The sequence below is a fragment of the Cetorhinus maximus genome, chromosome 19, assembly GCF_964194155.1.
Source record: "Cetorhinus maximus chromosome 19, sCetMax3.hap1.1, whole genome shotgun sequence".
Taxonomy (NCBI): Eukaryota; Metazoa; Chordata; class Chondrichthyes; order Lamniformes; family Cetorhinidae; genus Cetorhinus; species Cetorhinus maximus.
In genome coordinates, this window is record NC_135897.1 from 94,597,772 (window position 1) to 94,669,860 (window position 72,089).

The window sequence follows — 72,089 nt, forward strand, 5'->3', positions numbered from 1 at the left end:
GATCAAAACCCTGGAGCTCCCTCCCTAACAACACTGTGGGTGTACCTACACTACATGGACTGCAGCTGTTTAAGTAAACGGCTCAGTGCCAATTTCTCAGGGGTAACTGGGGATGGGCAATAAATACTGGTTTAGCCAGCGAAGCCCACATCCCGTAAAAGAACTAAAAAAAATACGAAAACAGATTATCTAATCATTTTCACATTGCTGTTTGTGGCAGTTTGCTGCGCAAGGGGCAAATGCTGCGTTCCCTACATTACAACAGCGGCTATACTTTAAAATATGGCTGTAAAGCATTCTGAAACCTCCTGTGAGAGTAAAGGACAGCATATAAATGCTGTTTTATTTTATTTCTTACGCAAAGTGATCACTCACACTGGGCAGCGGGCACTGGGCTCACCCTCGGCATCGCACCTCTTCGGGTTTGGTCTGAAATGAATTATTCACAAGAATTGTTCTGAAATGGACAATGAATAAGCCGCCCAGAACAACGTCTCCATCCTGCATCAATCCGCGAGTGATAAAGTTGCCTTGACGTCTACAGGACGCTTCAGCTACAGAAAGCCTTTGTTCGAATATAGTTAACAACCAAATTCCGCCCACAATATTAAATGGCATCATAAAACCCGCTCAAGTACTGAGAGGCGATTACTTAAAACAATTATCTATCTCCTTACTCCACAGGCAGCCTGTGTATATATGCATGATGGATCTGGAACAAACAGATATATAATACTTTTTCTCCCAGAAGACTACCCAGATTGCCCCCACTACCCTGGGAAATTATTGCATCGGGGACCTTTTCCCAATGCCCGGAGCTAGTACAATTATATTGGGAGTTCAGCCAATTAATATTAATTAAGCATGACATTCCGGCTGATATTGAAAAGGTCTGCACGTGACGATTTTATACAATTCTGCAGAAACTGCTAAGCACTGATTTTTTTTTAGATTAAAATGAAAAGCAATCTGCTGAAGCTAAGTTGTTTTCCTATCTTTCCGCAAACGACTATGTTAACCTTTCTCATCAGAATGTCCGTTTTTAATACCTTGATTTCCCTTCATAGTATCTTACAGCACAGGAGGATGTCATTCAGCCCATCGGAGACGGGCCGGGTTTCTGAAATCACAATTCATCCCATTCTCCTGTACTCTCCACGTAGCACTGCAATTGTTTCACTTTTAAATTTATATTCAATTAATTTTTGAACGTTTTTAATCATCTCCCAAAGCTCTTTTAGAAAATGTATTCCAAATTATAAGAACTAACTGAGTAAAAATATTCATTCCTCTACCGGGGCCTTCTTGACAATCAGCTTAAATCTCTGTCTTAAGGTTACCGACCCTTCTGTCAGTGTAAACAGCTTATTCCTGTTTACTTTATCAAAACTCCTTCATAATTTTCCATAGTTATATTAAAGCTCTCCTAAACCATCCCTGCTCTCAAAATAACAACACAGCTTCCCCAATCTCTGAACATAACTGAAGCCCCTCATGTATGGTTTACTTTGGTAGATCTCCTCTGCATCATCTCCAAGGTCATGCAAAGGCCAGGCATTGTCCACAATACTCCCGTTGATGTCTAACTAGTGATTTATAATGGCTTACTTAGTTTCCTTGCTTATGCCCTCTGTGCTTCTATTTATAAAGCCAAGCATCTCGTGCGCATTTTATCAGGATGATCAACTTGACTTGTCAGCGTTAAAGATTTCTCTCTGTAAACCTTCAAATCTCCCTTTTCCAGCACTCCCTATAAAATTTAACATTTAATTTGTGTTGCCTCTCCTCTTTTTCCTTCTTTTCCTGGCGTATTTTATACAAAATAAGGTTTTCCAAGAAATATGCACGACTTCAACGACCTTATAAAGACATTCCAATCCAATTATATTGATTTGCTGTTTTGGGGATGTTGGATTGCCCTCTCCAATTAAGTTAACATAATAATGGTAACCTACTACTGCCTCTTCTAAAACTGAAACATCCACTATTTACCTTTCAGTCAGCGTGTGTGTAAAATTTGAATTCTACCACTGATAGTCATAGAATGTAACAGCGCAGAGCAGGCTATTTTGTCCATCACACCTGTACTAGATCTTGTGAGGAATTTTCCAATGAGCCCCAATTTTCTGCTCTACCATACATCTCGGTATTTCACTCATTCAATTTTCTATCCAATAACTTTCTGAAAGTTATCATTGAATCTGTTTCCATCACCCTTTCAGGAAGTTTATTCTGGATCAATTGTTTTTCCTCCCTGTTCCATTTTTTGCCAGTTACCTCGATCTGTTTCCTCAGTTTACAGGCCCTTGCGCGACTGAAAATAATTGCTCTGCATTTACTCTCTAAAATCTCTTCATGCTTTTAAATGCCCCTATTACATTTCACTTAACCAACTCTAATGTAAAGAGCCAAATCCAGTTTCTCTAGTGTCTGCAATTAACTAACATCTTGTCCATTCTGACAAATCTCCTCTCTAGGGCCTTGACGTCTTTCCTGAGGTGTGGTGCTCAAAATTTGTCACAATACACCAAATGGGTTCGAGCTAGTGTTTTATAAAGCTTTAGCACAATGACCTTGCTTTTGTACCAAATGCCCCTAGTTATAAAAGTAATAACCCCAGAAGTTTTTTTTTTAACCAACCATCCCCACTTGCGCTGCCATTTTCAAAAATTGATGTACAGGCTACCCCAAATCCCTCTGCCCATTGGTTCAATTAAAATGAATCCCTTCACAACTCCCTGCATTAAATATCGCCCATCTTGTGCCTGCACACTTCAACTGCCTGTCTATGTCCCGCTGAAGTGTATTCCTTACTATTTACAACATTCCTGAGTTTTGTGTAACCTGCAATGTTGGAAATCATGCCTTGTATGCCAACGTACAGGTAATTAGTACACATCACGAAGAGCAGTAGCCAAAACAAAGACGCCTGGGGAAACATGTCAGAAAGAAATTGGGAAATTCTTCTAAGCTGCCGGATCCAAGCAGCCCTGAGTAAATTCATGACGTTTAATATGCATGAGAGGAATCATAGAGCCTTACCTGCAAACTGAATAAAAATAAAATGCATCATGTTATAATATAGTGACGAGAAACTGAAAGAATTTGAAGCATAGAGAACAGCTATACTAGTAGAAGAGGGACTACATGCAGTAGCGATGGTTGTTGTAAGGGGCTCAAACATAGTTAATTTAGTTGGATGTCAAACTTTAAACCAAGGCTTGTTACAAAGGCCTGTTTGTGGAACAGACTGTCTAGTTGATGCAAGTAAATGCCAAGTAAAACTGCTATCTTCTCAGAGTAAAGAAAACAAATAGTTAATACAAGGGAGAACTGCAAAAAAAAATGCAGGAAGACATCAACAAGCTTGCAGAATGGACATGTAATTGCCAAATGAGTGTCACTATGTATACGTGTGGGGTAGTGCATGTTGATCAGAATAATAAGGAAAGTCACACATTACTTGTATTATCAGAATCTGAACGGTATCAAGGAGAAAACTAGGGATATGGATACTTAAATCACTAAAAGTAGCTACACAGGGTAATAAAGGCATGGAAAGCAAAACACTCACTGGGGTCCCTTTCTAGAGGGACAGAACTCAAAACCAGGGAAGTCTTGTTAAACATGTGCAGAACGCTTAGCCTCCAACTTAAAAATGATGTAGAGGCACTAGAGAAGATGCAAATATGGTAACAAGGTATATAGCAGAAATTATTAAGAAAGGCTGATCACGTTGTGTTCTGTCCTCTAAGTGATCTGATAGAGACATTTAAGGTTATTAAGCATTTGATAGAGCATACACAGAGAAAATGTCCCATTTAAGAGGTAGTCCAAAACTAGAGGTCATAAAAATAAGCAAGTCACTTATAAATCTAATAGGGAATTCAGGCAAAACTTTTTAACCAAAGGGTGGTAATAATGTTGAGGCGAATAGAATAGGTGGGTTTAAGGGGAAACTATATACATGCGTGAGGAGATAAGATGAGAAAAATGCACTGATAGGTTGTAAGAATCCTAGGAAATTTCTACATCGTTTTTGTTTTAATTTGCTGATGAATGAAAACTAACTTAAACACTATGACTGGCTGTACTTTTCTTAAGTGTTACACTTAATCTTATATTGAACCATTTTATTTCTGCTTGTAGTACAGTTTGGCTAAAAATGGCTGACAGGAGACATGATGGGAAATTATGGTTTGGCCTTCATTGACCAAAGGATAAAAATTAAACCTGAGCAGAAATCTATTGTGAGGTCTAGTGTGAAAAGAGATAGGCTACATCATGACAACCAAAAGGGAAACAGCTTAGCAGAATTCCAGACGCTCAGGTAGAGGGAAGAGGAAACAATATTGCCTTGATATATAATATGTTATATTTGCTTCAGCAGGAACTAGCATTGAAACCTTTATGAGCCGAAAGGAGTCTGAATGTGGGAAGCCAGAGGTCTTGAAACTTTGACCTTGGTTGAGTTGATGAAGGACACCTTTGGTAATTGGGTCGCCCAAAAAATAGCGGGGTAATGATTAGGGTAATTGGGTCCCCAGAAGCGTTACTGTATAAAGGAAGTGTAAGAAGAGATTCTCGGAGCGCAGAAATGTTATAGGTATTATGTGATGCAATGACGGATGCAACCGTGCCTCAGGAACAACCAGAGAGTAGCTACATGGAGATTGCGTTTAAACCCAGGTTGTAGTGGTATGCTGTTGTGCTTTGATACTACTCATAAGTCCTTAGCATGTGTCCTACCTATACTAAATAAAATAGAACCACTGTCAACAATAGTGTTGTCACTTCGAATAATTTCAGAATTTGAGAATAAAGGGCGGAAGGGTTAATTTACACCAATGTGCGAAATCCCACTAAAAGGTATCACAGAATAGTTTAATGAATGTCCATATGTAGCTTTTATGATCCTTGGTCAGAGTCTCAAGTAGTTGGTAAGATCCAGTTAGGGACCAATATTTAAAGAAGGTAAAGTTTGAAATTTAAGACACTTGCTCTGTGAATAAAGCCACAAGATCCGTGGATTTTGAACAAACAAATGTAAACTTTACTATACAATGTCATAAAGATAAAACAATTAACAATATCTATTTTTTAACATTCAGGGTTAACATGAGGTACATGTGAATAACAAGCCAGCTATGATTGAACAAACCACACTATATAATAAATGGCAGATGTGACCAAGAAAGAGTCCATGGATTTTTCAGCAACCCAATCAAACATCAGAAAAACTGTGAGTCAACCAATCTCAATAAAACTCTGTCTCTCTATAGAAGGATTCCAGTCTTCACCTTCGAGGATCTAATCTCAGAAGTCTCTCCAAAAGCCATTCCAACTCAGATGGCTTCAACAATGGCCCACCTCACAGGATTTCAGTTTTGCCCTGAGATTCACTTCCCTCTGATTCCAGGGTGTGCACTCAAAAACCAACTCGCAAACACAACATCAGACTTTCGGCGGTGATGTGCAGAGCACTATTGCTACAAAGGGTTACCTTTGCACCAGCAGCCTGCAGCCAGAGCAGCGCAAAAATGCCTATCTGCGCATGTGCAGTTACTCCAAGGTCGGCCGCGAGTTAGTTTCCAACCTCCGCTCTTAGTGCTAAGGGAAGCTTGAATGTTATAACAAGCTTGGATGCGTACAGAGACCAGCTGGGCAGAATGGCCTCTTTCGTGCTATGGATTCGGTGTAATTATATGCAATGACAATTAATGGGTACAACAACCTAAGCAGCGCACCAGTCACTCAACGTCAATGGACAATAAATGCTGGCCTAACCAATGACGCCCACATTCCATGAATGAGTAAAAATCACTTATCGATTATGTGTTTGAGGAGTGTGATGCTAACATGAAAAACGTGAATGAAATTCCTAGACGTCGAGTGGATTCCTTCCTCGAATGACGGGAGAAATAGAGGGATGTGGAGGCCGTGCGGGCAAAGATAATTAAGGTGGGATGAGGCATGCGTCTAGTATAAGCGCGGGTTGGTCCAAATACTCTATTTCCGTATTGCAGCCTATGTACGCCTGAAGAAATATATTAGTAGACATGCAAAGATCGGGTTGCTGTTATACCTGGTGGAGGTGCTAAGCTTGTTTCTGCACATCGGGATTCAACTAGATCGAACTAGAAGGAGAAACAGAAGATAAAAGTTTGATAAGCATCTTAGAGCAGAAGAAACTTTAGAAAAATTAGGAGCGACTAAGCTGAGGTCAAGTGGAAACAAAACTCAACAAGGGGTTGTAGAGGCGCAGGGGGGCGTTTTTTATAGAAAGCGATTGTAAAGGTGCAGCATTAGTAGACGCTATCAAAATACCGAGAAACTATTCATAGTTTCAGAATGCCATGAACAAAGACATTCAAAAAATTAAATTGAAAAAAACATCTGAAAGCGATAACAATAACAATAATAATCAGTAAAAATTAAAGTATTGTTGATAGCCGTTTGAGATACTTAAGAGGAGAGAATTAGCAATTTGTCCATGTTGATCAGGAAATTATGGTGATATGTAACAAACACATTATATCAGTCTTTCCCAAGGAGAAGAGAATCGGGGATGATGTGAATGCTGAAGTAGTTGACCGTAACTTTCACTTTGCGTGTTCATGTAAAAGGATTTTAGAAAACCGGGAATTTGGATTATATCTGCCACGATTTTAAAGCACAATATTGTGAACTGATGCCTTTCGGGGAGAGCGAATGGGACTTCCGAAGAAGAGTCATATTAGACTCGAAACGCTAACTCAATTTCTCTCTCCGCAGATACTTCCAGACATGCTAAGTTTTCTCAGCACTTTCTGTTTTTATTGGTCATGAGGACAGGCATTGACCTCAATGGAGAAAATATTGGGAATGTTGTCAAACGGCTGTTGAATTGCCGCTATTAGTTTTACAGTATGAAATAAGGTAACAATCTATCCTGTAACAGCATGGCACAAAGGCAGTGAGTAATTTTTACTTTTACCACCGGAGAGCAGATCACCCACCTATTATACAATTTGCCAGACTTTCATGTCCCAAATGAATTACGAGGAGAGAAAATCGATCGAGTTCAGTAACGCTTCACGTTACATTACCGGGTGATGAAGCAGAATATTACATCCAATGCTTGTTCGCGCTCTAAGGATTTGATGGGAATTAACCAGATTGCAGGCAATTCTGTGCCTTTTATGACTGGAAGTGGAACAGAATGGTTTTCTTAAATAAATATTAAAACAATAATTGCTCTAAGTAAATGTAATCCACAGCAACAACTTAAAGAACAGCAATTTTCGTTCGTGGGCCATTGACAATATTATCTCATTTCAACGATGCAGTCTGCATCTGCTTTACACATCAAGTGTTTTTTTGTTGTTCTCTTCGGGTTTCAACAAGACAATATAACATTTTGGAGCAAAGATGCAATTCAGCAGTCCAAAGCTCGTTGCTAAAATAACGAATATTTCCACAGCGACCGTGTATTTTCCGGGTGTGCTCACATAAGCGGGGATAAAAGTTACCCACACTGCAAAAAAGATGAGCATGCTGAATGTTATAAATTTAGCTTCATTGAACTTGTCCGGTAATGCCCGGGCCAAGAAAGCTAAAATTAAACACACACAAGCTAACAGCCCGATGTAACCGAACATACAGCAGAAAGCAGCTGTGGAACCCACATCAAAATCAAGGATAATCTTTGCACTTTGATACTTGGTGTTTTTATTTGGGAGTGGGGGAGAGCTCACCAACCAGACAACGCATTTAAGAGTCAACCACATTGCTGTGCATCTGGGGTCACTTTTAGGCCAGACCATGTAAGGACGGCAGATTTCCTCCCCAAAAGGACATTAGTGAACCAGATGGGTTTTTTTACGACAATCGGCAATTGTTTCGTGGTCATCATCAGACCTTTGATTCCAGATTGTTATTGGTTTCTAATTTCGCCGTTGCTATGATGGGATTCGAACCTGGGTTCCCAGAACATTAGCCTGGGTCTCTGGAATACTAGTCCTGTCCTACGAAGGGGGCTTGATGAGTTGCTGCAGTGCATATTTTAGAGTGTACACACTGTGCAGCTGTGGTGGAGGGAGTGAATGGCTAAGTGGATTAGTAGGGTTCAAATAAAGCAGGCTGTACTGTCCTGGATGGTATCACTGTTTTTGAGTGTTGTTGGAGCTGAACCCATACATGCAAGTGGAGAGTATTCTATCACACTCCCGCTTTTGCGTTGAAGATCGTGGAAGGGTGTTGGGGTAGTTAGGAGACGAGTTGTTCACCATAGAATTCCGTGCCTCTGACCTGCTCTCAGAGGATTGAGAACATCTTAAGGGATTAAGATAGAAAGTGAAATATGATAAGCAAACATTATGTAAAATTGCTATGTTTAACATCTATGGATTTTTGTTACATAATGGAGAAATCTGACAGCCCAAAAATATTAAATTAGCCTTTCAGAGCTAGAGATGTTGTTCAGAAGCAATTATAGCTTGGTGCGGCCTTAGGAACATATTTACACCTCTTTCAGCAAGGTGTCAAAATGTTCCTGAATATAAGAAATTGCAATAAACTACATAAAGTTGTGTTTCTGGCACTGCATCACTAAAGATGTATATTGTTTCTCTGTTTTCTGCTTATCACCCAGTATTACGCACCTTTGTGTTATCTTGACTCCCTTCTCTCTCCCCTTGTCCAGTCCCTTCCCACCTACATCCGTGATTCCTCTGACACCTTACGTCACATCAACAATTTCCAGTTCCCTGGCCCCAACCGCTTCCTCTTCACCATGGATGTCCAATCCCTCTACACCTCCATCCCCCACCAGGATGGTCTGAGGGCCCTTAGCTTCTTCCTTGAACAGATGGTAGCCCATCCACCACTACTCTCCTCCGTCTGGCTGAACTTGTTCTCACACTGAACAATTTCTCCTTTAACTCCTCTCACTTCCTCCAAATAAAAGGTGTGGCTATGGGTACCCGCATGGGCCCCATCTATGCCTGTCTTTTTATGGGGTATGTGGAACATTCCTTGTTCCAGTCCTACTCCGGCCCCCTCCCACAACTCTTTCTCCGGTACATCGATGATTACTTCGGTGCTGCTTCATGCTCTCGTCGGGACCTGGAAAAATTTATTAATTTTGCTTCCAATCTCCACCCCTCCATCATCTTCACATGGTCCATCTCTGACCCTTCCCTTCCCTTCCTTGACCTCTCTGTCTCAATTTCTGATGATAGACTGTCCACCAATATCCATTACAAGCCTACCGATTCCCACAGCTACCTCGACTACAGCTCCTCACACCCCGCTTCCTGTAAAGACTCCATCCCATTCTCTCAGTTCCTTCGCCTCCGTCGCATCTGTTCTGATGACGCTACCTTCAAAAACAGCTCCTCTGACATGTCCTCCTTCTTCCTTAACCGAGGTTTTCCATCCACGGTCGTTGACAGGGCCCTCAACCGTGTCCGGCCCATCTCCCGCGCATCCTCCCTCACGCCTTCTCCTCCTTCCCAGAAACATGATAGGGTCCCCCTTGTCCTCACTTATCACCCCACCAGCCTCCGCATTCAAAGGATCATCCTCCGCCATTTCCGCCAACTCCAGCATGATGCCACCACCAAACACATCTTCCCTTCACCCCCCCTTGACGGCATTCCGTAGGGATCGTTCCCTCCGGGACACCATTGGTCCACTCCTCCATCACCCCCTACTCCTCAACCCCCACTTATGGCACCTCCCCATGCCCACGCAGAAGATGCAACACCTGCCCCTTCACTTCCTCTCTCCTCACCGTCCAAGGGCCCAAACACTCCTTTCAAGTGAAGCAGCATTTCACTTGCATTTCCCCTAACTTAGTCTACTGCATTCGTTGCTCCCAATGCGGTCTCCTCTACATTGGAGAGACCAAACGCAAACTGGGCGACCGTTTTGCGGAACACCTGCGGTCTGTCCGCAAGAAAGACCCAAACCTCTCTGTCGCTTGCCATTTTAACACTCCACCCTGTTCTCTTGTCAACATGTCTGTCCTTGGCTTGCTGCATTGTTCCAGTGAAGCCCAACGCAAACTGGAGGAACAGCACCTCATCTTCCGACTAGGCACTTTACAGCCCTTTGGGCTGAATATTGAATTCAACAACTTTAGATCTTAAACTCCCCCTCCCCCCATCCCCACCCCGTTTTTTTTTCCCCCCCACCCGCTTTTTTTTCAATAATTTACATAGATTCTTCTTTCCCCACCTATTTCCATTATTTTTAAATCTAAAACTAAAACCTTTAGTCTTTCCACCCCACCCCCACTAGAGCTGTACTTTGAATATCCTGTCTTCCATTCTTAATTAGCACTTTTCTCAGACAAAGACCACCACCTTCAACACCTCTTTGACCCTTTTGTCTGTGACATCTTTTGATTATCTGCTCACACCACACCCTCAATGTGTCTCTTCCCCCCCCCCCCCCCCCCCCCCCCCACCTTAAACCAATTTATATTTCTCCCTTGTTGAAACTATGCTGCAGTTCTGCCGAAGGGCCATGAGGGCTCGAAACGTTAACTGATTTCTTCTCCGCCGATGCTGCCAGACTTGCTGAGTTTTTCCAGGTAATTCTGTTTTTGTTTTGGATTTCCAGCATCCGCAGTAGCTTTTAGCTTTTTGTTTTTATAAATATGTTGGCCTTTTTGAACCGCTTTTCTTGTCCCTGCAAGGCAACTTTTGCTGCGCACTGAGATTGGTGCCTGCGGGGAAAAAAGAACAAATCTACCAGTAAACAGAAACAAAAAAAAAAATGATCGATTGTCATTAACACAATTGGTTGACGAATGCTTTCCATGAAAGGAAACCTTGTCCAGCCTGATGTTTAGGTGCATTCAGTCGTATCTCAAGGTGGTTTACACTTAAATAACCTCTGAACTAGCCCAGCAAGTCATTCAATTGCAAGTCATTAAACTGTCACCGGCGGTTGAAAAAGAAGGCCCACCACTACCTCCTCAAGGCAGCAAGTAAGGAACAATAAATCCAAAACAAAAACAAAAATACCTGGAAAAACTCAGCAGGTCTGACAGCATCTGCGGAGAGGAACACAGTCAACGTTTCGAGTCCGTATGATTCTTCAGCAGAATTAAGGAAAAATAGAAGAGAGGTGAAATATAAGCTGATTTAAGGGGGGGCGTGGAGGGGGAGGGGGGGACAGGTAGAGTTGGATAGAGGGCCAGTGATAGATTGAGATTGCCAAAAGATGTCATAGACAAAAGGACAAACTTCCTTAGTTCTGTTGAAGAGCCATACGGACTCGAAGCGTTAACTGTGTTCCTCTCCACAGATGCTGTCAGATCTGCTGAGTTTTTCTAGGTATTTTTATTTTTGTTTTTGTTTTGGATTTCCAGAATCCGCAATTTTTTGCTTTTATTAAAACAATAAGTCCAAGCCTTGCCAGCGATGCCCAAGTTGGAGTTTTTTTGTTAAAGAAGGGCTTCTTATTTTAAACAAGCTAGATATAAAAGTCCGAGGCTAAATTCAAAGGACGTAATACATAGAGATAAAAAGAGACCCTTACTATGTTGCTCCCTCGATGCCAAACGATTCGATTTTTGTCCATATGGAGTTCCTTTCCAGGCGGCAATGCTGCGTTGTAATAACCAATTTGAACAAACTGAACATTCCCATCTGCGTCCTCCTGCCAGTTTATCAGGTCATACGAAGCGACGGGATCGCCATTCTTATCAAAGCTTACTTCTTCGCCAGAATTACTAATAAATTTCACCTTTTTGTAGTGCGAAAGCTTTAAGAGATGATGGAATAGCATTAATAACATTTACAAAAGCTCACAAATGAACAAGAGTAGGCCTTTCGACCCACAGAACAGGTTCCACCATTCAATTAGATCATGGGTGCCCTATAGAAATCTCAACATTTGTAGTAGCTTTATTTACTGGCAACATCCGTGATTCAGTGTAAACCTTCAGAAAAAAAAACATTTCAGAACTGGAAATTTTTCCTTTCAACCTCCCAATGTATTTTCACTATTCAGTCTTTCATTCATCTTAGACACAGAAGCTGTTTCATTACTGAATGAAATTACTGTCCTACCTGCCAAGGCACAATATTTGACTTTTCGCCATAGGTTTTGTTGGCAAATGGACCTTTTCCATTTTCGCACAATTGCAGATTATGAAGGGCATGGGCCACAGCATATACAGCTTTGTGAACATTATAGGAGCCCCGTAGCTCCGACACATCTGTGTATGTGGTCTCAGTTATCTCTAAGCTCTCTGAACCTGTGCACGGTTTGGAAAGAGATTGTGATAAATTTTCTAGCACTGTTTGATTTGAGATTTGCACACTGCAGCCAAACACCTCCCGCCAGAGTTCTTCCACAAACGGGTTGTGGTTCTGTGGAAGGATGTAGTTTCACTAGAAACTCTCTCAGTCCTGGTATTTCCACTCTCCTGATTCCAAATCCAATTGTTCCAGACAATATTTTCAGAGTTTCTGCTGTCCATAGTTGGGCTGATGTGATCCAGGCTTCACTCGCTATCTGCTGGATGTCAGTAATATTTTGCAGGATGAGTTCTTTTGTCAAAGCAGCGGTAAACCTCTCTGCACAATATAGTATGATCACCTTAGCAGATGATTTTTTAATTGTCTCCACTACTTGCACCAATCTTTCAGCAGTGCGAACAGGTGAGATGAATTCAATAAAAGCAACACAGGTTTCAAACTTAGCAATCTCTTCAATAAATGCCACAATTCTAAATCGGCCATAATCATTGTCTTGTGTGACGACTCCAACCCAAGTCCACTTAAGATGCTGCACAAGCCTGGCTAATGCTTTAATTTGAACTGCATCGCTGGGAATGGTTCGGAAAAGGGTTGGAAACTCGCGCTTGTCACTTAGGCAGGTGCAGGAAGAAAAGTAACTGATCTGTAAAAGGAATCAACCATAAACATGCATGTTAGAAAAAAAAACTCTAAATTGCCAGTTATAAATGTTCAGTGTATTAGGTACCCTCATGGATTTTCAATTCATTGACGATATATGCCTGTGTAGGGTAAATCTACCATTGTTGTTTGAGTCCTGTTGATTCCTATTTTCATTAATGTGTGTTGACTCCCTCATGGTAAAGGTTCTGCTTGGAACAAACCTTTTTCTCTTCTACACTGTTGCGATTATTGATCTCTACGTTTAGTATATTTACAAAGCTTCAATAATTTCCCAGGCATGCCTCTTTGGTAGTAATACCTTTGCTCGCTATGCGTATTGAAGTGGCTAATACTCCGGTAAAGAATTTCTTGTTTGGATTTTCCAGCAAAACCGCATTCGGGATGTGAAATTCAACTGAAGTCGGAGATGGAGGGATTTGCTTTAGCTATGATTTTACAACTGATCTTACTTCCAATCTACACAAGTGATGGCGCAGTGCATTATGTGTGCTTCAAATTGGCTACAACAGTTTTGTACCACTGCCGAGGACGAAATACATACCCACCAAACACCGCAAAAATACTGCACGGGTACATTTGCCATGTGGCTTCGCGTAGCCGCCCAGGAAAATTTGCAATCTATGTTCTAAGAACTTAGCCTTCCGCTTGACAGAAATGTACAATAGCAGAGAGGTGCATGAGCGCAGTTAAGATTTATTTTCTACACCCAACAGGAGAATTCTTAGCCCTTCACCAAATTGATTGTCATCTTACCATGCTAATGCTGAATGGAGCCACCACTCTTGAAACTGCGACAGATTGTGATGACCCTCCATCTCCAACAATAATTGGTACGGATGGTAACCCAGCGCATTCGTAATTGGAAACGGTTTCATCCTGCTCATTAAGTAATTTGAAGGCTCCTTTAAGCCCCTGAGAAGGTGTGCCACAACTGTCGAGGATCTTTTAGCCTAGCGTTATGTTCGGAAGCAACTCTTCATTCCTGTTTATTTCTTCTATGGAAAAGACCATCGTTTGGGCTAAGCGAAGCCCCATTTGGCTAAAACTATCACAAATGCAAAGGATTAGTTTTCAATTTCTGGTGTTACTGGCTAGGAACATTTCAATTACTCTTGAAGAACGCCCTACAAATTTCCACATCTATGCTATTTCATTAATTATTTCATTAATTTCATTGGCCTAGAGTCATAGAATTATAATATTTACATCATGATGCTAATCCTATAACTGAAGCTGTCCAAGTCAATCACACCAATATAAAGGAAAGAAGATCAGTGAAATAACACATGGTTCTTCGAGTCTGTCCCACGCTGACACACTGTAACTTAAATTCACCATTCCATCTCTCTTTCGCTTCGAAGAAGAATCATAAGGACTCGAAACGTTAACTTTGTTTCTCTCTTCACAGATGTTGTCAGACCTGCCGAGTTGTTCCAGCAATTTCTGTTTATATTTCTTTCAACTTGGACTGAATATGTTTTTTTTCATCGTTTTAAGGATCGATGGATTTACAGGTCATTTCAAAGTAAAGGAGAAGACAAGCCCAGCTGCCAAGCCTGTACACGTCATTGAGTGTTGTTACGACCACAGCCGATGCTATTTGCCGAGCAAGACAGATCCCGGAAGGAAACCTGTCTAACTGATCATAACCATTTTTTTTTGTATTTTGTAAACGAGAGAAAGGACTATGGATTCCAGAAGCACATAACCCCAGTAACACTTTTAGGGCTTTAAAACTGAAAGGTTTATTAACAAGAAGAAAACAAACTTAAGTACAGAAGATTAAAGTTTCACAGTTAAAACAGTCTTACAAAAATCCCCCCAAAAAACTTACATGGTCAAAACACACAAGTAAGTTACTTCGCAACAGCTCCTTAAAGATTTTTTATCATAAAAGTCCAGTAATAATATCCAAGGTAAAAATTGCTGTCACTTTAGTAAGGGTATACCACACGACTTCTCCCTCTCTTCAACTCTACTGTGAAAATCCAAAAGAAAGATTCAGAAACAAAACTGTTCTCTGAAAACAAAGGCTTCTCTGCCTTGAAAACTCTATGGTTGCTTCAAATTCACAACTTTTGTACCTTCTCCCAGCACAGATCTGGTCTCAGGATATTTCCCCCACACAGCCACCACAAATCAAGTAGACATCTTTGCTTAAATATATATTTTTCCCTTCCATCTTAGCTTTGATTGACCTAAGCATCTTTGAATTCAACGTTTCCAGAGTATTAAAAAATTTCATATTTTCCTATTGCCTGCATTTTCGGGTCAAATATGATTTAATAAAACATTCCCCTGTTTACTTAAGAAACAAGTGTAAGATGTAAACGTCCCTTGTCACTTCTAAACTCCTCTTTGAAATGCAACAGCTGAAAAGTCAAGTCCCTACTTATCTCATAATGCAATTTTTACCCAATATATTTACTTGTAAATCCAACCTCACCAACCTCTCATTACAAACGTAGTCTAGCAGCTATGACATTTAGGACCCTGCCAGCTCGGTCGGTAGTGGTGATAATGAGCCACTCTTGGTGATCGGCATTGAAGTCCCTCGCCCAGAGTACATTCGGCGCCCTTGCCACCCTCAGTGCTTCCTCCAATTGGGGTTCAATGTGGAATATTGATTCACCGGCTCAGGGGTCAATGTTGAGGACTTCCAGGGCAACTCCCTCCCGACAGTATACCACTGTGCGGCTACCTCTGCTGGATCTGTCCTGTCGGTGGGGCAGGACATACCCGGGGATGGTGATTGTGTTATCTGGAGCATTATCTGCGATGCTGTTCCATGTCACTCAGTAGACATCTAGAGAGTTCCATGTTGTAATAACCACATTATGCTCGCATCGCAGTTGTTAGTCAAACAAAGCAAAGCACTTAACAATAGCTTCTTGATGGTTATAACATCACTTAAGCAAAGGAATAAGCATGTTCCAGTTGGGCCTAGATTAGAAAAGCATTGTTAATAATTTCACCATTAACTCATTTAGGAAGGAGTAAACTTCCAGGAAGGATGGGCAGGAAGGTAGAGTTGAGGCCATGAACAGATCAGCCATAATTTTATCAAATGGCAAAACAAGAGGCTCGAGGGGCCACATGGCTTCTGCTTCTCCTAATACGTATCACAGAACCACAGAATCACAGAATTATAACGGCATAGAAGGAGGCCATTCGGCCCAACGTGTCTGCATCGGCTCTCCAAATGAGTATTATGACCTAGTGCCATTGTCCTGCCTTTTCCCCATACCCCTGCATATTGTTTCAATTCAAATAATCATCTATTTATTCCTTCGATTGAACCTGCCTCCACCATACATCCAGGCAGTGCATTCCAGACCTGAACCACTTGTTGTAAGAAAACAAAATTTTCACATCTCATTTGCTGCTTTTGCAAATCATTTTCAATCTGTGCCCTTTCGTTCCCGATCCTTTAACGAACGGGAACTGCTTCTCCCTGCCTACTCTGTCCAGCCCTTCATGATTTTGAACAGTTCTATCGCATCTCCTCTAAGCCTTCTTCTTCCCAAGGAGAACAGTCCCAAACTTTCCAATCTATCCTCATAGCTAAAGTTTCTTATCCCTGGAAACATTCTTGTAAACCTCTTTGGCACTGTCTCTAATGTTTTCACATCCTTCCTATAGTGTGGCGCCCAGAATTATACACAATACTCCAGCTGAGGCCCAATGCGTGTCTTATATAAATTCAGCATAACCTCCTTGCTCTTGTACTCTATGCCCCTATTAATAGAGCCAAGGATACTCCTGAGTATGTTTTATTAACTGCTCTCTCCATCTGTCCTGCCACCTTCAATGATCTATGTGCATATACACCCAGGTCTTTCTGCTCCTGCACCCCCTTCAAAATTTCACCCCTTATTTTATATTGCCTGTCCATGTTCTTCTTACCAAAATGCATCATCTCACACTTCTCCGCATTGAACTTCATCTGCCTAATCCACCAATTTGTCTATACCCTCTTGAATTTCCACACCATCCTCCTCACAGTTCAGAACACTCCCAAGTTTCGTATCATCCACAAACTTTGAAATTGTCCCCGGCGCACCAAGATCTAGATCATGAATATATATAAGGAAAAGCAAGGGCCCCATACCAACCCCTGGGGAACACCACTACAAACCTTCCTCCAGCCCGAAAAATGTCCATTGGCCATTACTCTCTGCTTCCTATTTTTCAGGCAATTTTGTATTCACATTGCTACTGTCCCTTTTATCCATGAGCTATAACTTTCCTCACAAGTCAGTTGTGTGGCACTGTATCAAATGCTTTTTGATAGTCCATGTAGAACACATCAACAGCAATACCCTCATTGGCCTTTTCTGTTACCTCTTCAGAAAAACTCCAGCCAGTAAGTTAAAAACGATTTCCCCATTAGAAATCGGTGCTGGCTCTTCCTTATCAACCCATATTTTTCTATGTGACTACTACTTCTGTCCTGAACAATTGCTTCTAGAATCTTGCCAACCACTGAAGTTAAACTGACTGGTTTGTAATTGCTGGGCTTATCTTTACAACCTTTTTTGAACATGGGTGTAATGTTTGCAATTCTCCAGTCGTCTGGCACCACCTCCTTGCTAAAGACGGATGCAAAGTATTCATTTAGTACCTCAGCCATGGCCCCATCGTCCGTGTGTAAATTCCCTTTTAGGTCTTTAATGAACCCTACTCCTCATTTTTCTATTCACATGCCTATAGATGACTTTGGCATTCCCCTTTATGTTGGCTGCCAGTCTTTTCTCATAATCCCTCTTCGCTTCTCTAATATGCTTTTTTACCTCCCCTCTGAACCTTCTCTATGTTCGTATTTTCTTATGTAAAGAGAATTGAGAGTTCATATGCATTAACTACTGTCACAGGCGAACAGAATGAGAACGGAAGAAAGTGACCTGGAAAGCCTTGGAGATAGTTCTTGTGTTCCTAAAAATAATCATATTGGACTCGAAACGTTAACTCTGTTTCTCTACCCACAGATGCTTCGAGACCTGATGAGATTTTCCTCCATCTTCTGGTTTCATTTCAGATCTCCAGCATCAGCAGCTTTTTACTTTTATTTAAGCCTTGGAGATAGCTGCCTATGACCATTCGATTATTTTCAATCTACAATGCTCTCATCAAATATTAAGTTATCGCTAACAATAAGCTGTCAACGTCTTCTTAATGTTGCAACTTAAACGTTCATTTTAACACTTCAGACTTTAGCTTTATTCTAGTCAAGCTACGAGTAGCCCGTCATTCATGTTCTATGTTTCCTCTCCACTTCGCAACAAAGTATAATTCTTCTTTTGTCTATCCAATTTCTTTTCAAATACATGACAAGATTATCTTTGCAGTTTACGCAATTCACAGCTCTTTCTAACACTTTTAGAACCGTTTCTCCTTTATTTGCTGATTCGTGAATGTAGGCATCATATTTCACTTTTCCATTCTTCGATTCAGTTTCAACTGCACTCTGAGAGAAAGTAAAATCGCAAACGCGACTTTAAGTAACCGAGAGAAACAATTCATTTGAGCCAGTAGTCAGTGAAAGAGAAGTCGAGATCTAAGCCTTCAAAATGCTGACAAACGCCTAGATAATATAAACGCACCCAAACTATTGAACAATGAGTGTGGACAAATTGGACAAGAAATACATACACAGGTTCAACACAAATTTTTATAAGTGGGATGGAAAATTGGTGAACATTAAAAATAAAAAACACATACACACTTCACTCCAGGCCTCAGTGCTGTTCGGAATGAAATCCCGGGTCTTTGAGCCAGTGATGATTAAATAACAGCGTTATATTTCCAAGTCAGGATGGTATGTAACTTGGAAGGAAAATTGCAGGTGGAGGTGTTCCCACTTGCCTGGTGCCATTTCCCTTCCCGGGAGGAGAGGTCATGGTGCTGTCGAAGGAGCCTTGGTGAGTTGCTGCAGTGCATCTTGTAGATGGTACACACTGCTGCTACTGTGAAACATGTGGAGTTGGAGGTGCAGATGGCTAGTGGAGGCAGTGAATGCTTAAGGTGGTGGATGGGGTGCCAATTGAGTGGTCTGCTTTGTCCTGGATGGCGTCCAGCTTCTTGAGTGTCATTGAAGCTGCACTCATCCAGACAAGTACAGAGCATTCGATCACACTCATGGTTTCTGCTTTGTAGATGGGGGGAAGGAATTGGAGATTCAGGAGGTGAGTTACGCTCCATAGAATTCGCAGCCTCTGACTTGCTCTTGAAGCAACAGTATTTATATGTCCTGTCCAGTTCAGTTTCCGGTATATGGTAACCCCCAGGATATTGATAGTGGGGAGTTCAGCGATGGTAATGCCGTTCAATGTCAAGAGGATATGATTAGATTCTCTCTTGTTGGGGGTGCTCATCACCTGACACTTGTGCAGCGTGAATGCCATTTGCCACTTATCAGTCCAAGCCTGAATATTGCCCTGGTCAACCTGCATAAGGACATGGAATGTTTCTGTGTCTGAGGAGCCGTGAATGGTACTAAACATTGTGCAATCATAAGTGAACATCCACATTTCTGACCTTATGAGGAAGGGAAGACCGTTGATGAAGGAGCTGAAGATGGTTGGGCTCAGGATGCTACTGTGAGGGCCTCCTGCTGCGATGTCCCAGGACTGAGGTGATTAACTTCCAACAACCACAACCACCTTCCTTTATGCTAGGCACAACTCCAACCAGTGAAGCGCTTGCCACCTGATTCCCATTGAATTCAATCTTGCTAGGGTTCCTTCTTGCCCTGGGGGAGAATTTCCTCCCCGTTGCGGGGTTCAGTGGAAGCGGGCACAGGCGTGCAGCCTGTGATTGGCTGGGCGTCGCCACTTTGCGAGGGCAGGCAAAGTAAGGCCCGCCCAGCGTGACGCACACCCGGAAGCGCTGTGTACACCTGGTGTGGGCACGGGGAGGAGGGAGAGTCAGGGCATTCGCTCATGGAGCTGCCTCAGGGAAATTAGTGTGATTCTTCAAAATTTTAATAAATAATTTTTTTAAGGCGTCTCCTCTCATGTGACATGTCAATTAACTTTAATTTTAAAATGTATTTCATTTATAAACCCTTCATGAAACCTTGTCCCGCCCGTGGACGAGGCTCCATAATAAATGCGAAGGCTGCCTGGGCTCGTCGCCTGCCCAGCAACCTCAAGGTTGGACGAGCAGCTCAATTAATTACTTTAAATAGTTTTTAAATGGCCTTAATAGGCCTTTGGCAGTTCGGTGAGCGTGCAGCCGACTCCGCTGCACGCCCGCCGAACTGAGGATCAGAATGACGCGCAGTGATGTCGGGACGCACGCCCGAAGTCACCACGCATCATATCACGCGTCTGAGAGCGGGTCCCCGCCCCCCGCCCCCGCTCTCCAAGCCGAAGACCCTGCCCTTGGTGTCAAGCGCAGGCACTCTGGCCTCACCTCTTGAGTTCAGGTATTTTCTCCATGTTTGAATAATGGCAATAATGAGATCAAGCGGTTGAGTGGCCCTGGTGGAAACCAAACTGAGGGTCAGTGAGCAGGTTATTTCTCAGTAAGTGCCACTTGATAGCACTGTCGCTGACATCACTGTAAACTGATGAGGCAGTTATTGGCTGGGTTGGATTTGTCCTGCTTTTTGTGGACAGGACATAGCTGAGCAATTTTCCACTTTGCTAAGTAGATGGCAGTGTTGTAGCTGCATTGCAACAGCTTGCCTAGCGGTTGTTATTTGTCCTTTTCAACCCGTGGGCTCTAACGTTGCTCATAAGTCTGTTGTGTGGCACTTCATCAAATAACTTTTGGAAGTCCATGTACACCAAACCAGCCGCATGACCCTTATCTACCTTCTGTGCACATCATCTGGAAATATAGTTAGATACAGCTTTCTTTTATATAAATCCATGCAGGTCTTCTTTAAATCACTTTCATTTGACCAAACATATGACAATATTGTCCCGGACTACCGTTTCTACTGATTTTCCCACTATCGAGGTTAGTTGACTCACTTGATGTTGCTGGGCTTATCCTTGCACCTTTTTTTGAATAAGAGTGTACATTTGCGATTCTCCAGTCCTCTGCCTCCATGCCTGTATCTAGGGATGATAGGAAGATTATAGCCGGTTTCCCCAAATTTACACCTTTATCCCCCTCAGTAGCTCTTCCAGTCCTGGTGCCGAATCAATTTTAAATACAACCAGCCTAAGTGGTACACATCTTTATCAATTTTAACTCAGCAAGAATCTCAACTCCCCCCTCTTTTACGACGACTTGTGCAGCCTTTTCTTCCTCGCTAAGGACAGGTAAAGTATTCATTTCGTACCTCGGCTCAGCCCCACCTCCTTGACTAAATCCCCTTATATGTCCCGAATAGGGCAGACACCTCCTTTTGACACCCATTTACTATTTACATGCACAGATCAGATTCTTGGATTCCCTTTCATATCAGCTTTCAGTCTCTTCTCACACTCTCTTTTTTACTCCTCATATTTGTTCCTTCACTTCGCTCTGACCCCTACACATTGAACCTGATTGCACTTGCATTGTCCACTTGACATCTGTCAAATGCACCCTGTTTCTGCTGCCACTTACTGTCTATTTCATTCTCCCGGAAACCCTCGATTTATTTGCCTTACCTTTCCCCCTCTTAGGAATATACCTTGACTGCACCCAATCTATGTCATCCTTAAACGCAATCCATTATACAGTTACAGTTTTACGTGCCGATCCATCTGGGTCAGATCCATTCTTACCCCGATTGAAGTTGGTCCCCTCCTAATTAATTGTTCCTACTCTGGATTGCTTGTTGCCCTTCTGCATTGCCAAGCTATACCTTAGGATAATCGCCGAACCTCAAATGTCCCCCTCCTGACACTTGACCCATTTGGCCCAACTCATTCACAATAACCAGATCCAGCAAAGCCGCCTATCCAGTGGACTGGAAACATAACAATGTAGACAATTCTCCTGATCATACACTGGAAACTATTGTCCCTCTCTGCCCTTCACACAATGACTATCCCAGTCCATATGAGGGTAGTTGATGTCGCCGATTTTAATTATTCTGCATTTCATGCACTAATGCGTAAGTCCCTTGCAAATTTGTTCTTCTATATCTTTCCCATTAGTTGTAAAATGAGAAAATAAGCACGAATAAGAGAGAAAAAGTAAGTTTAAGTGAGCAATATATCAAGCAGGAAACATGAGTTAGGCATCTCAAAAATATTTCAAAGAACAGCATTCCATTAAAATTGCAATAAAATCGAATTGTTAAATATGGGCCGTGATCTCAGTTAAGTGCGCAAATCTAGTGCTCACCCTTGCCCCGCTATTATCACATTCTGCTTTCTTGCCTTGTTACGATCAGCAACTTTTTTAGTCCTTAGAACTACCATTAACACTCCCTTTCTCCATCCGTTCATGACATCCTTGTCAATCTCGCCTTTGCCCCAACCTATTGTTGGCCTTCGATCCAGCTTCACCCCACTTAAACAGCATAAATTTAATCACATTTCTACTTCTCTCTAGCTCTGAAGAAGGGTCATGCGGACTCGAAACATCAACTCTGTTTCTCTCTTCACAGATTCTGTCAGACCTGCTGAGTTTATCCAGCATTTTCAGTTTTTGTTTCAGATTCCCAGCATCCGCAGTATTTTGCTTTTTATAAACTGTATATAGTCTTTCCCCTTAAAGTAGGCAAGTTATGATATGTTCGAAGCAAAGGGATGAAATTTAGCCACAAATACAGCGACAGTGCAGGCACGTGCATCACGCAGGCAATGTGAAAAAATGATTGCAAAAACCTTGGGTACATTTCTTCCCCCCGAAATTGAATGTGAACCCTCCCAGGCTCTGGCTAACTCTGGGGAAGGACAAATCTGCCCAAGCCGAAAAAGGGCGGGATTCACCTTATTTACTAGTTAACCCGTTTCATGGGATGGGATGCTGGGGATAAACTGTTTTTGAACTCTCCAGTGTTCAGCTTCCACTTCCGATTGTGTGCTTGTTTGTCCAAAACCGTGGAGAAATTTGTGAAGTATTTCCTCTTTTGGGGGGCCTACTATGTATATCTAATTGGCCACGACGTTTCACTGAACAGCACATTAAAGTGATTTCAATAGAACTGATCCCTGAAGATAGCAAGGCAGGTAGATAAGGTGGTTAAGAAGGCATATGGGATTTCTATTAGCCGAGGCATAGAATACAAGAGCACTGAGGCTGTGCTGCAACTGTATAAAATGCTGATTAGGCCACAACTGGAGTACTGTGTGCAGTTCTGGAAGGTTGTAATTGCACCGGAGAGGGTGCAGAATGCTGACTGGGCAGGGAGGTCTGAGCTTTGAGGAACAATTGAATAGGCTGGGGTTGTTTTCCTTGGAGTAGCGAAGGTTGAGAGGGGACCAAATAGAGGTGTATACGATTATGAGGGGCATAGATAGGGTGGATAGGAGGGCGTTTTTCCATTAGTAGACCGGTCCGTAACCAGGAGGCATAGATTTAAGGTAAGAGGTAGAAGGCTAAGTGGGAGGTTGCGGAGAATTGTTTTCACCCCCATAGGATGGTGGGAGTCTGGAACTCTTTGCTTGAAAGGGCGGTTGAGTCAGAAAACCTCGTAACATTTAAGAAGTATTTAGATATTCACTTATGTTGCCAAAGTCTCCAGGGCTATGGGCCAAGCGCTGGAAAATGGGATTAGTGCAGTCAGATCTTTGTTGAACCGCGCGGACACAATGGACCGAATGGCCCCTTCTGTGCTGTAAACGTCTATGAACCTATGAGTCTATGAACTGAATAATGGGGGGAAGTGGTCATGTGAGAGGAGATGTGGTGCCATGATCTTTTGATAGAAGAGCGTTGCTGCTATAAAAAACATCTTTATTGCTACTGGTGATAAAGAAGAAATGAAAAATTTATAGGTTTCACTTAGTTGAATGGCAAATGTATGGAATGACAGTATTCATAAAATAACAAAGCAAGGGAATTATATCGACCTGGTTGCCCTAATGTATGAGAGTTCATTACAAAAGGGAACGCAATTAACTAACTTGTAAAGTTCAAACAAATCATTGTGAAATGAAGTTGCATTTTAAGCTTTGTTTATTCATGGGTGGAATTTCCCAGCCCCGTTTCGGCAAGAGCCAATCAAAAGGCGAATGGGCGGAATTTTACATCCCGTGGCAGGCGCGCACCCAAAGATGGCGGAGGCGGCGCGGCGGTTGGTGCGGAAAGTGGTGACCGGCGGCCCCAAGCTCGCCCTGGCTGCTGCTAATTACTCTAAACCACGGCTGACTACCTTCTGGAAATATGCTCGGGTGGTGCTGACTCCTCCAACTCCTGGAAAAATCCAAGTTGCTGTTGAAAGCTTCAAGGGTCTTGTGGCATCATTTAAGGCTGGAAGTTACAAACAAATAACTGTAAAGGATGCCCTGAGGAACACACTTGTGGCCACGGAAATTGTGATGTGGTTTTACATTGGCGAGGTCATTGGCCGAAGAAGCCTGATTGGATATAATGTCTGAACTCTACCCTGTGTTGGACCAGCATTTCATTGTAAATGAATGAATAATATTTCAAATTAAATAAAGCCATTATTAGGACTAAAAATAAAAAAAATAAAAAATAACGTTGGACGAATCGGCCAGGCGGTCTTTTGATTTGTTTAGCAAACCTCATCCACGGGCGCGACGACGTTTCCACAATTAAATAAAAAATAAATATAAATTAATTTTTGGGCGGATTATTTATTCTGTTTAAGTTATTGTGAGTTAGTCCCACCTTGAGACATGTTTTTTCAGATTTTATTAATACTTAATTTTGATTTTAAAATTGATCAGCCCCCCAAGGCAGTTCCATGAATTCAGGAGGCTTTCAGGGCTCTCCCATGCCCGCACTGACATCAGCACTCGCACTCCTCCTGCCCCCATCCCAGCAGCGCTGAGCTTTTCAGCGCGCCTTTCACGCTGGCCCTTAATTGGTCAGCCTGAGTGAAATCGTTGTTGGGGGCCAATTACGAGCGGGAGACGGTTTCCCGGCTGCTCCTGGCGCACCCAACGACCCGAAAACCAGCCCACTGACTTCGGCAGGACCATCGAACCCTGCCGGCATAAGATTCGGCCCCATGTAATTCAGAAATGTATGATGGGATGGACAGCAGAATAGAGCTGAGGCACTATCTAATTGAATGACGAGCAGGCTCAAGGGGCCGGATGACCTAATCCTGCTCCTCATTCTTATGCCCTCGAATTCATGTGGATTGTCACAAAGAGCAAGTGAAAGAAACATATAAAACATGGCAATCTATACACATGCCTTGGATTTGATTTTTTTAAATGTCTGGTCAGCTTTTATACAGAGGTCTGACGTTTATCCTGAATGATTCTTCAAATTATTCAAGTATTAACTGTAAAGTGTAAAGGAAGTAAAGTGTAAATGAGGCATCCCCCGGATATGTAGAAAATTGCCCAGGAATGTCCTGTACACAAAACGCTGGATAAATCCAACCCGGCCAACCCATCAGTCAACCCTCCATCATCAGTAACGTAATGGAAGGAGTCATCAACAGTGCTATCAAGTGGCACTTGCTTAGCAATAATCTGTTCACTGAAGCCCAGTTTGGGTTCCACCAGGGCAACTCAGCTCCTGACATCATTACAGCTTTGGCTCAAACATTGACAAAAGAGCAGAACACCAGAGGCGAGATGAGAATTACAGACCTTGACATCAAGGGCGCATTTGACTGAGTGTGGCATCAAGGAGCCCTAGCAAAACTTGAGTTAATGGGAATCAGGGGGAAAACTCTCCACTGGTCGAAGTCATACCTAGCACAAAGGAAGGTGGTTGTGGTTGTTGGAGGTCAGTCACCCCAGCTCCAGGACATCACTGCAGGAGTTCCTAAGGGTAGTGTCCTTGTCCCAACCATCTTCATCAATGACCTTCCTTCCATCATAAGGTCAGAAGTGAGGATTTTTATTGATTATTGCACAATGTTCAGCGCCATTTGCGACTCCTCAGATACTGAAACAGCCCATGTCCACATGCAGCTAGGCCTGGACAACATCTAGGCTTGGGCTTAAAAGTGGTAAGCAACATTCACACCACAGAAGTGTCACGCAATGACCATTTCCAACAAGAGAGGATCCAACCATAGTCCCTCAATGTTCAATGGCATTACCATCACTGATTCCCCCACTACAAACATTCTTGGGGGTTACCATTGAAGAGAAACTGAACTTGGCTAGCCATATAAATACTGTGACTACAAGGGCAGGCCAGATGGCTAGGAATCGTGTGATGAGCAAATCACCTCCTGACTCCCCAAAGCCTGTCCACCATCTACAACGCACAAGTCAGGAGTGTGATGGGATGCTCCCCACTTGCCTAGATAAGTGCAGCTCCCACAACACTCAAGGAGCTTGACACCATCTAGGACAAAGCAGCCCACTTGAATAGCACTGCATCCACAAACATTCACTCCCTCCGCCACCGACACACAGTAGCAGCAGTGTGTACCATCTACAAGATGTACTGCAGGAACTCACCAAGGCTACTTCGACAGCACCTTCCAAACCCACGACCCCTTCCATCTAGGACAAGGGCAGCAGACAGATGGGAACATCACCATCTGGAAGTTCCCCTCAAAGTGACTCAATATCCTGACTTGGAAATATATCACCGTTCCTTCACTGTCGCTGGGCCAAAGTTTTGGACCTCCCTCCCTAACAGCACTGTGGTGTACCTACACCACATGGGCTGCAATGGCCCAAGGAGACAGCTCACCACCACCTTCTCAAGGGCAACTAGGGATGGCCAGTAGATGCTGGCCCAGCCAGCGAAGCTCACATCCCGTGAAAGAATAACAAAAACTAATGTATGTGTGGCATGCCCAATTATCTTTGAATACAGACTTGAAAGAACATTACTGAGTTAGAGGTAGATAAAGGATCTAATCGTATATATAAATATCCTGTAACTTGCATGCAACAGCGGTTAATAATTTCAAGAAGTACATACAGTCCTCAACTGTGGGAATGTATGGGCACATGCTCCTACTGCCAACACATTTGTGAAACATTATGTGTTACATGGCAAATCAAAAGCTTTCCTGCTTGACGTTAATAGTACAGCGGGTAGGTATCTGAACCCCTACCTCGGCAGCTGCTCTTTCTCAGTCGACAGCATATAAACTACATTCCGCGAATAGAAAACACTGATGAATAAAAAATCAATAACTGTGAACTGGCCCAATCCTGTCACAGGCTGGGCAGTCATTGGCAGCAATCAAGACAGGCGGAACCCCTGTGTTTCCCCTATTTAATTCAACCACAACAGTAAGGATAGGGATGTTAGAGGAAACATTTATAGAAACATGTGTGAACTGCGTTTGGTACCCATTGAAACACAAGATGAAATTGGCGTCAGAAAAAGCAGCACAATGCAAATAATTGATTTGATGTTGGGCACTAGGAAATCCCTGAGAAGATTTTCGAAATCTTTCAGCTACTTGGTGATGAAAGCTTGTATGTACTCACTGTTAAATGTGAAGTACATTTGTCATTTCACAATGCTGCAGCAGAATGAAACCACTAAGCCACACCGAATGCTATACTAACTAGGCCAGTTAAATCTGCCTGGATATTCCATGTCATCTATAACCAACAAATGTGCGTCAACTCCATTAAATAATAAAATGATTTTTTTAAAAACTCTTGTGTTTAAATTGGCATCAAGTGCAGTCCACATATGTTTCCAAACATCTATTCTTAAACATCGCTATCCTTATGGTGACATTAATTATTGTCGACAAATGACGTAAACAAATGTTTCAATAAATTATGAATAACTGCCGGATGAAGAACTTCAATATCAATCAGGCCAAATTTGATTAAACTCGATAAAACAGGGAGAAATTGCTTCAAGTATTGAGCAATAATCTCACCGCTTGTCATCTTGCATCACAGCTGCTTAACCAATGAGGCTGAACCTTCTTTCAGTTATTCCGATCTGGCCAGTGTCGCTGTGCTTATGCAGTGCAGGATTACTCGCGAGTATATAAATTGACTTCCAGGGGAAGACTTGCATGCTTTTCTCCAGTGGTCTCGAGAGCGTTGTTGTTTGACTTTGATTATGCAGTCACTTTCTATTTGGAGACTTCTGTTCCTCTTCACAGTCAAGTTGAGTTTAGCGATTCAACCTACATGTAAACAACGGGAGGAGTTCAATTCCGGGGTTTCTCAAGATGGAGATATGGTACTGGGTGGTTTATTTCCCATACATTTCAGAACAGCTCCAGACTATGACACGTTTCGCTCTAAACCTCAGCCAATGCGCTGCTTCCAGTAAGTAAGATGGTCAATCTGTTTCAAAGTGCCGCGGTGAACAGGAATGTTTCCCTGAATATGGTAAAAGTTTAGTTTGTCAAATAGCATCCAATACTTGAATCAGGGTAGTCATCGTGTCTAAGTTTCGGTAGTTGTGTAACCTGTCGAAATATTGCGGAGGTTGGTGGGCGCATTCGAGTGGGTGGAAGGGAGGTCGAGGACATGTCTTTCTGTCATCAGCTAAATGATTTTCGGCATCAGAGACAAAACAGCAAGAAGGACATGTTACAGTCGGAACGACTGCACCAGGAGGACAAACTAGCCCTTGAAGATAAATTCTATATGACAGTTGGAAAAAAATAAGATCAGAGATATTTAAAACATCATCGGATTGTTAGCTGTTGAATGATGATGGAAAGTCTAGACCGAATGATTCGCTTCTCTGCTTTTTTTTTAGCTGCTTCTGCCATTGTGTGCATTTCTGACATTTCCTGCGCAACTTTCGAACCTTAGAAAACAATCTACACATTTGTGTTCCCGTCGCTTTCGGTCTTCTTGCTTACAAAGTGCATTTCTTTATGTTTTCTCACTTGGATTATTTTTGTCCTTCTTTCCATTTTGTGTCATTGTTGAGTTGTTCTATCCAGGAATATCTCTAGTTAGGAGAACACTAGAGGCAAATCGGAACCTATCCGAAATTAGGTAGAAATTCAGATGAAAGCGAAATACTGCGGATGCTGGAAATCTGAAATAAAAATAGAAAATGCTTAAAAAAAAACAGCAGGTCCGACAGCATCTGTGGAGAGAGAAACATAGTTAACGTTTCGAGTCCGTATGACCCTTTTTCATCTGTTCTAAAGAAGGATCGTACGGACTCCAAACGGTTCCATCAGTTTTGCGCTACTGAAGAAAAAAATAGCTTAAATCTCCCGTTAGAATTGGGAAAAATGAATCCGGATAAAGCAGAAAACTAATTGAAGTATTTTTTTACGATTAATTGTAAGTTCAAGGGAAACTAAATGTATTGGGCCACAGAAATGCACAGGATATGGAAATACAGTTTAATTAGTAAACAAATCAGATTTACAGAATCGGTAAAGTGGGTCGACACATTTACAGTAAAAGACAGCCGTCAATTAATTTCACTTTTGTTGCAACATCTTATTAAACTGCAGCGTCTGCCTCCTGCCAGAGACCAACCTAAGAATTGAACAAGAGCAGAATACTGCGGATGCTAGGAGTCTGAAATAAAAACAGAAAATGCTGGAGAAGCTAAGCAGGTCAGACAGATTCTGTGGAGGCGGAAACAGATTTAATGTATCAGGTCGATATCCTTTCATCAGACGTAAACAAACTTGTATCTAACGTGACTCCCACTCAGTATGCCGATATTTTATTTAACAGGCTCCGGCAAAGAGAGCTGCGCTGGTTACAAACGATGATATTCGCAATAGAAGAAATAAACAGGAATCCGGAGCTGCTTCCCAATGTAACATTGGGCTATAAGATCTTTGACAGCTGTCATACAAGTCCTGACTCGCTGAAAGGAACCCTCAAATTACTGAACGAGGACGATGAGGCTGGATCAAGTTACACGTGCGCGACCCTCCCGTCAGTGCCTATCATTGTGGGAGACGCAGCATCTTCACAGTCCATTGCCGCGTCACGTTTGTTGGCTCCTTTTGATATTGGCCTGGTAGGATTCATTAATCACCTTCATAGGTTAAAGATCTTTTGCTGAATGTCCCATAGACGCAAAACAAGTATATATTTAAATAAATAAGTATACTCAACGATAGACATTTTAGGAACGGCGAAATGTAGTCGTGAGAAACATATCACAGCGGATATTCCAGTTGATTTGTGTCCGTTTCAATGTCCAAATTGACTTGATTTCTATGTAGCTCCCGGGCCGACATTGGTTCGGCCCGAAAAAAAGAACGATCGATTTCGAATGAAAGAAACGGGGTCAGATTGTATTTGGATCGCAATATCAAACGAACGATATTAGATCATTTGGCATTTTTTTTCCAAAAATCTTCCTGGTTGCCCCTGACACATGTATATGTTTTCCAAGTTATTTAATGCTGATCATAGGAACTTTTTTCTGCCTTCCACTTTGAGCTTCAATTTTCCTTACTAAATAACTTTGGAACATTCCATTTAATTGCATTATTATTGACCCCAATCAATGTTCGAAATTACCGTTTATCAGTAGTAGGACCATGCCGGATTCAGAAATGTGGTTTCTGTATTATAACTAAACATGTGTATTAACCTCTAGGTCAGTTACGGTTCGTCCTGCACCTGTCTGAGCGATAAGCGCGAATTCCCAACTTTCTTCAGGACAATTCCCAGTGATGCCGTTCAAGTCAAAGCCTTAGTGAGGCTGGTGCAGCGCTTTAAATGGATTTGGATTGGGATTGTAACTGAAGACAGTGAATATGGTCGATTTGCGATAATGTAGTTTATTCAAAAAGTTTCTAAATTCGAAACATGCATCGCCTTTATTGAGTTTATGCCTCCTGGAAGCACCAGAATTGAGGTGCTTCAGGTTATAGAGATTATTAAAAAGTCCTCTGCTAAGGTGATCATAATATTTTCCCTTGAGCGTGATACAAAATCTTTAGCAATAGAACTTAGGCGGCACAACATAAGCGACATTCAGCTGATTGCAAGTGAAGCCTGGATCACATCTGTCAGGTTGTGGACAGAAGAAACACGGGGAATATTTTCTGGAACAATTGGGTTTGGAGTCAGGAGAGCGGAAATTCCAAAACTGAGGGAGTTTCTAGTCAAACTCCACCCTTCCAAAACACCAGACAATCCCTTTGTAGAAGAACTCTGGCGAGATGTTTTTGGATGTAACCTTAAAATGTCAAATCGGAGTCTAGAAGAAAACTCATCACCTTACAAACCGTGCACAGGTTTAGAGAGCTTGGAGACCGCTGAAACTACATACACCGATGTGTCACAATTACGAATTTCGTACAATGTGTACAAAGCAGTATATGCGGTTGCTCACGCCCTTCATAATTTGAGGTCGTGTGAAAATGGGAAAGGCCATTTATCAACAACACGTGTGGCCGAGTAACTCGCATTCTCCCCTGGCAGGTGAGGAAAGATCAAGTCATCCAAGAGAAGCAAAATGCATTCCGTATTTCGAAACAAAATATTTATTTAACATGCTGATTGAAGGTTAGAATAGCATGATGCGAATCGTTCTCATACTCATGTCAATTTTAAAATTCGTGTTGAAATAATTAATCAGAAATGTTGCGGACTAATGGATGATTTGCTGCTCTTTAGAATGGAATTGTTTTGCTATGTTTAAAGCTTTTACACTACCTGAAGGAGGTTCGCTTCACAAACCAGTTTGGCGAGGAAATACGCTTTGATAAGAACGGAGATCCTATCGCTTCCTATGACGTGATAAATTGGCAGGAACGCGCTGATGGATCGGTAGAGTTTGTGAAAGTTGGATCTTACGATGCAGCGTTGCCGGAAGGAGAAGAATTCGTCTTGAATGAAAGTAGAATTATTTGGCATGGATCCGACACCAGGGTAAGGATTGTTCTAATGTTGACAGAACCACATCATTTCACAATTAGTTCTTACTTTTATTTTTTACCCTGTATATATGTTTGACTCATATACTAAGACAGAATGGTCCATATGATCGCACCTCAGCCACAGTCCAAACCAACCACCCACTCTATCAATAGCCCACTGTGAGTGCAGAACCATCTAAAGGAATCAAAACATCAGCCCGCCATAGGTTTTTCGGCTGCATCTCGCAAACTAGCGAAATTCAATACGTGGAAGGGAAATGGCGGTAACAGCATGGGAAGCCCATTATCTTTAAGTTCCCTTCCAAATCACATACTACTGTTCACAGAGTCAGATATTGTTAACGGCGCAGAAGAAGGCCATTCGGCCCATCGTCTCTACACCGGCTCTCCAAATAAGCATTATGACCTTGTGCCATTGCCTTGCCTTTTCCCCGTGCCCTTGAACGTTGTTTCTATTTTAATCGTCATCGAATGTCCTCTTGAAGGCCTCGATTGAACCTGGCTCGTGCACACTTCCAGGCAGTGCATTCCAGACAGACCCGGACCACTTGCTGTGTGAAAAAAAAATTTTCTCACATCACATTTGCATTGTTTGGCAAGTTGACAAGTGCAAATCCTCGAATTCCCTCATTCAGCAATATTTTGGGAGCACCTTCGCCACACATATTGAAAGGGTTAAAGAAGGTCCACCACTATCTTCTCAGTGGCGATCAGGGATAACTCACAGCAAATCTCACACCACGAGAATTATTTTTGAAAAGTGTGTCTTTTTCACAATTTTTCTCCCCACACAAGGATTTCTTTATTTTGACAGCTTCTGCTGACCATATTTTATTTGTCTCCATTATTCTAATTCCTAAACTGTGCATTACAAAAATGGAATACAAATTAAGTGGAATATAAAGACACCACTTATGAATTAAACAAGAGGAAATGTATTGATAAAGCCTGAGATTTGTTCAATACATTGAATTTATAAGTTACAAAATTAATTATGTTTGTTACTCAAAATGTTACCGCCTAAATTTTAGCTATTTTACTATCAACTCCAGCCTTTCCACAGCTATGCGGACCAAGAAGCGATTCAAACCTTGTACAACTGAATAAGCAAAGGAGATAGCCTGTGCGAAAAACGAATGCATACAATATTCCTGACATGTTCAAAGAAGGTTTTAAATGTAGGTTGTGGTTCAGAGTGGAATGTTTAATCTCCACAGGTCCCAATATCAGTTTGCAGCGATATTTGTCCTCCGGGTACAAGAAAGGGCGCTCGAAAAGGGCAACCAATCTGTTGCTTTGATTGTTTGCCATGTTCCGACGGAGAGATTAGCAACAAATCAGGTACGTAGCATTCATTTAATTACATATATCAGAGGGGAAGAATGAACACCCAGTACCGATTCATAATATCAGAATGTTTGCACATAATATTTCATTCTGCAGCTGATGAGAAATATACCCGATTCTTCCTCAGATTCTGCAGAATGTATCAAATGCCCCACAGATTATTGGTCCAATGACCCAAGAGATCGATGCCTCCCAAAAGAAATTGAGTTCGTTTCATTTCAGGATGAAATAGGAATAACACTCACGGCGGTTTCACTGTTTGGAGCTTGTGTCACAGGAGCAGTTGCAGCTGTTTTCTTATATTTCATAAACACGCCCATTGTAAGGCCCAACAATTCAGAATTAAGTTTCCTTCTGTTAATTTCATTAATACTCTGTTTTCTGTGCTCCATTGCATTCATTGGACAACCAACACCATGGTCATGTATGGTGCGTCACACTGTATTTGGAGTGAGCTTTGTTCTGTGCATTTCCTGTATCCTTAGTAAAACTCTGGTAGTCCTGATGCCCTTTAAAGCAACCCTACCGACCAGTAACGTCATGAAATGGTTCGGACCCAAACAACAAAGATCAATTGTCTTTCTCTGTACATTGATCCAAATTCTAACATGTGTTATCTGGTTGGTGACCTCTCCCCCACTCCCAACTAAAAACACCAAATATCAAAGTGCAAAGATTATCTTTGATTGTGATGTGGGGTCCACAGCTGCTTTCTGCTGTATGTTCGGTTACATCGGGCTGTTAGCTTGTGTGTGTTTAATTTTAGCTTTCTTGGCGCGGGCCTTACCGGACAAGTTCAATGAAGCTAAATTTATAACATTCAGCATGCTCATCTTTTTTGCAGTGTGGGTAACTTTTATCCCCGCTTATGTGAGCACACCCGGAAAATACACGGTCGCTGTGGAAATATTCGCTATTCTGGCATCGAGCTTTGGACTGCTGAGTTGTATCTTTGCTCCAAAATGTTACATTATCTTATTAAAACCAAAGGAGAACACGAGAAAGCAGATAATGGGTAGGTTATAGAGTCGCGGCGGGAACATGGCGGGAAAAAGCGTCGATCCATTCGAAACTCCATTGACTTCGGCGGCACTGTAAAATTCCGCTGTCGTAAAATTGTACCCACAGATTGATACTGCACAGATGGAAACCAATAGGACATTCTCTCTTGTGCCGGATGAAGCAGTCAATAGGACTTTGTCAATGGAATGATTGATTGAATGCATGAAAAAGTTTGTGATACCGTGAAGAATTTCTTCGGCTTTGCCTTCACATAAACAACTGTTGTTCTAGTCGATTGTAGCAGCAGAAAATAGGATGAAATGCAACACAGCCCAAGACTGGAAGCTAAAGGTCTTTTTTAAGCTTTGGTCTTAGCATAGTATGTTGTTAATTTAGATGCTGAATTCATTTATTAATAATACTAAATGATACCCTATATATTTATCTTTTGTTCTTTTAATGAACAGTACACAGATTGTCATTATGGCTGCATAGCGAACGTATTAAGCGGCGCAATCGTTACATATGTCAGGTGATCGCTTCTGTTCTAGTCCATCCAATTCGCTGGGAAGAATTTGAAACGACACAATGATCCATCCAAAGGGTTAACTCATCCGTGTTGTGTAACTGCTGCCTAAGCTGGAAACCTACCCCCTAACGGCATAATAAAGTCAATAGATCCCTTTCTGTCCATTCTTTCCGTAAATCATGCGTTTACTATTTTATCCAGAACTTGATTTACTTAGTGGACTGAGACAAATTTCCTTCAACCTCTTTGAATACCACATATCATTTAGAGAATCATTAGGCCTCATAAGCAAATGTCACTCACTCAGTCATTAAACCCATTGAATACCACAGGTTCTCCCGCAACAACTAACTAATCCAACTGATAAGTTCTGCATTCATTCCGAAAATATATATCCCTGAACGTTGAGCTCACTTCCGAAACGCATAAGTTCTGGTGAGCTATGAACCGGTTCTTGAGATATGTGATTCCCTGCCAGGGGGATAAACACCCTGGGCCCCAAACTTCCCTTTCCACAGGAATTTGCCTTTTATCTTTCAGCAGTGGGCGTTTGATGTGACCTTGGTGAGCAGGGGGTAGTTTCAAAGTCTGTGGATGACACAAAATTTGGACGAATTGTAAACTGTGAGAATGGCAGTGTAGAACTTCAAAAGGACACTGACATATTGGTGGAGTGGCCAGATAGGTTGAAGATGAAGTTCAATGCGGAGAAGTGTGAGGTGATTCAGTTTGGTAGGAGGAACATGGAGAGACATAATACAATGGAAGGGCACACTTTTAGAGGATGTACAGGAGCGGAGGACTATATGTACAGAGGTCAGTAAACGTGGCAGGAGAGGTGGAGATGGCAGTTAATAAAACATACAGTACCCTGGGGTTTTTTAAATAGGGACATAAATTACAAGAGCAGGGAGGTTGTGCAGAATATGTATAGGACACTAGTTAGACCTCAGCTGGAGTACTGTTTACAGTTCTGGGCGCCACACTTTAGGAAGCCTGTGAACACATTGGAGAGAATGCAGAAAAGGTTTACAAAAGTAGTTCCAGGGGTGAGAATTTTCAGTTATGAATGTAGGTTGGAGAGGTTGGGTCTGTTCTCCTTCGAGAGAAGAAGGTTCAGCGGAAATTTGATAGAAATGTTCAAAATCATGAGGCGGCTGGACAGAGTAGATAGGGAGGAACAAAATCAGAAAATGCTTGAGAAACTCAGAAGGTCTAATAGCATCTGTGGAGAGAAAAACAGGGTCAACGTTTCGAATCTGCATGACTTATTCAGAGAGAAGAAGCGTCACCCGGACTCGAAACGTTAACTATGTTTTTCTCTCCGCAGATGCTGTTAGACATGCTGAGTTTTTCCAGCATTTTCTGTTTTTGTTTCTAATTTCCAGCATCCGCAGTATTTGCTTTTATCTTAGTAGATAGTGAAAAGCTGTTCTCACTCGTAAAATGATCAAGAACGAGATGTCACAGATTTAAAGTGATTTGCAAAATTAGCAAATGCGATTTGAGGATTTTTTTAACCACACAGCGAGTAGCTCGGGTCTGGAATGCACTGCCTGTAAGTGTGGTGGAGGCAGCTTCAATCGAGACATTGAAGAGGGAATTATATAATTATTTGAATACAAAGGCAGGAGAATGTCACTGAGTCACCGGAGAGCCGCTTCAGACACGATGGGCCGAATGGCCTCCTTCTGCACCGTAACAATTCTGTGATCTGTGATTCCCATTGTTGACATTTTCACGATCTAACAATGTCTACCATCATTGCATTCAATTCTCCTCGATACCGAGCGGTTCCTTTACAAAGTCGATTAACATGGGCTCATCCGTCTTACTTGGAGTTAATTTCCTGGGGTTAATTCCACAGCCGACAATCTAGCTGCGCCCTGGTGTGCACATGCAACGACAGAAGCTTACATCGCAGAAGAAGACCATTGGTGCATATTATCTATGAGGGCATGTTGCTGGGAGTGACTAAATGTATCAACACCCCCTTCTTACCTGACACCTGTTTCGGTTCATCAGTGTGTAACAGTCACGACAACGTCACTGCATCCGAAACCTAATTCATTGCTTGAAGCTTTGAGATATTTCCACACAAAAGCAAGAAGAGTTACACTTGTCTCTTTAGTTCCACACGCACAGTCTAACTGGATAATTATCTTATGTACACAGGCAGTGCCTACCGCAATTAATGAGTTGTCCTGCAACTCCTCTTGTGCTGACCTTTTTAACGCTGCCTCCAATCTCAGGGTTGTAAACTCGAGCATACATGGCGCATTAGCTGTTCATGATCAGATTCAGTTTAGCTATTTTAAACAACATTATGCTTCACTGTCGTCGGCCAAAGTTGACCAGTGATTTTCTTATTCTAGAGAGTAAGCATAGACAAACTCAGTTTTATCTGTGAACAACATTCCACATCATCACTTCAAGCCTCGTGCGAATCATTCATGGTTCTCGTCATAACCGAGATGAAACTATCCTCGCAGCAGTTCCCACCGCCCCCACTAGACTCCGGCCCCGGGGACAGGCCCTTCTCAAACTCACTATCCATAAATAACCATTGCCCTACAGATTCTCTTCGTTTTCCCCTTGTTCTCTCGTCTTTGAGATTTCGAAGCTGTTCTTTCGATCCCCTTCCCACTCAAACATTTATCACGCAATTCCCATTCTGATTGATAAGCAAATATTTGCTTCCTCAGATACTTTCAAAGGTATAATTATCTCCCTCCTCTCAAAACAGAAGCTAGCGAACCGGCTGACCATTGTACAGGCTGCCCGGTTTTCTTGCTCGTTCACTTCTAACCAGCTTGCAAATTCGCGATCACCAGTTTTTCACGCCCACCTAACAATTCCTCCTGTTCCGTTCTCGACCCTTCCAGCTCCAATAGCTTCAACGCCATTTCCAATATATAGCTCCTACCTCTCCAGGTCTATTCCCAGGTCTTCTGTAACTCCCTGTTTGAATTTTTCCTAGCTGTAAGGGAACGTCAACAGCCTTAACCATACTTCTGAACAATGACTGATGTGAAGATGGACCCTCTGCTAACCCGTTTCGTCCTCATAATTCCATCCTCCTCCAATGTCCTTTCCCTATTGTTCATCCCAACTCAAGCCACTTGTAGCCTCAGCACCTAAAGTAATAGCTTCTCTTCTCAATACCAGAGGGACAACCAGGATTCCCCATTGCTGTATCCTTGGACACTTCCTATTTGTCATCAACAAGCTTCTGCTCATCAACAAACACGAGGTCACCATTCACATATACATAAAGTTTAGAAGTCACAACACAGAAGTTGACCATTGAGTCCAATTAGTCCATACGCTGGATTTCATCTAACGTGTTTCCGGCGCGGGTGGGGGTCCGGTAAATACGGCCACCACCTTTTCGCCCACCCCCGAGCTAACCCTCTATCATACGGTAGGCGAGTTCTTGTGCTGCTGGGACTGCTTGAGCTGCCGGCCAATCATGTTCAATGGGCTGAATCTTCCGCTCGGCGAGGGCGGGCGAGGCCCGCTCGCCAAGGCGTAAAATGAAGCGTTGTGACGTTGACGTGCGTCTCAATTAAAGTAATTAGCGGAGTTGCCCACCTAACCTTAAGGTTGACAGGCAGGCGAAGAGCCCAGGCACTCTAGAAACAACCAGGGAACAAGCTATTCTGGATCGTGTAATGTGTAATGAGGCTGCATTAATTATTGATCTAATTAATTAGTAATGGATCCTTCAGGGAAGAGTCATCACAGCGCGATTCCTATTATATTTAAGGGTTGAGAATGTGGTTCTGAAGCTAATATCTTAAAATTAAAAAAGGGCAGATACAAAAGTATGATGACAGATTTGAATACAGTACACTGGGGAAGTTGGTTTAAAAGTAAAATGGCAAATAAGCAATGGCAGAAATTTATGGAGATATTTAAAGCTCTCAACAAAGATATATTCAATTGAGGAAGAAAGATTCTGGGATAAGAATGCACAATCAGATGCTGTTAAGGAAGGTATCAAATTGAAATAAAAGGCGTATAATGTAGTGGAGATTCGTGGTAGGTCAGAAGATTGAGAATATTTTGGAAACTATAAAGAGGGTGAAACTAAAATTTGAGAGCAAACTGCCAAGAAATATGAAAACACGGTAAGAGCTTCCACAAGTACATAAATCAGGAAGAGAGTAGCTAAAGTGGCCCCTGAGAGGATAAGACTGGGGAATTAATAATGAGAAACAATGAAATGGCAGCAGCGTTAAACAAACATTTTGTATCCGTTTTTATGGTAGAAGCTATAAATAGTAGAAATCAAGAGATAGAATGGGAGAGGAACTTAAAACAATCGGTATAACTAGGGGAAAAAATAATAGGAAAGCTAATGGGATTAGGTGAAGGGCCTGGTTCTGTGCTGTATAACTCTGTGTCTCTATAACATTATGACTCCAATATTTATTTTAAACAGCTCTCTATGGCCCTATTTATACGATTCACTGGGACCCTGGTCCGAGCGTGGTTCAAGCGAAGGAATCCCAACAGTGCAGCTCCCTTATTCCACAGTACCGGTACCAGTACCGCATTAATTCAAGACCGTTTATTCAGCACCAGTCTTTGAGCCAAGCATTTATCTCTCCAGTCTTATTTGCTGTATGTCAGTTTGCTCGTGGTTGGAGTAGTAATCCAGAAATCATGATTCTGCTTTGTAATTTAGTCCCATAGCTTCTCATATTCCTTTTACGGAACCTCTTGGTTCTACCTATGTCATTGGTACCCACTCCCTCTCCAAGTTCCACTCCAGCCCCGAGGAGATGTCCTTAACCTTTGCACCAGGCAGGTAACACAGCCTTCAGTGTACATGCTTTTGTCTAAAGACAACAGCGACTATCCCCCAACTATACATTTACCTAATATGAACATAATGCTTCTCCATCCCTTCCTTGAATAGTCCCCCACACCACAGTGCTGTGGTCCCTTTGCTCATCCTCTCTCCAGCCCCTGCACAGGCCTACACAGGCTGCAAAAACATCGAACCTGTTGGACAAGTGAAAGGGCTGCACCCCCGCCAATGTTACCTCCTGAAACCCCAGAACTGCCTCACTCATAATCATACCCTGCTGCCCCTGACAACGAACCAGATCTGAAGTACCTAGCCTCAGAGGTGCGACTGGCTTCTGGAATATAGTGTCCAGCTAACCTTTCACATACTTGATGCACTGCAGAGAATGAAACTTGCCCTCTCGCTCATCAGTCATGAACGGAAATTCTTTCAAATGCAGACACTTACCACAATTGTGGCTGTGTGTATCACACTGCTGTCCACTAGCTCCCATATGCTACAGCCGCAACACATCATCTGCCCGAGCATCTCGATACTATCTCATTTAACTAATTTGGGTTTCCAGTTTAGAAATATCACTCCATTTTTTGTCGTTCTAGCAAGTAGTTTAACGAATTAAGTCATAAATGTCATACTGCGTTTATATCAAAGGAGATCTTGTGGTGCAGTGGGTAGCGTCCCCGTTCTTGAGCCCACAGCTACACGTTCATATCCTACCCTAGAAGTTGATGGCTAAGGAAGGTGCATCCATAACGCAGCCTAACAGGCTGAATGTCAATTTTAAATTCTTGCCAACATGCGGTAAGGGCTGGAGAGATCACTGGTCAGCCATGTGATAGAAAGTAAATAGGATCTACTACCATCAGAACTCATAATTCTGGACTACAACTTGATTATGAGTGCCCTGATACAGCCTGAAAGGATGTTTCAGAGAGAAGATTGGAAGTACAGGAGTTAGTGGTGGGAGGAGAGAATTGACTTTTTGCTCCTCTAATGTTGCGTTAGAGGAGGCTGAGACTGATGAAATTGTTGGATGAATCAGTCTTGCAGTAAAACAATGTTTGAGGGTTCAAACAGGATAGTGGTACGTTAGAGCTCGGTGCCATCAGTGCACAGTGTTGCCTTATTCATTATGTATGTCAGTGCTGCCGCCTTAGACCTTGAGCGAAGTGGGGAGGTGGTGGAACAGTGGTATTGTCACTAGACGAGTATTCCAGGGAAATCCCCTGGAGACCCAGGCTTGAATCCCACCATGGCTGATGGTGGAATTTGAATTAGATAAAAACCTGGAGTTAGAAGACTAATGATGACCAAGGAACCACTGCCGATTGTCATAAAAACTCATCTGGTTCGCTAATGTCCTTTAGGGAAGGGAAGCTGCTGTCCTTACCTGGTCTGGCCTACATGTGACTCCAGGCCCAAAGCAATGTGGTTGACTCTTAAATGCTCTCTGAACAAGGGCGATTAGGGATGGGCAATAAATTCTGGCCCAGCCAGTGATGTTGACATTCCATGAACGAATAAAGAAAAAATAACTCGGTCGATATTTGAGGAGGATACAAAAATGTGAAGTGCAGTTAATTCTTTAGATGGACCAAACGGAGCCTCAAAGGCTTCTTGATAAAATGGCGCAATGAGCTAAAATGTAGCAGAAGGAATTCCATGTTAATATATGAATTGATACATTTTACTAAAAGTAATGTCAGCGCTATTTATAAAGAAAAAGATAATAGGCTCCGTGTTATTTTAGTGCAGAGGGATTTGACCTACAAGGCATTAAAAGGGGCGCCGCATGTTGATAAGCTTAACATAGCTAACGTAATTACAGATTTTTTCTCGAGAGATTTGAAACATAAAAGGTGATGAAGGAATATGTAAACAGGGTGGGCAAATGTGATAGCGCCTGTAACATGAGCAAAAATGGTGAGAGTGGAACTTCCGCCGCTCAGCGGGAGGAAATCCCGCCATCGGGAACTGCCGTCCAATCTGATTGGTAGGGTTTAAACGAAATATTGGCACATGATTGGCCGGCAGCTCAAGCAGCACCAGAATAGTGGGCGCTGCAGGATTGCAAGCAGGCCCATGGATGAAGAGGTCATGGCCACCGGAGAGAGGTAAGGGTGGGCGGTGGCGGCCTTTGGAGGCGAGGTGGGTAGGATCAAAGAGGGTTGGGCTGTGTCCCTGATGCGCTCAAGGCACCCTCCGCAAAGGACGTACCCCCTTCATGTTTAATCAATTTGCTTGAGAAAAAATGTCCTGCCCACTGCCATCCACCAGCCGATGCGGCCCGGTGGGATTCAACGGTCCCGCTGAGAATAACTCGCCGCATTTCACAGCCCCATCCCCGCCGTGACGAGGCCCTTAAATTCCAGCCTGTGGCGTGGGCTGCGTGTTATGTGCGCCCATTGGCTTGGTAACAAGATCAATTGACCCTCAATTCTTTATTGTAAAATGGAGGGCAGGCTGGCGATCTCCTCACCCGCCCGGCTACCGTATGATTGGGGACAGCTTGGGGGTGGGCGAAAAGGTGGTGGCCGTATTTACCGGACCCCCACCCCTCGCCGAAAACACGTCAGATGAAATCCAACCTCTGGACTATTTGGACTCAATGGTCAACTTCTGTGTTGTGACCTCTAAGCTTTATGTATATCGGGATGGTGACCTCGTGTTTGTTGATGACGAGAAGCTTGTTGATGACAAATAGGAAGTGTCCAAAGATACAGCAATAGGGAGCTCTGGTTGTCCCTCTGGTGTTGAGAAGAGAAGCTATTACTTTAGATGATGAGGCTACAAAAGTCTTGAGTTGGGCTGAACATTAGGGAAAGGACATTGGAGGAGGATGGAATAATAGGCCATATCATGAGGACAAAACGGGTTAGCAGAGCGTCCATCTTCACATCAGTCATTGTTCAGAAGTATGGTTAAGGCTGTTGAAGTTCCCTTAGAGCAAGGAAAAATTCAAACAGGGAGTTACAGAAGACCTGGGAATAGACCTGGAGAGGTAGGAGCTATATATTGGAAATGGCGTTGGAGCTGGAAGGGCCGAGAACGGAAGAGGAGGAATTGTTAGGTGGGCGTGAAAAACTGGTGATCGCGAATTGGCAAGCTGTTTAGAAGTGAACGAGCAAGAAAACCGGGCAGCCTGTACAATGGTCAGCCGGTTCGCTAGCTTCTGTTTTGAGAGGAGGGAGATAATTACGCCTTTGGAAGCGAGGGGTACTGTATCAGAGGAAGCAAATATTTGCTTATTAATCAGAATGGGAATTGCGTGATAAATGGTTGAGTGGCAAGGAGATCGAGAGAACAGCTTGGAAATCTCAAAGACGAGAGAACAAGGGGAAAACGAAGAGAATCTGTAGGGCAATGGTTATTTAAAGATAGTGAGTTTGAGAAGGGCCTGTCCCCGGGCCCGGAGTCTAGTGGGGGCGGTGGGAACAGCTGCGAGGATAGTTTCATCTCGGTTATGACGAGAACCATGAATGTTTCACACGAGGCTTGAAGTGATGATGTGGAATGTTGTTCACAGATAAAACTGAGTTTGTCTATCCTTACTCTCTAGAATAAGAAAAACACTGGACAACTTTGGCCGACGACAGTGAAGCATAATGTTGTTTAAAATAGCTAAACTGAATCTGATCATGAACAGCTAAGCGATTATGCGCCATGTATGCTCGAGTTTACACCCCTGAGATTGGAGGCAGCGTTAAAAAGGTCAGCACAAGAGGAGTTGCAGGACAACTCATTAATTGCGGTAGGCACTGCCTGTGTACATAAGATAATTATCCAGTTAGGCTGTGCGTGTAGAACTAAAGAGACAAGTGTAACTCTTCTTGCCTTTGTGTGGGAATATCTCAAAGCTTCAAGCAATGAATTAGGTTTCGGATGCAGTGACGTTGTCGTGACTGTTACACACTGATCAACCGAAACAGGTGTCGGGTAAGAAGGGGGTGTTGATACATTTAGTCACTCCATCAACATGCCCTCATAGATAATATGCACCAATGGTCTTCTGTAATGTAAACTTCTGTCGTTGCATGTGCACACCAGGACGCAGCTAGATTGTTGGCTGTAGAATTAACTCCAGGAAATATACTCCCAAGTAAAACGGATGAGTCCATGTTAATCGACTTTGTAAAGGAACCGCTCGGTAACGAGGAGGATTGAATGCAATGATGGTAGACATTGCTGGATCGTGAAAATGTCAACAATGGAAATCACAGATCCAAGAATCACAGATTTGTTACGGTGCAGAAGGAGGCCATTCGGCCCATCGTGTCTGCACCGGCTCTCCGGAAGAGCATTTTGACTCAATGACATTCTCCTGCCTTTCTTTTCCAATAATTATCTAATGCCCTCTTGAATGTCTTGATTGATGCTGCCTCCACCACACTGCCAGGGAGTGCATTCCAGACCCGAGCTACTCGCTGTGTGAAAATGTTTTTTTTTCCTCACATTGCATTTGCTCCTTTTGCAAATCACTTTTTGTCTGTGACCTCCAGTTTTCGAATATTTTGCGAGTGGGAACAGCTTCTCCCTATCCACTAAGATAAACGCAAAATACTGCGGATGCTGGAAATTAGATACAAAAACAGAAAATGCTGGAAAAACTCAGCAGGTCTAAACGGCACCTGCGGAGAGAAAAACATAGTTAACATTTCGAGTCCGAATGGCTCTTCTTCTTCTCTCTGAAGAAGTCATACACACTCGAAAGTTAAATCTGTCTATCTCTCCACAGATGATGTTAGACCTGCTGAGTTTTTCCAGCATTTTCTGTGATTATTCCCCCCTATCTACTCTGTACTCATGATTTTGAACACTCCTATCAAATGTCCGCTGAACCTTCTTCTCTTGAAGGAGAACAGACCCAACCTCTCCAATCTATCTTCATAACTGAAATTCTTCACCCCTGGAACTAATTTTGTAAACCTTATCTGCACTCTCTCCAATGTGTTCACATCCTTCCAAAAGTGTGGCTCCCAGAACTGTACACAATAATCCAGCTGAGGCCCACCCAGTGTCCTATTCAACTTCAGCACAACATCCCTGTTCTTGTAATTTATGTTCCTATTTTAAAAAGCCCAGGGTACTGCATGTTTTATTAACTGCTCTCTCCACCTCTCCTGCCACGTTTAATGGCTTATGTACATATACACCCGGGTCTCTCCGCTTCTGTACCTACCTAAAAGCGTGCCCCTCCATTTTATCATGTCTCTCCATGTTCTTCCTACCAAACTGAATCACCTCACACTTCTCCGCGTTGAACTTCATCTGCCACCTATCTGCCCACTCCACCAATATGTCAGTGTCCTTTTGAAGTTCTACACTGCCCACCTCAAAGTTTACATTCGTCCAAATTTTGTGTCATCCACAGACTTTGAAACTATCCCCTGCTCACCAAGGTCACATCAAACGCCCACTGCTGAAAGATAAAAGGCCAATTCCTGTGGAAAGGGAAGTTTGGGGCCCAGGGTGTTTATCCCCCTGGCAGAGAATCACATATCTCATGAACCGGTTCATAGCTCACCAGAACTTATGCGTTTCGGAAATGAGTTCAACGTTCAGGGATATATATTTTCGGAATGAATGCAGAACTTATCAGTTGGATCAGTTAGTTGTTGCGGGAGAACCTGTGCTATTCAAGGGGCTTAATCACTGAGTGAGTGGCATTTGCTTATGAGGCCTAATGATTCTCTAAATGATATGTGGTATTCAAAGATATTGAAGGAAATTTGTCTCAGTCCATTAAGTAAGTCAAGTTCTGGATAAAATAGTAAACGCATGATTTGAACGTAGGAAAGAATGGACAGAAAGGGATCTATTGACTTTATTATGCCGTTAGGGGGTAGGTTTCCAGCTTAGGCAGCAGTACACAACACGGATCAGTTAATCCTTTCGATGGGTCATTGTGTCGTTTCACATTCTTCCCAGCGAATTGGATGGACTAGAACAGAAGCGATCACCTGACATATGTAACGATTGCGCCGCTTAATACGTTCGCTATGCAGCCATAATGACAATCTGTGTACTGTTCATTAAAAGAACAAAAGATAAATATATAGGGTATCATTTAGTATTATTAATAAATGAATTCAGCATCTAAATCAACAACATACTTTGCTAAGATCAAAGCTTAAAGAAGACTTAAAGAAGCTTCCAGTCTTGGGCTGTGTTGCATTTCATCCTATTTTCTGCTGCTACAATCGACTAGAACAACAGTTGTTTATGTGAAGGCAAAGCCGAAGAAATTCTTCACGGTATCCCAAACTTTTTCATGCATTCAATCAATCATTCCATTGACAAAGTCCTATTGACTGCTTCATCCGGCACAAGAGAGAATGTCCTATTGGTTTCCATCTGTGCAGTATCAATCTGTGGGTACAATTTTACGACAGCGGAATTTTACAGTGCCGCCGAAGTCAATGGAGTTTCGAATGGATCGACGCTTTTTCCCGCCATGTTCCCGCCGCGACTCTATAACCTACCCATTATCTGCTTTCTCGTGTTCTCCTTTGGTTTTATTAAGATAATGTAACATTTTGGAGCAAAGATACAACTCAGCAGCCCAAACCTCGATGCTAAAATAGCGAATATTTCCACAGCGACCGTGTATTTTCCGGGTGTGCTCACATAAGCGGGGATAAAAGTTACCCACACTGCAAAAAAGATGAGCATGCTGAATGTTATAAATTTAGCTTCATTGAACTTGTCCGGTAAGGCCCGCGCCAAGAAAGCTAAAATTAAACACACACAAGCTAACAGCCCGATGTAACCGAACATACAGCAGAAAGCAGCTGTGGAACCCACATCACAATCAAGGATAATCTTTGCACTTTGATATTTGGTGTTTTTAGTTGGGAGTGGGGGAGAGGTCACCAACCAGACAACACATGTTAGAATTTGGATCAATGTACAGAGAAAGACAATTGATCTTTGTTGTTTGGGTCCGAACCATTTCATGACGTTACTGGCCGGTAGGGTTGCTTTAAAGGCCATCAGGACTACCAGAGTTTTACTAAGGATACAGGAAATGCACAGAACAAAGCTCACTCCAAATACAGTGTGACGCACCATACATGACCATGGTGTTGGTTGTCCAATGAATGCAATGGAGCACAGAAAACAGAGTATTAATGAAATTAACAGAAGGAAACTTAATTCTGAATTGTTGGGCCTTACAATGGGCGTGTTTATGAAATATAAGAAAACAGCTGCAACTGCTCCTGTGACACAAGCTCCAAACAGTGAAACCGCCGTGAGTGTTATTCCTATTTCATCCTGAAATGAAACGAACTCAATTTCTTTTGGGAGGCATCGATCTCTTGGGTCATTGGACCAATAATCTGTGGGGCATTTGATACATTCTGCAGAATCTGAGGAAGAATCGGGTATATTTCTCATCAGCTGCAGAATGAAATATTATGTGCAAACATTCTGATATTATGAATCGGTACTGGGTGTTCATTCTTCCCCTCTGATATATGTAATTAAATGAATGCTACGTACCTGTTTTGTTGCTAATCTCTCCGTCGGAACATGGCAAACAATCAAAGCAACAGAATGGTTGCCCTTTTCGAGCGCCTTTTCTTGTACCCGGAGGACAAATATCGCTGCAAACCGATTAAACATTCCACTCTGAACTATATCCTGCATTTAAAACCTTCTTTGAACATGTCAGGAATATTGTATGCATTCGTTTTTCGCACAGGCTATCTCCTTTGCTTATTCAGTTGTACAAGGTTTGAATCGCTTCTTGGTCCGCATAGCTGTGGAAAGGCTGGAGTTGATAGTAAAATAGCTAAAATTTAGGCGGTAACATTTTGAGTAACGAATATAATTAATTTTGTAACTTTTAAGTACAATGTATTGAACAAATCTCAGGCTTTATCAATACATTTCCTCTTGTTTAATTGATGTGGTGCCTTTCTATTCCACTTAATTTGTATTCCATTTTTATAATGCACAATTTAGAAATTAGAATAATGGAGACAAATAAAATATGGTCAGCAGAAGCTGTCAAAATAAAGAAATCGTTGTGTGGGGAGAAAAATTATGAAAAGGACACACTTATCAAAAATAATTCTCCAGGTGTGAGATTTGCTATGAGTTATCCCTGATCGCCACTGAGAAGATAGTGATGGACACAAATATAAAAACAAAAAGCTAAAAGCTACTGCGGATGCTGGAAATCCAAAACAAAAACAGAATTACCTGGAAAAACTCAGCAAGTCTGGCAGCATCGGCGGAGAAGAAATCAGTTAACGTTTCGAGCCTTCATGGCCCTTAAGGGCCATGAAGGCTCGAAACGTTAACTGATTTCTTCTCCGTCGATGCTGCCAGACTTGCTGAGTTTTTCCAGATAGTGATGGACCTTCGTTAAACCTTTCAATACGTGTGGCGAAGGTGCTCCCAAAATATTGCTGAATGAGGGAATTCCAGGATTTGCACTTGTCAACTTGCCAAACAATGCAAATGTAATTTTTAAAAAATCTTTTTCACACAGCGAGTGGTTCGGGCCTGGAATGCACTGCCTGGAAGAGTGCAGGAGCCAGGTTCAATCGAGGTATTCAAGAGGACATTAGATGACAATTGAAATAGAAACAACGTTCAAGGGCACGGGGAAAAGGCAAGGCAATGACACGAAGTCATAATGCTTATTTGGAGAGCCGGTGCAGAGACGATGGGCCGAATGGCCTTCTTCTGCGCCGTTAAAATTATCTGATTCTCTGAACGGTAGTGTGTGATTTAGAAGGGAACTTAGAGATAATGGGCTTCCCATGCTGTCACCGCCACTTCCCCTCCATGTATTGAATTTCGCGAGTTTGCGAGATGCAGCCGAGAAAGCTCTGGCGGGCTGATGTTTTGATTCCTTTAGATGGTTCTGCACTCACAATGGGCTATTGGTAGAGTGGGTGGTTGGTTCGCGCTGTGGCTAAGACCATTCTGTCTTAGTATAGGAGTCAAACATATATACAGGGTAAAAAATAAAAGTAAGAACTAATTGTGAAATGGTGTGGTTCTGTCAACATTAGAACAATCCTTACCCTGGTGTCGGATCCATGCCAAATAATTCTACTTTCATTCAAGACGAATTCTTCTCCTTCCGGCAACGCTGCATCGTAATATCCAACTTTCACAAACTCTACCGATCCATCAGCGCGTTCCTGCCAATTTATCACGTCATAGGAAGCGATAGGATCTCCGTTCTTATCAAAGCGTATTTCCTCGCCAAACTGGTTTGTGAAGCGAACCTCCTTCAGGTAGTGTAAAAGCTTTAAACATAGCAAAACAATTCCATTCTAAAGAGCAGCAAATCATCCATTAGTCCGCAACATTTCTGATAAATTATTTCAACACGAATTTTAAAATTGACATGAGTATTAGAACGATTCGCATCATGCTATTCTAACCTTCAATCAGCATGTTAAATAAATATTTTGTTTCGAAATACGGAATGCATTTTGCTTCTCTTGGATGACTTGATCTTTCCTCACCTGCCAGGGGAGAATGCGAGATACTCGGCCACACGTGTTGTTGATAAATGGGCCTTTCCCATTTTCACACGACCTCAAATTATGAAGGGCGTGAGCAACCGCATATACTGCTTTGTACACATTGTACGAAATTCGTAATTGTGACACATCGGTGTATGTAGTTTCAGCGGTCTCCAAGCTCTCTAAACCTGTGCACGGTTTGTAAGGTGATGAGTTTTCTTCTAGACTCCGATTTGACATTTTAAGGTTACATCCAAAAACATCCCGTCAGAGTTCTTCTACAAAGGGATTGTCTGGTGTTTTGGAAGGGTGGAGTTTGACTAGAAACTCTCTCAGTCTTGGAATTTCCGCTCTCCTGACTCCAAACCCAATTGTTCCAGAAAATATTCCCCGTGTTTCCTCTGTCCACAACCTGACAGATGTGATGCAGGCTTCACTTGCAATCAGCTGAATGTCGCTTATGTTGTGCCGCCTAAGTTCTATTGCTAAAGATTTTGTATCACGCTCAAGGGAAAATATTATGATCACCTTAGCAGAGGACTTTTTAATAATCTCTATAACCTGAAGCACCTCAATTCTGGTGCTTCCAGGAGGCATAAACTCAATAAAGGCGATGCATGTTTCGAATTTAGAAACTTGTTGAATGAACGACATTATCGCAAATCGACCATATTCACTGTCTTCAGTTACAATCCCAATCCAAATCCATTTAAAGCGCTGCACCAGCCTCACTAAGGCTTTGACTTGAACGGCATCACTGGGAATTGTCCTGAAGAAAGTTGGGAATTCGCGCTTATCGCTCAGACAGGTGCAGGACGAATCGTAACTGACCTAGAGGTTAATACACATGTTTAGTTATAATACAGAAACCACATTTCTGAATCCGGCATGGTCCTACTACTGATAAACGGTAATTCCGAACATTGATTGGGGTCAATAATAATGCAATTAAATGGAATGTTCCAAAATTGTTTAGTAAGGAAAATTGAAGCACAAAGTGGAAGGCAGAAAAAAGTCCCTTTGATCAGCATTAAATAACTTGGAAAACATATACATGTGTCAGGGGCAACCAGGAAGATTTTCGGGAAAAAAATGCCAAATGATCTAATATCGTTCGTTTCACATTGTGATCCAAAAACAATCTGACCCCGTTTCTTTCATTCCAAATCGATCGTTTTTTTTCGGGCCGATCCAATGTCGGCCAGGAAGCTACATAGAAATCAAGTCAATTTGGACGTTGAAACGGACACAAATCAACTGGAAAATCCGCTGTGATATGTTTCTCGCGATTATAACAAGTCGTTCCTAAAATGTCTATCGTTGATGGTTGATCAACTTATTTATTTATTTATAAATAAATTATTTATTTATTTAAATATGCACTAGTTCTGCGTCTATGGGGCATTCAGTAAAAGATCTTTAACCTATGAAGGTGATTAATGAATCCTACCAGGCCAATATCAAAAGGAGCCAACAAACGTGACGCGGCAATGGACTGTGAAGATGCTGCGTCTCCCACAATGATAGGCACTGACGGGAGGGTCGCGCACGTGTAACTTGATCCAGCCTCATCGTCCTCGTTCAGTAATTTGAGGGTTCCTTTCAGCGAGTCAGGACTTGTATGACAGCTGTCAAAGATCTTATAGCCCAATGTTACATTGGGAAGCAGCTCCGGATTCCTGTTTATTTCTTCTATTGCGAATATCATCGTTTGTAACCAGCGCAGCTCTCTTTGCCGGAGCCTGTTAAATAAAATATCGGCATACTGAGTGGGAGTCACGTTAGATGCAATTTCGTTTACGTCTGATGAAAGGATATCAACCTGATACATTAAATCTGTTTCCGACTCCATAGAATCTGTCTGACCTGCTTAGCTTCTCCAGCATTTTCTGTTTTTATTTCAGACTCCTAGCATCCGCAGTATTCTGCTCTTGTTCAATTCTTAAGTTGATTCCTGGCAGGAGGCAGACGCTGCAGTTTAATAAGTTGTTGCAACAAAAGTGAAATTAATTGACGGCTGTCTTTTACTGTAAATGTGTCGATCCGTTTGCCGATTCTGTAAATCTGATTTGTTTATTAATTCTATGTCTTGTGCACCTCTGTGGCCCAATACATTTGGTTTTTATAGAGCTTACACTTCAAGCGTAAAAAAATACTTGTGTTAATTTCCTGCTTCATCCGAATGCCTTTATCCCAATTCTAACGGGATATTTAAGCAATTTTCTTTCTTGGGCGGCAGCGCAAAAGAGATGGCACCGCCTCATCCGCCTGTTATAGGCTCCCCTTGATATTCAGTTCCACTGAAGTTACCGGAATTGCAGCTGGGGCGGGAATATAACAGGAGGCCAATTGGATTGTTTGACGCTCGTTGCCAAGTTGACTTCCTGCCTAAAATAAAAACAGAAAATGCTGGAAAAACGCAGCAGGCCTGACAAAAACTTTTGGCGAGAGAAACGGAGTTAGTAGAGCGGATGAAGAAGGGTTATACGGACTCAAAACGTTAACTCTGTTTCTCTCGCCACAGATGCTGTCAGACGTGCTGAGTTTTTCCAGCATTTTCAGTTTTTATTTCAGATTTCCAGCATCCGAAGTATTTTGCTTTCAGCTGAATTTCTATCTAATGTCGGACAGGTTCTACTGTTCTCCTAACTAGAGATATTCCTGGATAGAACAACTAAACAATGACACAAAATGGAAAGAAGGACAAAAATAATCCAAGTGAGAAAACAGAAAGAAACGCATTTTATAAGCAAGAAGACCGAAAGCGACGGGAACACAAATGCGTAGATTATTTTCTAAGGTTCAAAAGTTGCACAGGAAATGTCAGAAATGCACACAATGGCAGAAGCAGCTAAACAAAAACAGAGAAGCGAATCATTCGGTCTAGACTTTCCATTATCATTCAACAGCTAACAATCCGATGATGTTTTAAATATCTCTGATCTTATTTTTCCAACTGTCATATAGACTTTATCTTCAAGGGCTAGTTTGTCTTCCTGGTGCAGTCGTTCCGACTGTAACATGTCCTTCTTGCTGTTTTGTCTCTGATGCCGAAAATCATTTAGCTGATGACAGAAAGACATGTCCTCGACCTCCCTTCCACCCACTCGAATGCGCCCACCAACCTCCGCAATATTTCGACAGGTTACACAACTACCGAAACTTAGACACGATGACTACCCTGATTCAAGTATTGGATGCTATTTGACAAACTAAACTTTTACCATATTCAGGGAAACATTCCTGTTCACCGCGGCACTTTGAAACAGATTGACCATCTTACTTACTGGAAGCAGCGCATTGGCTGAGGTTTAGAGCGAAACGTGTCATAGTCTGGAGCTGTTCTGAAATGTATGGGAAATAAACCACCCAGTACTATATCCCCATCTTGAGAAACTCCGGAATTGAACTTCTCCCGTTGTTTACATGTAGGTTCAATCGTTAAATTCAACTTGATTGTGAAGAGGAACAGAAGTCTCCAAATAGAAAGTGACTGCATAATCAAAGTCAAACAACAACGCTCTCGAGACCACTGGAGAAAAGCATGCAAGTCTTCCCCTGGAAGTCAATTTATATACTCGCGATTAATCCTGCACTGCAGAAGCACAGTGACACTGGCCAGATCGGAATAACTGAAAGAAGATTCAGCCTCATTGGTTAAGCAGCTGTGATGCAAGATGACAAGCGGTGAGATTATTGCTCAATACTTTAGGCAATTTCTCCCTGTTTTATCGAGTTTAATCAATTTTGGTCTGATTGATATTGAGGTTGTTCATCCGGCAGTTATTCATAATTTATTGAAACATTTGTTTACGTCATTTGTCGACAATAATTAATGTCACCATAAGGATAGCGATGTTTAAGAATAGATGTTTGGAAACATATGTGGACTGCACTTGATGCCAATTTAAACACAAGAGTTTTTTTTTACCATTTGATTATTTAATGGAGTTGACGCACATTTGTTTGTTGTAGATGACATGGAATATCCAGGCAGATTTAACTGGCCTAGTTAGTATAGCATTCGGTGTGGCTTAGTGATTTCATTCTGCTGCAGCATTGGAACATTACAAATGTATTTCACATTTAACCAAGTAATTGAAAGATTTCGAAAATCTTCTCAAGGATTTCCTAGTGCCCAACATCAAATCAATTATTTGCATTGTGCTTCTTTTTCTGACGCCAATTTCATCTTGTATTTCAATGGGTATCAAACGCAGTTCACACATGTTTCTATAAATGTTTCTTCAAACATTCCTATCCTTACTGTTGTGGTTGAATTCAGTAGGGGAAACACAGGTGTTCCACCTGTTTTGATTGATGCTATTGACTGCCCAGCCTGTGACAAGGTTGGGCCAGTTAACATTTATTGATTTTTTTAATCATCACTGTTTTCTATTCGTGGAATGTGATTTATGTGCTGTCGACTGAGAAAGAGCAGTTGGAAATTGCAGCTCCTGAAGTAGGGGTTCAGATACCTCCCCTGTGTACTATCTACATCAAACAAGAAAGCTTTTGATTTGCCCTGTAACCCATAATGTTTCACAAATGTGTTGGCGGTTGGAGCATGTACTCATACATTCCCACAGTTGAGGATTGTATGTACTTCTTGAAATACTTAACCACTGTTGCATTAAAGTTATAGAATATTTTATAAATATAATTAGATCTTATATCTACCTCTAACTGAATAATGTTCTTTCAAATCAGTATTGGAAGATAATTGGGCATGACGGACATAGATTAATGATTTTTATTATCCATTCACGGGTTGTGAGCTTCTCTGGCTGGGCCAGCATTCATTGCTCACCCCTAGTTGACCTTGAGAAGGCGATAGTGAGCTGCCTTCTTCAACCTGTGCAGTCCATGTGGTGTAGGTACACCCACAGTGCTGTTAGGAAGGGCGTTCCAGGATTTTGACCCAGTGACAGTGAAGGAACGACGATACATTTCCAAGTCAGTAAGGTGAGTGGCTTGGAGGGGAACTTCCAGATGGTGATGTTCCCATCTATCTGCTGCCCTTGTCCTTCTGGATGGCAGTGGTAGTGAGTTTGGAAAGTGCTGTCAAAGGAGTCTTGGTGAATTCCTGCAGTACACCTTGTAGATGGTACACATTGCTTCTAATCTGCGTCGGCTGTGGAGGGAGTGAATGTTTGTGGATGCGGTGCCAATCAGGTGGGCTGCTTTGTCCTGGATAGTGTCAAACTTCTTGAGTGTTGTGGGAGCTGCACCTATCAAATCAAGTGGGGAGTATCCCATCACACTCCTGACTTGTGCCTTGGAGATGATGGACAGGCTTTGGGGAGTCAGGAGGTGAGTTACTCATTGCACGATTCCAAGCCTCTGACCTGCTCTTGTACCACAGTATTTATATGGCCAGTCCAGTTCAGTTTCTCTTCAATGGTAACCCCCAAGGATGTTGATAGTGGGGGATTCAGTGATGGTAATGCCATTGAACATCGAGGGGCGATGGTTGGATTATCTCTTCTTGGAGATCATCATTGCCTAGTACTTCTGTGGCACGAATGTTACTCGCCACTTGTCAGCCGAAGCTTGGATATTGTTATTGAACTGTGGCCATATATTTTGCAGACCAGATAATTAATCGAATTCTTTGACAAATTTTCAATTTTCACCAACTTAATCTTCGTTACCAGAACATAGGGAAGTGGGAAGTTAAGGAAAGGCAATTGTAACTCAATCATTTAGCGCATTAACTCATCCTTTGTGGAATCGAAGTGTAATTTTGAATGATCCCTATGATGTGGCCACGTTTGTTTTATTTGTTATTTCAACTAAATTTTTCTCATTGTTCTCTAAATAAGAATTCCTGTATTTCGTTTGCATTTCAATGAATTTCATTCATCTCCCCTGTCTCTGTACTTTCTAGTGCACTTTGACTTAAACATTGGGGTTTATATTATCCATATTATTCATTAATGTGCTAGCTTCACCAGGTGCTGTTTCTTTCGAAGAACATAACAAATTATAGATTGATGTAAATGAGATAATTATCTACAATTATTACACTTGTTAAAATAGTTTCCATTTGGGCATTGATTGATCATAGCTTACTAGAAAGGATTTTTTATTTATTCTTAGCATGAGTGTAAGCAGACAAGATATCATTGTTTGACCATCCTTAGGTACCCTGAGAACATTTAAAACCAACCCTGCAGCGTGGGACTACAGTCATGTATCAGCCTCAGCAGAGTAGGTGAGGTGGTGGTGGCATAGTGGTATTGACACTGCACTTGTATTCCAGAGATGCAGGGTAATGTTGTGGGGAATGTTCTGGTCCCTACCATGGCAGATAGAACAATTTGAATTCAATAAAAACCTGGAATTAAAAGTCGATTGTCATAAAAACCCACCTGGCTTACTAATGTCCCTTAGTGAAGGAAACTTGCTGTCCTTACCTGGTCTGCTACCTGTGACTCCAGACCCACAGCAATGTGGTTGACTCTTAAGGGCAATTAGGGATGGGCAGTAAATGCTGACCTAGCCAGTGATACCCACAAAAAAGGTAAGGATTTTCATCTCCCTGAAAGATATGAATGATACAGTTTTATAAAACCATCCAACTACTTTTCCTGTTACTGGGCTTCAGAACTTGCCACACAGAAGGATTTGAACTCACCACGACTGGGTTTATATGTTTATAGATAGTTATGATAACGCTTATTTGAATATTCTTAAAAAGAAAGAAACATTGATGAAAACCAAAATATGAAATGGTATAAATTTGAATAGAATGGACATTAATACGGAGATGTATGCATTTTGGAAGGTCTAATACAGGTAGGAATTATACAGTAGATGGCAGAACCCTTAAATGCATTGACGGGCAGAGGGATCTGGGTGTACAGGTCCACAGGTCACTGAAAGTGGCAACGCAGATGGATAAGGTAGTCAGGAAGGCAAATGGCATGCTTGCCTTCATCGACAGGGGTATTGAGTATAAAAGCTGGGCAGTCATGCTGCAGCTGTATAGAATCTTGGTTAGGCCACACTTGGAATATTGCGTGCAATTCTGGTCGCCACATTACCGAAAGTAGAGGCTTTGGAGAGGGTGCAGAGGAGGTTTACCAGGATGCTGCCTGGTCTGGAGGTTATTAGCTATGAAGAGAGGTTGGAGAAACTCGGATTGTTCTCAGTAGAGCGACGGAGATTGAGGGGCGACTTGATAGATGTTTACAAAATTATGAGTGGCATGGACAGAGTGGCTAGTCAGAAGCTTTTTCTCAGGGTGGAAGAGTCAATTACTAGGGGGCATAGATTTAAGGTGAGAGGAGAAAACAATAGAGGAGATGTGCGGGGCAAGTTTTTTACGCAGAGGGTAGTGAGTGTCTGGAATTCTGCAAAAGTTGTTATCTAATTGACTTTTTAAAGCATTATTCGGTCTTACTGGCTTTCATAATTTCTTAAAGCATTCATCACGTACAATAATCATTGCCATCTGGCCCTTGTTTTGAGAATGACATCTACTCAGGGCCATATGTTTCTGCTTTGTGACACTACAATAGTATTCCTGAAGCGAGAGACATGTTGCTGAAGCTTTTTATCTTGCACGCATCAGGGCAAAAGCAAGAATAGCAAATTTCAAACAATCATAACAAATTATAATACAGGAGAAAAGGGGTCCTGACTGACCATACGAGCATACGAATTAGGAGCAGGAGTAGGCCACTCAAGCCCTCGAGTCTTCTCCTCAATTCAATAAGATCATGGCTGATCTGATTGTAACCTCTACTCCACATTCCTGGATAGCCCCGATAACCTTTCATCCCCTTGTTTATCAATAATCTATCCAGCTCTGCCTTAAAAATATTCAAATACTCTGCTTTCACTGCCTTTAGAAAAAGAGAGTTCCAAAGACTCACTACCCTCTGAGAGAAAAAAATTCTCCTAATCTCTGTCTTAAATGAGCGACCCCTTATTTTTAAACAGTGACCCCTAGTTCTAGATTCTCCCACAAGAGAAACATCCTTTCCACATCCACCCTGTAAAGACCCCTCAGGATCTTATATGTTTCAAACAAGTCACCTCTTACTCTCCAAAACTCCAGTGGATACAAGCCTAGCCTGCCCAAGCTCTCCTCATAAGACAACCTGCCCATTCCTGGTATTAGTCTAGTAAACCTTCTCCGAACTGCTTCTAATGCATTTACATCTTTCCTTAAATAAGGAGAGCAATACTGTATATAGTGCTCTAGATGTGGCCTCACCAGTGCCCTATATAACTGAAGCATAACCTCCCTTCTTAGTAATAAACCCCTCTCACAATAACCGATAACATTCTATTAGCTTTCCTAATTATCTGCTGTACTTACATACTAGTCTTTCATGAATCGTGCACTAGGACGCCAAGTTCCCTCTGAATCACGGAGCTCTGCAATCTTTCACCATTTAAACAAGCTTTTTGTCTATTCTTCATTCCAAAAAGGACAATTTGACGTTTGCCCACATTATACTCCATTTGCCAGATCTTTGCCCAGTCACTTAATCTGTCTATGCCACTTAGTAGCCTCCTTACATCCTCTCCACAATGTACTTTCCTGCCTATCTTTGTGTCATCGGCAAATTTAGCAACCATCCCATCCACCCTTTCATCCAAGTCACTTATATAAATTGTAAAAAGTTGAGGCCCCAGCACTGACCCCTGTGGCACTCCAATCATTACAGCCTGCTAACCAGGAAAAGACCCATTTATGGTTCCCCTTTGTTTCTTGATCGCTCGCCAATCGTCTATCCATGCCAAATGTTACCCCCTACACCATGAGCTTTTATTTTCTACAATAAACCTTTGATGTGGCACCATATCAAATACCTTCCTGAAATCTAAATACATTATATCCACCTTCTGTATATCCACCTGCACCCCTTTATCCACAGCATATATGATCCCTTCAATAAGTCCCAATAAACTGGTTAAATACGATTTCCCTTTCAAAAAACCATCTTGAATCTACATGATTGTCTTTAATTGTTTTAAGTGCCCTGCTATAGCAGCTTTAATAACAGCTTCTAACACTTGTCCTATGACAGATGTTAAGCTAACTGGCCTGCAGTTTCCTTCTTTCTATATCTCTCCCTTTTTGAGTAAAGGAGTTACATTTGCTATTTTCAAATCTAATGGAACCTTCCCCGAATCCAGGGAGTTTTGGAAAATTAAAACCAATGCATCACATATCTCACTAGCCACTTCTTTGAAGAGCCTAGGTTGAAGTTCATCAGGGCCCAGACATTTGCCATGCCACAGCTCCAACAATTTGCTCAATACCACTTCTCTGGTGATTGTAATTTTCCTAAGCTCCTCCCTCCCTTCCATTCGCTGATTTACAATTATTTCTGGGATGTTGCTTGTATCCTTGTTTAATTGGTTGGCAAGTTGACTCTGATTGGCTGAGCCATTGTCATGGAGAAAGCAATGGGGAACGATAGGCTCCCCAAGCTCCAGCATAATTCAATGAAGGTTCCAGGCTTGAACATATTCCTTTTGTTTGCAGATAACAAGATCCTGCGTGTGAATGTATGTGGCTTCTATCAAGCATAAATTGGTCACGTTACAAACTCAACTTATTATCTTAAATAGTTGGTAGTGTAGCCGTGAGCACACTCAGGGTTGTTCAGAAAGTATTGTCCAATTGCGAAATCACATCTAACAGGCTTTTTGTTAAAGGTTTTGAGAGTCCGTGCTGGTTGAGAACAGTCTGTACTCTGCTACTATGAACAGCTGGAGGAACATTTTATTTGATTCGATCAGGCAATCATTGGGATGTACAACCTACTTTCCTGGCATCGTACTGGCACTGAGATCCATACACAATGTTGCTCGATTCTCTTTTTGGACTTATGACAGCATCCTATTAGTGGAAAATACCATTCACATCATCACTACATAGTAGCAGCGTGAAACGCTGTATCCTCTGGTTACTGTCCATTCCGTTACTGGAAACAATTTCTATTTATTTAGACTTAGAAGCCTTCCTGTGCCTAGAGATAATTGGGGCAGACAACGACCATGCTTTGTTTTCCTAGCTTGCCTGGAACAGGTCGCTCGCCTGAAGCCAGAGGCTAGCTTGAGAAGTGTCACTCCACATCAGGCATGACTGACCAGTCTCCCACTTTTACCGTTTGCCATAGACATATTGGAAGGATTTGGAGGCTGGTAATCAACCTGTTTGGCCGTATTATGAATGCATCTTCCTTGGCCATCAAGCCCTGGAATGGGATTCGAACCAAAGATTCTGCTTCGGGGCAGAGGCAATACCCACTGCACCACAAGGTCTCCCTCATTCGATTTATTTACTCAATCAAAATCTTTTGCAATTTTGAACACCTCTATTAAATCTCCATTAATTTTCTCTGCTCTAAGAAGATCAAACCTAGCTTCTCTAGTCTCTCAAAGTAAGTGAAATCCCATACCTTATTCTAGTAAATTTCCTCTGCACCATCTCTAAGACCATGATATCTTTCCTAAAGTGTGATGCCCAGAAATGGGCATTGTACTTCAGCTGAGTGACTTACAAAGCCTTAGTATACCATCCTTGTGTTTTTACTCTATTTATAAAGTCATTATTAACTGTTCTGAATTTCCGTTACATTGTTCCAGAATATAAAAACAAGCACATTTTAAGGAAAGTCCCATTAAACCTAAAAGCCTGTCTCTTTTCTGATTTATGTCAACCCATCAATTCAAATACTTATCACATCTTTCTAAGCCTTCTCTTTCCAGAGAAATATATGCATTCCTCCTGGATCCATTTATAATTTCTTATCCAAAATCTTCCAGCATCTTATTCATTGTGTAAGGAGGCTACAAAGTGACATAATGGTATTCTCCACTAATAGTTAAGTGGGTAGCAAATGGAGTATAATGTGGACAAATGTGAAATCGTTCATTTTGACAGGAAGAATAAAACAGAAGCATATTATCTAAATGGTAAGAAATTGCAGAGCTCTGAGATTCAGGGGAATCTGGGTGTCCTAGCGCATGAATCACAAAAGGTTAGTTTGCAGGTACAGCAGGTAATTAGGAAATTAGGAAAGCTAATATAATGTTATCATTTATTGTGAGGGAAATTGATTACAAAGGTAGGGAGTTTATGCTTCAGTCGCACAGGGCATTGCTAAGACCACATCTGGAGTACTGTGTATAGTACTGGTCTCCTTATTTAAAGAAAGATGTAAATATGTTAGAAGCAGTTCAGAGAAGGTTTACTAGACTAATACCAGGAATGGGCGTGTTGTCTTATGAGGAAAGGCTGGACAGGTTAGGTTTGTACCTGCTGAAATTTAGAAGGGTAAGAGGTGGCTTAATTGAACCCTTTAAGATCCTGAGAGCTCTTGACAGGGTGGATGTGGAGAGGATGTTTCCTCTTGTGGGAGAATCTAGGACTAGGGGTTACTGTTTAACAATAAGGGGTCGGTCATTTAAGACAGATATGAGGAGAATTTTTTCCTGTCAAAGGGCCGTGAGTCTTTGGAACTCTCTTCCTCAAAAGGCAGTGGAAGGAGAGTCTCTGAATATTGTTAAGGCAGGACAAGATAGATTATTGATTAACAAGGGAATGAAAGGTTATCAGGGGTAGGCAGGAATGTAGGGTTGGGGTTACAATCAGATCAGCCATGGTCATATTGAATGGCGGAACAGGCTCGACGGGCCGAGTGGCCCAGCCCTACTCCTAACTCGCATATTCGTATGTTCGTATGTTCATTATGTCCTTTTTGTTTTCAAAAGTGAGCAGGGTTTTATTCCTTACAACTAACTTCCTGCTATTTAAATTATACTGGCACATTTATGGTATTAATGTAATTATGTTACTGGACTGATACTCCATAAAACATGAGTTCAAATATATAGCAGTTACAGAATTTAATCCCAATTTAACAATAAATCCTGGAAACTGCACTAGAAAAGTGACCATGAAGCTATTAGCTTGGCCTTAAGCAAAATCCAACCTGTTCATTTAAATTGGTCAGGAAAGGATATCCGCATTTATATGATGCGTTTCATAATCTCGGTACATCCGAATGCTCTTCACAGCCAACAAACTAGCCTTGAAGTGTAATGTAGAGAAACACCGCATCTAATTTGTACAAAGCAAGATCGCATAAACTGAAATAAGATAGACGACTTGCCATTTTTTCTTTATTGGTGTTTGGTTGCGCGATTAATATTGGCCAGGACACCAGGAGAACTCCCGTGGTCTTCTTTGAATAATTCCAAAGGAACTTTTGCACCCATCTGAGGGGGCAAACGGGGTCTCCGTTTAACGTCGTTGATTGCTCAATGCGGCCTTGACGTTTCATTCAGGATCAGGCGCTTAAGACTGTGCAGCGGGGCCTGAACACACACTGCGTTCGAATTCAGAGCTACCACTGAGCCAAGATTAATGTCTATAATCGAGCAAAGGTGGTTTTATTTTGATGAAATTACAATTAACAGTCAACATTATATTAATTTCTTCCAGTTGATATATCAGTGCCTGTGGAGCATATTCCAGGATCGGGTGAGTATTTTTTTTAAGTTAACTGGTTTTAAATGAACACAGCACGCTGAATATTCACCATATATTGCAGTACAGTTTACAACAACAGCAATAGTAGTAAGTGCAGTGCTTTCAAATGTATAAAAGTATGCAATTTACAGAGAGAAGGAAGATTGATTTCATAGGGTGTCATCGTCATCATCGCCGCCTTGCGAGCAACCTTGTGACGTACTTCCCGCCCTTTATAAAATCAGCCTGACTTTCATTCTGTTCAATTCAACAGGATGAAGATCGACGGGTTCTACCATAGGGGTTAGTTCACTCCGTTACTTGTTACTTTCCGGGAGAAATTGAAAATTACTCCCACGGGCATTAAAATCTTTTTCTTCCGTACTTACATGGCTGGCCAATGATAATTTGTTTTTATTCGTTCTTGGGATGTTAGTGTCGCAGGCAAAGGCCGGCATTTGTTGCCCAGCACTAATTGTCTTTGAGAAGGTGGTGATGAGCCTCCTTGTTGAACAAGTGCAGACTATCTGTAGGATGTTGATGGTTAGGGATTCAGCGATGGCAATGCCGTGTACTATAATGATGTAGCTTTAATCTATCTCGCCCGCTGGGAGACTAACCTGATCAGAATGGCCACTGGTTTTGCGCTCCGCCTGACTTCAAGTAAAGTCATGTGGGTGTAAAACGTGCTGTCGATCTGATTGTGTGTCAGTTGCCCCCACCCCCGGTTGGGTTAGGTAGGGTTAGAATTACCATGTATGAATGTTAATATTTACTCATGAGCTTTTTTTTAGTGTTTTGCTCTGGTCTCAGCAGTATTATGAAGCATTTAGGGGCAAAAATACACAGAAGCAGCCCAAAGCTTGATGACAAAATGGCAAAGATCTCCACTGCTACCGTGTATTTGCCGGGCGAGCTGACGTAGGCAGGAATAAAGGATATCCACACTGCGAAAAAAATCAACATGCTGAAAGTTATGAATTTAGCCTCGTTGAAATTGTCGGGCAATTTCCTTGCCAGAAAGGCCAACACAAAACATATACAAGACAAGAAGCTAATGTAAGCCAGTACAGTGTAGAAAGCATCCACCGAGCCAACATGACATTCTAGGATGGTTTTAGCACTTTGGTAAGCTGTATTTTTAATTGGGAATGGGGGTGCCCTGACTATCCACGTCACACAAATCCCAACCTGGACACAGGTACAGAGAAAGATCATAGCCCGCTGTTGGGTTGCTCCAAACCATTTCATCAAGTTGCTGTTGGGAAGCGTCGCTCTGAACGCCATGAGCACCACCACCGTTTTAGCAAGTATACAGGAGATGCAGAGCACGAAGATGATTCCAAAAGCCGTGTGCCTCAGCATACAGGACCAGGTCGTTGGCCGACCAATAAATGCCAGGGAACACAGGAAGCACATGACGGGGGAGCTCAGGAGAAGAAAGCTCAACTCGGAATTGTTCGCTTTTACGACAGGGGTGTCCCTGTGTCTAAAGAAAACGGCCAGAACTGCGACAGTTAGACAGGCTCCCAATAGTGCAATTATCGCCAATGTAATTCCTGTTCCATCTTCAAAGGAAAGATACTCGATTTCCCTCGGAATGCACATGGTCCTGTCGGCATTTGACCAATCATCTGAAGGGCATTTCGTGCACTCCACTGAATCTGTAAATGAAAAAGCATGCTGGTTAGAAATAAAAACAGAAAATGCTGGAAAATGCAGGTCTGGCAGCATCTGTGCAGGAGGGAACGGAGTTAACTTTGCAGGTCAGAGGTGCCTCACCTCAAAAGTGCTGAACGCCTCACTTGCCTAAATTGTCGTATCCTCCATGAACAAAACCTGCTGCATTGATGTCAGCAATAGCTGCCAAGTGAGACGGTATTTTGCAAGGACAAACCAAAGAGATTTCTCATCCCAAACCAGTTTTGCGATCCTATAGTTTGAAGCTTTTATAACGCAGGCTCCATAACACAGATCATTAGATTACAATTTGCCCTGTCTCCTGTTTTAGTCTTTGCAAATCTGGTGGTGCCTTTATGCAGCGAGTTGTTAGGATCTGGATTACTATCCTGAAAAAGTGGTGGAAGTAAATTCAGAAGTAATTTTCAACTAGGCCTGAATAAATACTTGCAAAGGAAAAAGTGCAGGTCCATGGGAAAAGAGCAGGTAGTTCGGGAAATGGTAGAGCTGGTTCAAAGAGACAGCACGAGTAAGATGGACCGAATGACCTCCGTCTGTGTTGTTAAGGTTCGAGAATACTTTATCTCAAAAAACGTTGAAGTAATATTAAATATGCGGTGAGCTTTTATCTAAAGGATCTGTTAGTAAATGTACTGCCCTGTGTGGTACTGAGCTTCCCAGATCAGGATAGGTCCAAGCTCGAGTTAGATTGTATTGAGTTAAAATTTGCCTGTGTCCTTCAGCTAAGGAAGGGAACATCAGCCAAGGCTCGCGATTGCAACCCAGATACCGCAGTAACAAAGCGCATGTGCCTGGACATGGTTGATGGACAGGACCAGACTTGTTTATCATGCTCTCCACTATCAAAAGAGCCTTCAAGCAATAGTTTTCACACTTGAAGAATGAGGAGCTGAGCCACGTTAGGGAAGATTTAAGGAATTTCTAAGCAGTCAGTCTGACCAGTTATTGGCTGTAGGAACGATGTTGCTCTCGGTAAAAGTATAGACACAGACTAATTTTGTCTCTGCAAAACTCAAACCTGTAAAGCTGATATTCCGACCCTGGTGCGTGTCTCCACTAATATTCCACTTTTGCATTAAGCGCGCAGGAGTGACCATTACCTGTTTCATTACTAATCTCCCCGTCGGCACAGGCACACAGTCAAAGCAACAGAGGTTCGCCGTCACGAGACGCTTTTCTCATCCCACGGGGGCAGCTTTCACTGCATGCTGACCAAGGAGGCTATGGACAAGAGCAAAAGATGTAATCAGCCCTCATTGGCCCTCAAAAGGCAACAAAATGGTCAGACAAGACTGTGATAATTAAAGTAAGCCTTGATTCTTTACAGGTGACACGTAACGCGGTTCCCTCTTCCGAATCATTCTCCACCAAGTTTCTATCATTCTCTCCTGAATGAGGGGGATGATGGCTCCCCTCCCATCCCTCACCAACATGCTATTTGCCATATGTAAACATTTGACTATTGAACAGTTGTTTGGCTTCAGAGGGCATCACAGTTGACCACAACCCTGGTCTCATAAAATATCCAATCACATGTCCTATCCAGGAGGAGATATTCTACTTTAAATACATGAGCCGAAAATAAAATCAGAAAATGCTGAGCAGGTCAGGCAGCTTCTGTTTTCAGTCATAAAGTTGTGATATTCTCAACAGTAATCAAATTAACCATTGCAGAACATGGTGTTATTGCACAGCCGATGGTAAATGCTGAATTGTTCAAATCCCAAAGGGAAACTTGAAACAACTGCCACAACCTGTTTTGCAAGTTGTATAAATTTCGAGATGCGTGTCTTGAATTCAGTTGTAATAAGTCCACCGAGTCTTATAGGTTTTTAAAGAACTAGATTAAACATTTATAAATGAGAGAAATGATTTTAAACACATACATAGGTCTACAAATTACTACTATGATAACTTCTAAATCCCCAAAATCTTAACCTGACCCCTAGTTACACTTTTGTTAAGGCAACAGTAAGACACAGATCTTAAAAGACCCAGGCAAGGTGACACACAATACCCTGAACCAGTCGAATTCAAGATTAGTTTTCTTAACTTCAGCTCTTTGTAGACAGCAGCTTGTGGCATAGATGCCGAAGGCTTTTCACACTTGTTAGATCTTTAAAGTGCCTGACCTTACACACAGCCTTTATACACATTTTCCCCTCGAATGCAAATTCCTATTCCTTCACCATGTCTTTGGACTTTATCTTTCTAAGAATAAAAACCTCTCATAGCAATAATATTTTACCAATAATATTTGGGAAAAATAAACACACTGTTTCTAAACTCCAACTAGCTAGGTGACACATTTCAATCCTCCTTTGAATGCAAATTCCCATTGTTTCACTACGTCTTTGAACTTCATCTTTCTGATAATAAAATCTCTCATAGCACTAAGGGTTACCAGTAATCTTTGGGAAAAATAAACACACTGTTCCTAGACTTCACCTGGCTAGGTGACACATTTCACCCCTCCTTTGAAAACAATCTAGCCTGGTTTATTTAAAAATGCAAATGTCCTTTTACACCTTACATTCTAAACTTCCCCCATGTTTACCATGTTTACATCAAAGCCTTCAGACCAGCTGCCTTTAATCCAATTAAGTATCTCTCTCTCACACACACACACACAAGACACACACAACGAAAGAGAGGCATACAGACATAGATGCCACGATTTTACAATAAATTCCATTAACATTGAGAATTATTATATCTTCCTGACAATGTGGATTTATAAATAAACCATTCAGCTGATTGTTAATTAGTTAATTTTGAACACATTTCCCTAACTATTGACCATATTGTAAGCCATTAACCATTGAGCACATAGACTAATAGACTATTTAAACCATTGGGCACTTTATAATCATTTAGTACTTGGAATTATTTTATACCTGAGTTTTGCCACCAGTCCAGACAATGGTATGTTCTTCCAGAGAAAGTTCCAGCCCTGTGGATGCAGACGCATCAAAACGACCAACTTGGACATATTCAACATTACCACTGGCACCTCTCTGACAATTAATCATGTCATACGAAGCAATAGCATCTCCGTTTTCATCAAATCCTACTTCCCCTCCAAACTGGTCGGTGAATCTGACTTCCTTCAGGTAATGCAGAAGCTGAATAAGAAGGTAAGAAAAGAAGAAAAGGAACAGAAGTAGGCCATTCAGCCCTTTGAGCCTGGTCCAACATTCATTAAGATCATGGCTTATCTTTTACCCCAGTCCTAATTGTCATCATCTGGATATTCCTCAGTACCCAAAAGTCTATCAATCTATTTCTTGAATTTACTCAACGACTGACCATCTTCAGCTTTCTGGGGTAGAGAATTCCAAAGGTTCACAATCCTGAGTGAAAAAATTCTCCTCACCTTAGTCCAAAATAGCTTACCCCTTCTTCTGAAGGAATGGAACAGGATAATGTGTCAGCGATCACGGCGAATATCAATGCATGTAACCTTATAATTTATATTTCTAACTCTCCTCTGTCATCATCATTCTCTTATCTCGGTATTCCCCACCTGACCAAGTCATTTCTAAAACGCATTCTCAAGGTGTGGGCGTCACTGGTATGGCCAGCATTTACTAACTTTCTCTAGTCACCCTGAGAAAGTGATGGCGGGTCTTCTTTTTGAACCAATGGGAACAATTTGAAGCAATTCAATGACTTTTCAGACTATGTCAGGGTGCAGTTAATAAGCAACCAGCTTGGTGTGAGTCTAGACTTATGTATAGGGCTGACCAGATAAAAATGACAAGCTTCTTTACCTAAAGGACAGTCATGAACCTGTTGCATTTTTACAACAATCCAACAGCTTCATAGTCAATTACTGATAACATGTTGTAAATCCATGTTTTTAAACAGGGTTCAAAGTATCAAAGTGCGATGATGGGATTTAGCCATGAATTCTTTGAATAATTTGTGCATAACTCTGGATTACTAATCTGACAACCTGCCATCTATCCTACCATGAATATGGAAAATATGAAGTAGATTAAAATCTGCTGGACTTTAGAAGCTTTTGGCACTTCAAGAGCAGTCACATCCTCCATCCCTAAATCTTCCCTTCCTCCTATAAACTAATAGCTTTTAAAACTCATCCGGATGTCCACTATCTGATCCCGTTAGACGATTATGGATGAAGGAGGGCATTCAGCCTGCCTTAATTAAAGTGAAGGTTACTATGGCTCTGAAACCATTGCAATATCCAATATACTTACTCAATGAATCCAGGGTTTTGCCTCAGTATTTGCCTATCTGCAAATATATTTCACACATTGGTCTTAAATAAGGAACAGAAATCAAAAAAAATCAAAGGGATGATGAACGGCACAAAGTGAAAACAATGGAGTACATGTCAGAATAATAATAATCGTTGTATTTTAGATTCTAGAGAATCCTGTGCATAAACGGAGAGACACGAAGTATTTTGTGGTATCTATCCTAAAATTCCATTTTACTAATTTGAACCTGTGTTACCTATTTCGAATTCAACCATTTAATTTACAATAATGCTCCTGCTTAATTTTGTCCATGCTGTTAACAATCTTAGACATCTCTATCAGACTATTTCTCGAAAGAGGGATGAGATGAAGATTTTTTTGTACGCAGCGAGTTGCTACGATCTGGAATGTAATGCCTGGAAGATGGTGGAGGCAGATTGCATAGTAACTTCCAAAAAGAAATTGAATAAATATTTGAACAGGAAAATTTCACTGGGCTACGGGCAAAGAGCAGGACTGTGCGATTGATTGGATGGGTCATTCAAAGAGCTGGCACAGGACTAATGGGCTGTGTGCGTTTCAGAATCCCCAATAAAAAGGAACAGTTCTACAGATATTTCACATACACTGCTCACCTGCCATGGTTCAAAGTTGTGTATACTTGCGCAACTCCTAATTATAAAAGGTCCTTTACCACTCTCACATAAGCTTAAACGATGCAGTGCGTGGGCAATGGCATAAACAGCTTTGTACACATTGTACGATATTCTCAGTTGTGAGGTGTCAGAATATATGGTACTGATATCTTCCAGGCTCTCTGAACCTGTGCATAAGCGGGCTCCGAGAGTTGCTCTTTCGGTGATATTTTCGGGCAGCTTAAACTTACAGGCAAACAGCTCTTCCCAGAAGACATTGACAAAGTTGTCGCTGTCATGTGCGGAAGGCTTCACCCGGAGGAGGAATTCCCGGAGCCCGGGGATTTCTGCTCGGCGCAACGAAAAGCCGATCGCTCCTTCCAGATATGGCAGGAACTCTTCGGTGAAAAGCACAGCCCCAGTGATCCACGCTTCACTGGCGAGCCACTGAATCCCAGTGACATTCTGGCGAGCGACCTCCTCAATCAACTGAAGCATTTCCCTCTCGTGGGTAAATACGACAATGACCTTGGCCGAAGATCTTTTTATGACGTTCACCATTTGAGATATCTTCTCCGCGTTGTAAATCTTGGGCAGAATGTAGGAGAAAGCGATACAAGCGCCAAATTCAGTGACCTGTTCTTTGAATTGCTGAATCCCAAATCTCCCGTAATCGTCGTCATTGCCAAAAGCTCCAATCCAAGTCCAGCCAAAGTGTTTGACAAGTTGCGCCAAAGCCTTCGTCTGAAAGTAATCGCTGGGGACTGTCCGGAAAAATGCCGGATACCTGCGCCTGTCACTCAGACAGGAACAAGTAGAAAAGTAACTGATCTGGAAAAAAGAAACAAGAGAAAGTGACGTGATTTATTTAGAGGCCACAATGAAGAGCCAGACCCATAATGAATAAAAAATATAGCCCAAGACCTAACCCATAATCCAGGACCGGGCACTGTACATAGCTCACGAATGGGGCCGTAGGCAGGGTCCACAATCCAGGCCCTGTGGTCCAGGATCAGGCCCATAATTTAAGGCCAGGCGCATTCTCCAGGCCTCTAGCCCTGGGCCCATAGTGCAGAACCAGGGCTATAGCCTGGGCCCATGCTCCAATACTGCAGCTAGAGCCCAGTCACGCCCATACAGCTGAACTGAGGCGCTGTAAGATGAGCTGCCAATTCGCTATCGCACCTTTTTCCCCTGTGGCACTAAGGTCAAAACCTGCCCCAATCGATTTCATTCTAATCTGCCCGACTCTTATATTTTTAAACGCCTCTATTAAATCTGCTCCGTTCCCATAAACACAGTCCCATTCTTGTACCGTCATTATTCTATTCAAGGCAACCGCGCTCCACAAGCAAGTGACCTCCCATCACCAACCGCAGCAGGACAGAAATTACCCCCTCCCCGGAACATTTCATCGCCTCAGGCTGTATCCACCAACCTGATTCCCATTCAGACACTAACGGTGCCTTTACGTGGCGTTATATATGTGTGCGTTTTGGCATCAGGTGAGAAAGGATCAGACTCTAGGCGTTTACAGCGCAGAAGGAGGCCATTCGGCCCATCGTGTCCGCACCGGTCAACAAAGGTCTGACTATGCTAATCCTATTTTCCAGCGCTTGGCCTATAGCCCTGCAGGCTATGGCAACGCAAGTGAATATCTAAATACTTCTTATTTGTTACAAGAGTTTCTGACTCAGCCACCCTTTCAAGCAGAGAGTTCCAAACTCCCACCACCCTCTGGGTGAAAGGATTTCTCCTCAACTCCTCTCTTAGCCTTCTACCTCTTACCTTAAATCTATGCCCCCTGGGTATTGACCCCTCTACTAATGGAAAAAGTGCCTTCCTATCCAACCTATCTATGCCCCTCATAATCATATACACCTTTATCAGGTCCCCTCTCAACCTTTGCTCCTCCAAGGAAAATAAACCCAGCCTATCGAAATTTTCCTCATAGCTCAGACCCTCCAGCCCAGGCAGCATCCTGGTTAATCTCCTCTGTGCCTTCCCCAGTGTAATCACATCCTTCCTATAATGTGGTGACTAGAACTGCACGCAGTACTCCAGTTGTGGCCCAACCAGGATTTTATACAGTTCCAGCATAACATCCTTGCTCTTGTATTCTATGCCTTGGCTAATAAAGTCAAGTACCCCATATGTCTTCTTAACCACCTTATGGAAAAGATCTAGCAACTAAAGACTGGGCATCCATGAGACACTATGGGCCATCAGCTGCAGCAGAATTGTACTCGAACACAATCTGTAACCTCATGATCCGGCAAATCCCCCACTCTACCATTACCATCAAGCCAGGGGATCAACCCTGGTTCAATGAAGAGTGCAGGAGGGCATGCCAGGAGCAGCACCAGGCACACCTTAAAATGAGGTATCAACCTGGTGAAGCTATAACACAGGACTGCCTGCATGCCAAACGGCATAAGCAGCAAGTAATAGACAGAGCTAAGAGATCCCACAATCGTCAGATCAGATCTAAGCTCAGCAGTCCTGTCACATCCAATAATGAATGGTGATGGACAATTAAACAACTTACTGGAAGAGGAGGCTCCACAAATATCCCCATCCTCAGCGACGGAGGAGCCCAGCACATCAGGACAAATGGTAAGGCTGAAGCATTTGCTACAATCTTCAGCCAGAAGTGCCGAGTGGATGATCCATCTCAGCCTCCTCTGGAGGTCCCCTGCATCACAGATGCCAGTCTTCAGCTAATTCGATTCAGTCCCCCACCCCATCAGTCTACTCTCGATCATCTTTAAACTAATGGAAGGGGGCATCAACACTGCTATCAAGCAGCATTGGCTTAGCAATAACCTGCTCACTGACGCCCAGTTTAGGTTCCACCAGGGCCACTCAGCTCTTGACCTCTTTGACAGCCTTGGTTCAAACATGGACAAAGAGCTGAATTCCAGAGGTGAGGTGAGAGCGACTGCCCTTGACCTCAAGGCCACATTTGACCGAGTGTGGCATCAAGGAGCACTAGCAAAACTGGAGTTAAAGAGAATCAGGGGGAAAACTCTCCACTGGTTGGAGTCACACCTAGCACTAAGGAAGATGGTTGTGGTTGTTGGAGGTCAGTCGTCCCAGTTCCAGGCCATCATTGCAGGAGTACCTCAGGGTAGTGTCCTCGGCCCAACCATCTTCAGCTGCTTCATCAATGACATTCCTTCCAACATAAGGTCAGAAGTGGGGATGTTCGCTGATGATGCACAGTGTTCAGCACCATTCACGACTCCTCAGACACTGAAGCAGTTCATGTCCAAATGCAGCAAGACCTGGACAACATCCAGGCTTGGGCTGACAAGTGGCAAGTAACATTCGCACCACACAAGTTTCAGGCAATGATGATCTACAACAAGAGATAATCCAACCATTGCCCCTTGATGTTCAGTGGCATTACCATCACTGAATCCCCCACTATCAACATCCTGGGGATCACTATTGACTAGAAACAGAGCTAGACCAGCCATATAAATACTGTGGCTACAAGAGCAGGTCAGGAGCTAGGAATTGTGAGATGAATAACTCACCTCCTGACTCCCCAAAGCCTGTCCACCATCTACAAGGCACAAGTCAGGAGTGTGATGGAATACTCTCCACTTTCCTGGATGAGTACAGCTCCCAAAACACTCAAGAAGCTTGACACCATCCAGGACAAAGCAGCCAGCTTGATTGGCACCACACCCATAAACATTCAATTCCTCCAGCAGCGATGCACAGTGGCGGCAGTGTGTACCATCTACAAGATGCACTGCAGGAATTCACCAAGGCTCCTTAGAGAGCATCTTCCAAACCCATGAACACTACCATCTAGAAGGACAAGGGCAGCCGATAGATGGAAACACCACCACCTGGAAGTTCCCCTCCAGGTCACTAGCCATCTTGACTTGGAAATATATCACCGTTCCTTCACTGTCATTGGGTCAAAATCCTGGAACTCCCTCCCTAACAGCACTGTGGGTGTACCTACACCACATGGACTGCAGCAGTTCAAGAAGGCAGCTCACCACCACCTTCTCAAGGGCAATTGGGGATGGGCA

At 42.3% G+C, this 72,089-nt stretch overlaps 4 protein-coding genes and 2 pseudogenes across 4 annotated transcripts in view; 2 read left to right on the top strand and 4 right to left on the bottom strand.

Moving 5' to 3' along the window:
• LOC144694121 (extracellular calcium-sensing receptor-like) overlaps positions 1-618 on the bottom strand; it is a 16,568-nt gene extending 15,950 nt beyond the window's left edge. Inside the window, 1 exon segment of the mRNA XM_078564478.1 lies at positions 401-618. Within this exon segment, the coding sequence (XP_078420604.1) occupies positions 401-618 (218 nt within the window).
• Positions 619-7,340: 6,722 nt separating this feature from the next.
• LOC144694122 (extracellular calcium-sensing receptor-like) lies at positions 7,341-13,931 on the bottom strand (annotated as a pseudogene).
• A 10,157-nt stretch (positions 13,932-24,088) lies between these two features.
• Positions 24,089-24,412, top strand: LOC144694123 (ATP synthase F(0) complex subunit g, mitochondrial pseudogene; annotated as a pseudogene).
• Positions 24,413-29,648: 5,236 nt separating this feature from the next.
• Positions 29,649-34,155, top strand: LOC144694251 (extracellular calcium-sensing receptor-like). Its single transcript, XM_078564595.1, is given in 6 exon segments — positions 29,649-29,906; positions 30,495-31,269; positions 31,272-31,324; positions 31,547-31,774; positions 33,000-33,123; positions 33,257-34,155. Coding segments are annotated over 6 exon segments (2,337 nt in total).
• Positions 34,156-45,950: 11,795 nt separating this feature from the next.
• Positions 45,951-50,678, bottom strand: LOC144694250 (extracellular calcium-sensing receptor-like). Its single transcript, XM_078564594.1, is given in 5 exon segments — positions 45,951-46,849; positions 46,983-47,099; positions 48,490-48,748; positions 48,971-49,801; positions 50,421-50,678. Coding segments are annotated over 5 exon segments (2,364 nt in total).
• An 11,559-nt stretch (positions 50,679-62,237) lies between these two features.
• LOC144694124 (extracellular calcium-sensing receptor-like) overlaps positions 62,238-72,089 on the bottom strand; it is an 11,497-nt gene continuing 1,645 nt past the window's right edge. The window contains 4 exon segments of the mRNA XM_078564480.1: positions 62,238-63,136; positions 64,274-64,394; positions 66,071-66,298; positions 68,038-68,868. Coding sequence (XP_078420606.1) covers positions 62,238-63,136; positions 64,274-64,394; positions 66,071-66,298; positions 68,038-68,868 — 2,079 coding nt within the window.